Genomic DNA, 72,089 nt, shown 5'->3' with positions numbered 1-72,089 from the left:
CATTTGGTTTGTAACTTGTAAGCAATCTGTTAACAACAAAAACAACACATTAGTGATTTGTTTTGGTTCTTTTAAACTTTTCATTTAGAGTGTATTGTTTTACTGTGTATTGAAATAATAGACTGAATTGAAAATGAAGGCACTACTAAGATGCTAACCATCAGTGTTTCTTCTGTTAGTAATTGCTGTCTGATGGCTGAACAAAATCGAATCCAGTATGGCAGCATTTCACCGCGCCAACTCCAGGGAAAGCCAGGTGCAATATCTGCAATGGACTGGTGAGCTTGGGAGATGAAAAAGGTAAAAAGAAAAACACCACAAATTTGTGGAGTCATCTGCGGTGTCACAACCTCCAGGCTTACAAAGATGCACAGAAAGAAAAAGAAGAAGCAGCTGCCTCTACAGCCAATGTATATTAGCCAACTCTAACAGAAATGTTTGATGCTCAACGTAAATGGCAGAATTCAGATCTCAGGTTAAAAAAACTTGACACTTTAGTTATGGAAATCATTGCCACAGATGATCATCCATTTACATTTGTCTCAGGTATTGGTTTTCGGAGACTGGTGGTTGCGATGGAGCCCAGATACAACCTAAAAGCACTGAGAAGCACTACCACAGTGAGATGGTGTAGTTGCAAAAGTTGAGAGGAGAATAAAAGCACTGATTGCAGAGGATGCTGGTCCTTTTTTCATGCACGACAGACTGTTGGTCTGGGGACACTGAAGCACTGATGAGTCTAACATGTAATTTGGCATCAACAGTCAGCAAGCAGTGCTGGACGTTAATGCCAAGTTAAAGAATATAGCTAAACATTTCAGCCACTCTGTGCTCACAAAGCAGAATCTGAAAAATCTGGTGCTTCAGGCAGAGAGTCCTAACACAAGGGGGATTAAAACACTAAGAGAAACCATGCTGCAATGCTTGCAGAAAGGTTTGCAAGGATGGAGGAGACAAAATGTTTGGTGCTTGCGACACTGCTGGACCCCAAGGGTAATGTCTTTTTTGCAGTGGACACACTGACCAGGGCATAACAATGTATAAAAGAAGAGCATGCCATTGTGTCCGAGCAACTGAAAACAGCCACCACTGAAGACCAAGGATAAGACCCAAAACAATTTATTTTGATTTCTAAAGTTGTATTTTTTTTATTTAAATGTATATTTAAGTTTACATTTATGTTCCAACAAAATTCTGCTTGATAAAAGCTCTAAAACTTAATGTAAATGATTGACAGTTTTATGATGGTTCAAGTCAGTGTTCAAAAAATGATTGTTAAGTTAGAAATGTTGTGCATTGACTTATTATTAGTGTGACATTTTAGCATGCAAATGAAGGGGAAAACTTCAAGATATCGGCCCTAAAAATCGGCAGCACATATCGGTCATCGGCTGACCCTGACCTCTAAGCATTGGCATTGGTTATAGAACAACCCATATCGGTCGATCTCTAAGCTAAACATCTCCTTCAGCAGCATTATGGCAATGAGCTGAAGATAGCTACAGCTTACTTCAAGAAAGCTCTAAAATTACTACAAATAAGAGCAGAGGACAGTAAGGGACGAAGACTCATGCCTTATTCCTGATTGGATGTAGAAATACTATGGCTGATTTTGAATTCATGGATGAGATGAACAATAAAAGTCTTTAGAAAAAAACTTAAAGGGAATTCTGGATTCCACGAGGACTACACCATATTTATGAATAACATCATTGAGAAAGGGTATGCTGAGGAAGTACCTGACGAGGATAAACACTGTGGTGATGGAAGGGTGTGGTTTATCATCAGAAAGAGAAGAAAATCTGTGTGGTCTTCAACTGTAATTTATCTTACCAAGGATTTTCTTTGAATGGTTTGCTAAGACAGGAGCTTCAAATGGAACTTGAGGAGTCTAATTTTTGGACCGATAGCACCACAGTGCTGAGATATATTGAGAACGACTCCACAAGATTCAAAACATTTGTGGCGAACAGAGTCTCATTAATTAGAAAAGCTTCCAAACCTTCTCAATGGAGATATGTGAGCTCTAATTCGTTACATGTCAGAAACAGAAGTTTCAAGAAGAAATAAAAATGCAGCAACAAGGAAGGATGTATGTCAAGAAAGACAGCTGCATATACCAATTGAGGATAGTGTGTTAAGAGTTGGAGGTAGATTGAGTAGATCGGCGATGCCCGAATAATCAAAGCATCCCATCATCTTGCATAAAGACTTCCATATATGTTCCCTAATTCTGTAACACATCCACCGAGACATTGGTCACTTGGGACGAAACCATGTCCTGGCTAAGCTAAGACAGAAAAACTGGCTTCCTCAAGCAAATTCTGCAGTTAGAAGAACCATTCATGCATGCTTTGTCTGCAGACGATTGCATGCTAAGACTGGTGTCCAAAAGATGGCAGATTTGCCAGAAGATAAGGCAGTTTACAGACAGACCACCATTTACCAATACTGAGGTTGATTACTTCAGACCATTTGAGTACACTGACAGTTTACTAATTAATTACTTTGAAGTGTAGTCTCAGTAAACTACTAGTCTAGTAGTTTTATCATACTTTAAGTATACTACTATGTCCCTATTTAGGTTTTAATGTGTATATATGTTGTAACATGAATATCTGGACTTACAAAACATCCAAAGAAAGAACAAAGAAAACTAATTGTAAACTAATTATTCTAGCTTCATGCATTATTTTTTTAAACACTTTAATGTGTTTCATAAAAAAGAAAGAAATAACATTTTGAACAAAAAGCTGAAAAAAGACTATGAATTGGATTCAGAATGATAATCAAAATGTAGATGGAGTTGATCAACACCCCAAAGCTTGAATAAATTATTTTTCATAAGGGTATTCATGTAAACTCCACCCACGGGAAGAGTTTTTCACATGAACCGAATATTACACAACACAGAAATTTGCATGTGTTCGGAGAAATGCGCACAGACCTACATCACCAAACTATTTGCCTGATTGCAGTGGATACAGAAGGCAAAAAAGTTCCTGATACAATTGTTCCGGGTAATTCCGATGGAAAAGTGCCTGAAGTTAAGGAGGGAATCCAGAGAGGAAGTAGTGTCCCATTCAAATAAAAGGCATTAAGGAATAGTTGTAGATAGACGCAAATGAAACAATGACTGAAGAAACAAAGACAAAAGCATTTGATTAAGATGGATACCTTACAGTGTGCTAGACATAGCGTATTTTACAGAAAGCAATAATGTGAGCAACAATCTTTATAAATGTAAAGATTGTAAGCCTTTAATAATGAGCCTCGAAATGCCTCATTACAAAAGAGTTGTTCCAAACATCAAATGTATTAGTTTGAGAAACATTTTAATTATGCAGTGGTAGTCTGCTACCCAGCCAACATGTATATGTGGACCCCACGTGGTTTATGCTGGGTCTAAATGGATACCAAATGGGCATGTTCCCAAAATGGACATCTTATGGGCCCACTTGTGTCAGCTAAGTAGGTCCCACATGGGCAAAAACAGATGGGCTAGTTGGGTCACAAATGGGAAATAAGGGCATGGGCTCTAAATGGGCAACACAAATGGAACCCATATGGGTTTAACAATGGGTAAAACATGGGCAAACACAATCAGACCCATATAAGCTGCCTACATTGGCTCAAGGTAGAACTTACATAGGTAATATTTGTATGGGTTGTAAACAGGGAAATACATATGGGGAATTGATGGTTCATAAATGAATGATATGTTTATTGTGTCTGTCACATGACAAATGAATGAAAGACTATGAAGGGAAAATAATATTTATGTTCCCTTTAAATAATCGTTAGCTGCATTATTATAATTTCCTAATTTGGAATATTATCAAGATTGCGTAGGTGGATGTGTTCGGGAAATTTGGCTGGTAAACATATAATATTTAATGCCACTTAAATGATTTAAATAAACTTGAAAATTTTAATAAAGATTTGTTCATTTTGATGAACGAGATCAAAGGAGGGAGTGAGTAAAATTGTCAGAACTTCCCATCACTAATATGGCCCTCTTGGGTAAGACATTAGCATTGTGGGTAAGACATGGCCAAACATAATCAGTCCTATATAAGCTGACTTGGGCCCTAGGTAGTACGCAAATAGGTACTATAGGTACCGATAGGGGCAGTGTGTTTGGGATCTATATGAGTACAGTATTGACTTTATTCTCCAGAGAAACAAGCATGTCACCGTCTTCAGAATATTGTCTTTGAACTTAGCTCTGTATATTTCTATGGCATCGCTGTCTAAGTAATTTGGCTTGTAAAGTGGTTGTAGGTATTTTAGACAAATGCAGCACTAAAAGAAGGCTAATATCTATAAAAAATAATGGGATTAGAGTGGCTGTGACATGGTTAGAAGAACTCAAACCCCTAGCAACAGCTGACTGATTCACAACACATAATGAAAAAGCCCAGGTGAAGAAAGATAAAATTAAAATTAATGTTTCTGACGGAAAAATCCAATGTAAATCCAGAAATTGTATTTGCAGCATATGATACGGAAGTTCAGAATTAAGTTTCATTCAGTTAGCATAGTGTGTTTTGAGTTCAGTTTTCTTTTTGGACCAACATTACAGACTCTTTTCAGTCTAGTCTGCAAATGACAGACCTTGACATACAGGTGCATCTCGATAAATTAGAATGTCATGGAAAAGGTTATTTATTTCAGTAATTCAACTCAAATTGTGAAACTCTGTGTATTAAATAAATTCAATACTTGGTAGAGGCTCCTTTGCTTTAATTACCGCCTCAATTCAGCGTGGCATGGAGGTGATCAGTTTGTGGCACTGCTGAGGTTGTACTGAATGGAAGCCCATGTGGCCTTCAGCTCATCTGCATTGTTTGGTCTCTTGTTTCTCATCTTCCCTCTTGACAATAGCCCATAGATTCTCTCTGGGGTGCGGGTCTGGTGAGTTTGCTGACCAGTCAAGCACACCTGGCACAACACCATGGTCATTTAACCAACTTTTGGTGCTTTTAGCAGTGCACAGGTGCCAAATCCTGTTGGAAAATGAAATCAGCATCTTTCAAAAAGCTGGTCAGCACAAGGAAGCATGAAGTGCTCCAAAATTTCTTGGTAAACGAGTGCAGTGACCTTGGTTTTCAAAAAACACAATGGACCAACACAAGCAGATGAGATTGCACCCCAAATCATCACAGACTGTGCAAACTTAACACTGGATTTCAAGCAACTACTGAGCTATGAGCTTCTCCACCCTTCCTCCAGACTCTAGGTCCTTGGTTTCCAAATTAAATACAAAACTTGCTCTCATCTGAAAAGAGCACTTTGGACCACTGGGCAACAGTCCAGTTCTTCTGGACTATGTGCTATTTTAGTTTCAGCCCATGTCGAACCCACATACAAATGCTGGCTGGGAAACAATCTGACAACACAGGATGGAAAGCACCAACATTAAATAGCTGGGCTGATAAGATGGCACTAATCAGGTGATGACGCTGATCACCGACACACACACACACATACACACACACACAGGAAGAGGAGTCAGTGAGCCCATGAACTGTGGAATGACCCCTCACATCCAGCACACTTTCAATCTGAACTGTTGTCCTCTGGTTAGGGTTACAAAGCACTGAGGACCAAAACAGACCCAAGATCAGCTTTTCCCCTCAGGCCATACTCCAGGACAATACTTCTCAACACCGATCATCTTTTAATAACACATCTGCACAGTCATGATTTTGTATTTTTGGATTATTTCTTCTATATTTTGATTGCCACATAGTTGCCATGATTATTATTATTAATAATGTATTCTTTATTATTAGTGTTACATTTCACTTTATTTAAAGAGTGAAACTTCAAAGGCATGCATGGATAGGTTGAAAAAGAACAAAGTCGTTTTGTAATCATTCAAGTTATGTTTTTAATAATGTGAGTTTCCAGCACATCATTTTATCTCTTGGTCCTTCACGCTGCTCCTCTTCATCAGGCATCATCATCCTCCGTGAGTGAGTGAATGAACGCACTGAACTCTGGTCTGGTCTCCTCAACAGAGAGAGGCAAATCCATTGAGTGATCGTCCATGTCTGTGTAACCACTGGCTGTAACATTTTTTAAAAGTTGAAAATTACATGGTGTATTATCTTCATTCAGAAACAAATTATACAAAACTATTTTTGACCATTAAATTACAAAAAAAACATACCCCCACAAGCAAACACAGTAGTCAGCATCTTCCAGACAGCTGCTAGACAGAAGAAGACTGATGCAGCTCCTGTAAAGTAACAGCGACATCTGGCGGCTGAAGATTTCAAGTTCAAGTGATTTAAAAAAAAAGAATGAAATCCTCTTTTGTGATAATCCTTTTTAATAAGTGATCACAGAAACTATTTATTTCAAGAAAACGTATATTTCCAGGTTATCGTTTTGTCTCTTCACCCTTCAAGCTGCAAGGCCCGACATTATTCATTATTATTAAATACGCGATAAACATTCGTATTCCTAAACAGTTGTAGAAAATTCGTGTTAAAGGGTTCTGGGTTCTCCGCCCTCGCATTTTCCGTCAATAATAATTCACAACGAAAATTCAGCATGATTTTAAAACCAAACAAAGAAAAAAAGATTGAGACTTTCTCAGACCACATTGCTAAAACTGTCCGATCCTGCAGATTTGCTTTATTCAACATCAAGAAGATCAGGTTATTTCTGAACATACTGCACAACTCCTTGTTCAAGCTCTTGTTCTGTCCAGGCTGGACTATTGCAATGAATACACGTCACACCTCTGTTTATTAATCTGCACTGGCTTCCAATAGCTGCTCGCATAAAATTCAAGGCATTGATGTTTGCCTACAAAACTACCACTGGCTCTGCACCCATTTACCTAAATGCATTACTTCAGACTTATGTGCCTCTAGAAGCTTGCGTTCTGCAAGTGAACATCACTTTATTGATCCATCCCAAAGAAGCACAAAGTCACTTTTACGGACTTTTAAATTAAATGTTCCTCCCCAACTCAATCCGAGCAGCTGAGACCTTAGCCATCTTCAAGAATCGGCTTAAAACACATCTCTTCCATCTTTATTTGAGCCTCTAACTTTAACACTCACTATTCTAATTCTATTCTTTAAAAAAATCTAACTACCCTTCTAATATTTTTGTATTCTATTTTCTTTTCATTTATTATGCAATTGTGTGTGTGTGTGTGCTTTGGATAAAAGCGTCTGCTAAATGCATTAATTTAATATATATTTTTTATAAACAAAATTTGGAAGAGTTACAAGCCAATTAGCTTATCTTTATTGTCCATTCTGCTTGTCACAGAGTGGAAATGTGTTTTTGACACTGCTGACATGAATACATTCATATACCAACACATCACATAATATATATTTTTTACATATTAACATTTTATATAAGTTTTAATAAATAAAATATATTAAATAGTTTAATGACTCACTTGTATTGGAGTTCTGCATGTTCAGTGTTGCTCTGCAAAGTGCGAGGTGAATGCTGACATCCACTAGCCTGCATGCATGGTCTACACAGACCACACAGACACTAGGAGAGTAAGCCTAGGCTACTTTTTTAACCACTAACATCAACTTGTGGTATAAAACCAGTGGAAGTCTAGAAATGCTTTAAAAGTGACAGACAGTTTCCATGATCTACAGGGAGTTTCATATCTCCATCTTGATGTCGCCTCATGGGAAAGAGAATTTGCATGCAGATGGACGTGTCCGTGTTTAATAAAACTAGCCTATATTTCAAAAATGTCATGTGCTGTTGCTTAATTCGTCTTTTTAGTGAAAGGTGTCAATGTGTTGGAGATTGCCCCTTTGAATACTTGGTTTGGTTAATATTGAACCAAATATCGTCTGATACCAGTTAGTGACGGTCGTTCTTAAACGATTCGGTCATTTTAAACGAATCTTTAATGTGACTCGGGAAGAACGAGTCGTCTCGGGGAGTTATTAGTTCAGTCCCGCATGCGCAAAATTCTATAACTTCTGTACAGGAATTAGTCAGGGGGGCAGGGTTTCCCGAACTGACTCAAATGATTCGCGAACCCGCTCCAAACTCTTGAACTGATTCAAATGATCCGCGAAGCCGCTCCGAACTCCCGAGCTGACTCAAATGATTCGTGATCCCGCTCCGAACTCCCAAACTGACTCAAATGATTCGCGATCCCCAAACTGTCTCAAATGATTCGCGAACCCTCTTTGAACTCCCAACTGACTCAAATGATTCGCGAAACCCACTACGAACTCCCGAACAGATTCAAATGATTCGCGATCCCCAAACTGACTAAAATGATTCGAGAACCCGCTACGAGCTCCCGATCTGACTCAAATGATTCGCGAACCCGCTCCGGACTCCCGAACTGACTAAAATGATTCGTGAACCCGCTCCGAACTCTCGAACTGATTCAAATGATCCGCGAAGCCGCTCCGAACTCCCAAACTGACTCAAATGATTCGCGAACCCGCTTTGAACTCCCGAACTGACTCAAATGATTCGCGAACCCACTACGAACTCCCGAACAGACTCAAATGATTTGCGATCCCCAAACTGACTCAAATGATTCGCGAACCCGCTCCGAACTCTCGAACTGACTCAAATGATTCGTGAACCCGCTCCGGACTCTCGAACTGATTCAAATGATCCGCGAAGCCGCTCCGAACTCCCAAACTGACTCAAATGATTTGCGAACCCGCTTTGAACTCCCGAACTGACTCAAATGATTCGCGAAGCCACTACGAACTCCCGAACAGACTCAAATGATTTGCGATCCCCAAACTGACTCAAATGATTCGCGAACCCGCTCCGAACTCTCGAACTGACTCAAATGATTCGTGAACCCGCTCTGGACTCTCGAACTGATTCAAATGATCCGCGAAGCCGCTCCAAACTCCCTAACTGATTCTAATGATTCGCGATCCCCGAACTGACTCAAATGATTCGCGATCCCGCTCCGAACTCCCAAACTGACTCAAATTAATTGCGATCCCCAAACTGACTCAAATGATTCGCGATCCCGCTCCGAACTCCCGAACTGACTCAAATGATTTGCGATCCTGCTCCAAACTCCCAAACTGGTTCAAATGATTCACACTCCATACTCCGAACTCCCAAAATTAATCAAATGATTTGCAAACCCGCTTTGAACTCCCAAACTGACTCAAATGAATCACGCTCTGAAATCCCATTGAAGTCCCCACTCTGAGCCCATGCCCAGTTGACACCCACATAGCCCAGATAAATCCCATGTGGGGCCTACATGGACATGTTGGCTGGGTGGGCGCCGCCATTGGTTAGCGGACTCCCACCTGTTGTCAGCATTCCATTGACTCCCATTCATTTTGGCGTCACTTTGACAGCGAATATTTGAACATTTGTTTATTAATTATTTCTAAAGAAACACGAAAATGTATAAAAGACTCCATTACCTGTTATCTTACGTTATGGTCCGATATTCAGTTATTCAGATTTCTCTTGGCACAGCGATTAGAAGACATACAGGTTGCTCACGTGACATCTACGTCATCAAGCTCAGTTTGAGTCTGCGCAGTACGACAGACCCCCAGGAAGTGCGTGCTTCTAATTGACTTTATATTTCTCAGTTGAATCCAATGGGGTCACTGTGTCCATTTCTTTTACTGTCTATGGAATTAGTCTAGTTCACCCGTTTGCAGTGGAAGCCGGAAAGAGAAATGATTAGTTCATCTCTTGAGTCTTTCGGGTTTTCGAGTCGCTCCTCACATGACAGACCCATAAGCTTTGACCATAGACTGGAGTTACCCTGGCAACAAATCTCCGTGTATATTATTACTTTTATTATTTGTCTTTATGATTTTAAGTGTACTGCCTTAATGTTTTAATGTTTGTATTGTTTAATCATAATAATAATAATAATAATAATAATTAATACTGTATAAAAGGCTTATCCTATCATTCTTTCTTTTGTCATGTGACGTAACAGCATTAGAAAGATGAATTTACCGTATTTTCCGCACTATAAGGCGCACTTAAAAGCCTTTAATTTTCTCCAAAAACGACAGTGCGCCTTATAATCCGGAGGGCCTTATATATGGATCAAGGCGCTCTGTCAAAATGTTGACATTCCCTTTAGCACAGCTCCATCTAGTGGATGCATAACGCAAACCCAGTCAAACGTTTGACTGCAGTATCTTCTATTCTATGCGCTTTATAATCCAGTGCGCCGTATATATGAAAACAGTTCTAAAATAGGCCATTCATTGAAGGTGCGCCTTATAATCCGGTGCGCCTAGTGCGGAAAATACGGTACACGCTTCCTTACAAACAGATGCCTAGTCATTATTATTGTCATCATTATTATCATTATTATTATTATTATTATTATTATTATTATTATTATTTACTCTTACAGTTACTGCATTTCTGAGTAAATTCACTCATCAAAATCCTTTATATATTGTTTTTTTTATAAAGAGTTTCAACAGTATATCCAAACTATTTAATCTTCCAAAAATCTTAAGGCGGTTAAAAAGGTTTAATCTTTTTAATGCTATTTAATCTTTTTAATTTATTTTGTTAAAGCTTTCGTTTAGTATTATTTATTTTTATGTTTACATACGTCTGTAAATGGTGCTTTGCATGTAATGCCACTTCTTTGTATGCAATATTGACATTATCTGTACTTTTATCTTTGGTACCTTGGCATTAATAAAAAAAGAACGACCGTCACTAGCTGGCATCAGACGAAAACACCAAAGTGAAACAGACCCACACATGCTTGTTCCCTTTCATAGGTCACTTCGATGCTGCGGTGACCTCACCACATATGGGAACACCTTCGGTGTGACGAATGTCTGAAGCCCTATACCATCCCGCCAATCCTATTGGCCAAATAGCGCGTGGCACCGCCCAGCATTCGTAAGCATATATATACCTGGTGCCGCGCGCCATTTACCTCAGATTTCATTCCTTCAGTATGAAGCAAATCTTCTGTGCTCTATTGTCTCGCGTTCTCAGCGATCATTTACGAGCAGTATACTCCTCTCCACGGACGCGATGAGCTTCAGAAAGTGCAAAGACCCGTGTACCAGGTACATCGTTCAGGGGGACACTCATGACAGGTGCGTAGTTTGCCTAGGCTTACACCACGCACAGGAGGCGCTTAGCGGCCTTTCTTCATGCCCCCATTGCGATGGCCTGCGGCTCAGGGTGCTTCGCTCTAGGGTAGATGTGTTCTCCGATGTCGCCGTGTCTAACCCCCGCCACACCACTTCTGCGACTGCCGAGGCACCGCACGAGGTGATAGCTTGGGGTGACACGTGTGACATGGAGTTTGAGGACAGTTCAGCGATGGAAAATTATTCTCCACATCGCTCGCTCTCCCCTACCCTAATACACAGAAAACCTTTGAACCTGTCGTCTTTTCCTGTGAGGATTTACAGCCCACACCGGGGGCATGTAGTGCCATCTCCCTCGGTTGTGACCGCCATGATGACAACGTTCTTTCCACTGCGGCCTCGGGGTCCGAGGACTTCGCGGCCGACACGAGCCCTCTCCCTCCTAGTGGACAGGAGAGGCGTGTTTCCCCCTCCTACAGTGAGCTGTTGGAGGTGGTTTCCCGTGCAGTGGGTACATTGGGGCTGGAATGGGAGGTTGAGAAGGCCGAGGCCCAACCTTCTTCGAAGTTGGACGACCGTTTCCTAACTAGTCGGACACCTGCGCAGCCCCGGAGGCCTTTACCCTTTTTCCCGGATCTCCACCAGGAGGTTTCGAGGTCCTGGAAACAGCCGTTTGCGGCGCGCATCACGAACGCTGCGGCTGCGGATTTCGCCACCATTTCGGACATGGCGGGCCATGGCTATACAGCGATACCGCCGGTGGAAGAGACTCTCGCCGAACATCTTGCGCCTAATTCGGCCGCGGCGTGGAAGTCCCGCCCCCTCCTCCCCTCGAAGGCATGTCGAGTCACGTCTAGTTTAGTGGGAAAATCCTATATGGCCGCTGGCCAAGCGGCTGCTTCGCTTCATTCTATGGCGGTCCTTCAGGCCTACCAAGCGGAGCTGTTAAAAGGATTGGACGAAGGGGACGGCATTACACCTGAGACGGTTAAGGAACTACGGCGAGCAATTGATTTGGCGCTTCGTGCTACCAAACATACTGCTCGAGCAGTGGGCCGTTCCATGGCTGGATTAATTACGGTTGAGCGCCACCTCTGGCTTAATCTCACCGATATAAAGGAAAAGGATAAATCTTTCCTCATCGATGCCCCTGTGTCTAAGGACGGTTTGTTTGGAGAGGCTGTCATTTCAGTGGTGGAGAAATTCAGAGCAGCGAAACAGCAATCAGCCTCTTACCGCCAGCTGATTCCCCGCAGACCCAGGGAGGTTGAACGCCGTCAGGCGCCCGCGCGTTCTCGCTCAACCTCCTCTCACCGCCAGCGAGTGCCCTCTCGGGAAGAGCCTTCACCTATGGCGCCCCCTCGCAAGGATTGGGGCCCTAGGGTTGTTCCACCGGCTCAACAACGCCAACAAAAAAGGTTGAACCTGAGTTCGACGGCCAATGCCTCTCGTTCTCGGGCACCGAACAGCAGCTCCTGATTTTTTCGCTGCTTGCCAGGGACTGTGCCCTCCGCTAGAGAGCGCTGTTGGACCGCTTTCGCGCATCCAACACTCTCATTGCAGTCCCCACGCTCAAACCCTGACTGTTTCGCCGCAAACAGCGCCTCGAACAGCATTGGAACGAACTGTCAGGGTTTTACAGCCGTTATTTTGTGGTACCAAAAAAGGACGGCGGATTACGACCCATTCTGGATTTACGCCGTCTGAATCTTGCACTCAGGTCGGGCAAATTCAAGATGTTGTCGGTAAAGTCTATTTTGTCTCAGATTCAACCAAACGACTGGTTTGTCACGATTGATCTGAAGGATGCTTATTTTCATATTCAGATCATCGAGACACCGGAAGTTTCTCAGATTCGCTTTAGAGGGCAAAGCGTATCAGTACCGCGTTCTTCCCTTTGGCTTAGCGCTAGCTCCCCGTACGTTCTCAAAATGCATGGACGCAGCTCTGGCCCCGTTGCGGCTCCGGGGCGTCCGTGTGTTGAACTATTTGGACGATTGGCTGGTGTTAGCGCAATCTCAGCCTCAAGCACACTCTCATCGAGATATTGTGCTGAATCATTTACACAGCCTGGGCTTACGCACGAACTTCCAGAAAAGTGTGTTAGTCCCCTCTCAACGGATTACTTTTCTGGGAATAGAATTGGACTCTCGTGCGATGACAGCAAAGCTTTCTGTCCCGCGCGCTCAGTCAATTACGTCAATCGTTCAGCACTTCAGGGCGGGTCACACAGTGACGGTGAGACTGTGCCTCAGACTGTTAGGTCTAATGGCGGCGGCGCTTCCCGTGATTCATCTGGGTTTGCTTTACATGCGCCCATTTCAGTGGTGGACGAAACGACAGAATATTTCACCCCGTTGTCCTCCGCATCGAACGATCTCGGTGACGCGGAGGTGTGTGATGTCGTTAAGACAATGGACGTCAGCCGAATTTCTCCTCACCGGGGTTCGGCTGGGAATTTGTGCTTCCCGAGAGACTGTCACGACAGATGCGTCTTTGACCGGGTGGGGAGCTGTTTGTCATGGGCGCCCAGCCCACGGAGTGTGGACAGCGGCACAACGCAGCTGGCACATAAACAAATTGGAATTTGTAGACAATCTGTTAGCGGGCTCTCCGTGGGAGATTCCCCTCAGACAGGATTTATTATCGCAAGCACAGGGACGGATCTGGCATCCGAGGCCAGATCTGTGGAACCTGTGGGCGTGGCCTCTGAGCGGAGTGAGTTGATATGTCCCGGTCTTTCTGCTGAAACTACCGAGACCATACTGAACTCTAGAGCAGTTTCTACGAGACGCTTATATGCTTTCAAGTGGAAACTGTTTATGACATGGTGTGAAACTCATGATGTGGATCCAGTTTACTGCCCTGTGGCTTCAGTACTGGAGTTTCTTCAGGACCGTTTTTCGGATGGATTGACACCAGCCACCCTGAAGGTTTATGTGGCAGCTATCTCAGCTCACCATGAGCATATAGGTGGTGTTTCAGTGGGTCGTCATCCACTGGTTTCTCGCTTTATACAGGGTGCGCGACGGTTGAGACCTTTCCGCCCTGTGCGAGTTCCTTCATGGGATTTATCCATTGTGTTACTGGGTTTGTCAGGGCATCCGTTTGAGCCCCTGGAAACTGTATCGGATAAGCTCCTGACTCTGAATGTCAATGTCAATGTCACCTTTATTTATATAGCGCTTTAAACAAAATACATTGCATCAAAGCAACTGAACAACATTCATTAGGAAAACAGTGTCAATAATGCAAAAATGATAGTTAAAGGCAGTTCATCATTGGATTCAGTTATGTCATCTCTGTTCAGTTAAATAGTGTCTGTGCATTTATTTGCAATCAAGTCAACGATATCGCTGTAGATGAAGTGTCCCCAACTAAGCAAGCCAGAGGCGACAGCGGCAAGGAACCGAAACTCCATCGGTGACAGAATGGAGAAAAAAACCTTGGGAGAAACCAGGCTCAGTTGGGGGGCCAGTTCTCCTCTGACCAGACGAAACCAGTAGTTCAATTCCAGACTGCAGCAAAGTCAGATTGTGCAGAAGAATCATCTGTTTCCTGTGGTCTTGTCCTGGTGCTCCTCTGAGACAAGGTCTTTACAGGGGATCTGTATCTGGGGCTCTAGTTGTCCTGGTCTCCGCTGTCTTTCAGGGATGTAGAGGTCCTTTCTAGGTGCTGATCCACCATCTGGTCTGGATACGTACTGGATCCGGGTGACTGCAGTGTCCCTCTGATCTGGACACAGACTGGATCTGGTGGCCACGGTGACCTCGGAACAAGAGAGAAACAGACAAATATTAGCGTAGATGCCATTCTTCTAATGATGTAGCAAGTACATAGGTTGTTATGGGAAGTGTTTCCGGTTCCGGTTTACCTAATTAATGCAGCCTAAAAATCCTTTAACTGATTTGGATAATAAAAGCATATTAGTATGTTATGTGTATGCCAGGTTAAAGAGATGGGTCTTTAATCTAGATTTAAACTGCAAGAGTGTGTCTGCCTCCCAAACAATGTTAGGTAGGTTATTCCAGAGTTTGGGCGCCAAATAGGAAAAGGATCTGCCACCTGCAGTTGATTTTGATATTCTAGGTATTATCAAATTGCCTGAGTTTTGAGAACGTAGCGGACGTAGAGGATTATAATGTAAAAGGAGCTCATTCAAATACTGAGGTGCTAAACCATTCAGGGCTTTATAAGTAATAAGCAATATTTTAAAATCTATGCGATGCTTGATAGGGAGCCAGTGCAGTGTTGACAGGACCGGGCTAATATGGTCATACTTCCTGGTTCTAGTAAGAACTCTTGCTGCTGCATTTTGGACTGGCTGTAGTTTGTTTACTAAGCGTGCAGAACAACCACCCAATAAAGCATTACAATAATCTAACCTTGAGGTCATAAATGCATGGATTAACATTTCTGCATTTGACATTGAGAGCATAGGCCGTAATTTAGATATATTTTTGAGATGGAAAAATGCAGTTTTACAAATGCTAGAAACGTGGCTTTCTAAGGAAAGATTGCGATCAAGTAGCACACCTAGGTTCCTAACTGATGATGAAGAATTGACAGAGCAACCATCAAGTCTTAGACAGTGTTCTAGGTTATTACAAGCAGAGTTTTTAGGTCCTATAATTAACACCTCTGTTTTTTCAGAATTTAGCAGTAGGAAATTACTCGTCATCCAGTTTTTTATATCGACTATGCAATCCATTAGTTTTTCAAATTGGTGTGTTTCACCGGGCTGCGAAGAAATATAGAGCTGAGTATCATCAGCATAACAGTGAAAGCTAACACCATGTTTCCTGATGATATCTCCCAAGGGTAACATATAAAGCGTGAAGAGTAGCGGCCCTAGTACTGAGCCTTGAGGTACTCCATACTGCACTTGTGATCGATAGGATACATCTTCATTCACTGCTACGAACTGATGGCGGTCATATGAGTACGATTTAAACCATGCTAATGCACTTCCATTAATGCCAACAAAGTGTTCAAGTCTATGCAAAAGAATGTTGTGGTCAATTGTGTCAAACGCAGCCCTAAGATCCAATAAAACTAATAGAGAGATACACCCACGATCAGATGATAAGAGCAGATCATTTGTAACTCTAAGAAGAGCAGTCTCAGTACTATGATACGGTCTAAATCCTGACTGGAAATCCTCACATATACCATTTTTCTCTAAGAAGGAATATAATTGTGTGGATACCACCTTTTCTAGTATCTTGGACAGAAAAGGGAGATTCGAGATTGGTCTATAATTAACTAGTTCTTTGGGGTCAAGTTGTGGTTTTTTGATGAGAGGCTTAATAACAGCCAGTTTGAAGGTTTTGGGGACATGTCCTAATGACAATGAGGAATTAATAATAGTCAGAAGAGGATCTATGACTTCTGGAAGCACCTCTTTCAGGAGCTTAGATGGTATAGGGTCTAACATACATGTTGTTGGTTTAGATGATTTAACAAGTTTATACAATTCTTCCTCTCCTATGGTAGAGAATGAGTGGAACTGTTCCTCAGGGGTCTATAGTGCACTGTCTGATGTGATACTGTAGCTGACGGCTGAATGGTTGCAATTTTATCTCTAATAGTATCGATTTTAGAAGTAAAGTAGTTCATAAAGTCATTACTGCTGTGGTGTTGGGAAATGTCAACACTTGTTGAGGCTTTATTTTTCGTTAATTTAGCCACTGTATTGAATAAATACCTGGGGTTATGTTTGTTTTCTTCTAAAAGAGAAGAAAAGTAATCGGATCTAGCAGTTTTTAATGCTTTTCTGTAGGATATGTTTCTTTCCCGCCAAGCAATACGAAATACCTCTAGTTTTGTTTTCCTCCAGCTGCGCTCCATTTTTCGGGCTGCTCTCTTTAGGGTGCGAGTATGCTCATTATACCATGGTGTCAAACTCTGAAAACACTTCTTCTCATGGCTTTATCCTCCCTTAAGAGAGTTGGGGATTTACAGGCTCTCTCTGTCTCACCCTCGTGCATGGAGTTTGCACCAGGCTCTGTGAAAGTGTTGCTGCGACCTAGGCCTAATTATGTTCCTAAGGTCGCATCTAATCCTTTTCATTTTCAGCAGGTGGTCCTGGAGGCTTTTTCTCCTGCTGCGGCAGAGTCTGGAGATCTAAGTATTTGCCCTGTGAGAGCGTTAAAGACTTATGTGGAGCGTACTGCCCCATGGCATGAGTCTGACCAGCTGTTTGTCTGTTTTGGACATAAGAATAAAGGCCATGCAGTTACGAAACAGCGCATGTCCCATTGGCTGGTGGAGGCTATTTCCTTGGCCTATGAGGCGCGCTGGCTCGCTTCGCCCTTAGGAGTAAAAGTTCATTCCACGAGAGCAGTGGCTTCTTCTCAAGCCTTTCTCAGTGGATCTTCTTTGGATGATATCTGTGCTGCGGCAGGCTGGTCCTCACCGAGCACTTTTATCAGGTCTTACAGTCTGGATGTGAGGATGGCTCCTGGCTCCCGGGTTCTCTCCGCTTGAGCAGATGCTTCCTTGGATCCAAGCTATCAGGTACGTCAGGCGTGATGGTACAGCGTTCCCATACGTGGTGACGTCACCGCAGCATCGAAGTGACCTATGAAAGGGAACATCTCGGTTACGTATGTAACCTTGGTTCCCTGAATAGGGAACGAGATGCTGCGGTTCTGGCCGTGCCATACCTTGATAGCTTTCTTCTCTTCTTCGTCATGAAATCTGAGGTAAATGGCGCGCGGCACCAGGTATATATATGCTTACGCATGCTGGGTGGTGCCACGCGCTATTTGGCCAATAGGATTGGCGGGATGGTATAGGGCTTCAGACATTCGTCACACCGAAGGTGTTCCCATACGTGGTGACGTCACCGCAGCATCTCGTTCCCTATTCAGGGAACAAAGGTTACATACGTAACCGAGATGTTATCCGTTTTTTTTAATTTTGATATTAGCACAAATTTGATAATCGTAAAACAAAGCTTTATCCGTTTTTCCATTTTGGTTTTGGAAACAGATTGAAAAAAAATCTGTAATTAATCTACTGGCCGCTTGAGGCTAGCTGCAAAAGGGAGTCAGTCCATTGACTCTCCATGTTAAAATGGCCAACTTTACAGAAGAAAAAAAACATGTTTACAGCCTGGTGCAAAAAATTATTTTGGTCTATATAGCTAATTTTGCCCTTCATGAGATCTGTGAGGGGGGTGATTTTTTTTTTATAACGTTATAAAGTTCTGCATAATTAAGAGCGTGGCCATTAGAGTGACAGGTGGATTGCCGCTGCTGTCATCGCCGTCGCGCTAGGTGGGCGTGGCTTCAGCAACCAGCTCCCACCTTTTTGCCCATTTTCGATTGTCCGGGAGAGTCAAGCGGTGACTAAGGTGTTTTTAAGGTGTTCGAGATCCTCTGCCTTTTTGTCAGTATTCGATGCGAGGAATCGCCTTTGTCCTACATCCTATGTTATTCACTTATTTTATTCATTCTGATTCACAAGTTCACACTTACATACAAATTAAACTTTACCCCCTCAAATTGTATGTGGCGTGCTGTCCAGAGGAAGGGCTCGAGCTCGGTCCAGAGTACCCCCCCCCCAAAAAGGCTAAAGAGCATAGGACAACTGCCGAACTAAAGAGCCCCCAAAAGAAAGGGTCTGGATGTTTGGCCAGGGGTGCTCTACCGGGAAAATTCTCGCTGTGTCTGCTGTGAGACCAAATGCTCGCTGGACAGAAAGAGAAAACAGGAAAAAGGAAAATGAGAGCTTGACCAGGAGATTTTCTCACACTGCGACCTCTGAGACCATATGCTTACTGAAGGAAATGGAAAACGAAAGTGTTCTACTGGGAAAGGTCTCTGTGAGACCAAATACTCTGTTTTTTTTTTTTTTTTTTTTTTTCAATAAGGGTTTGGTTAGCTTTATTAATGTGGAATCGGTTGGTCCTGATATAGCTATGGAAAGCATGATATAGCATCTCTCAAGGGCTTGGATCTACTGTTGGGAGAGGCTTTTTTGGGCTGCTGAAGTTGCTGCCCCGATACGGAATGAGTGACTTAAATTCTTTCCTGGAATGCCTGACTGTTGGAGAACAGATTTGAGGCGTTTCTGGAACCAAAACCATGTCACAGTTTTTTTGGATTCGTCTATGAATAGGGGTTCCAGATGAGATTTAGCCTGAGAGCTTCTCCATTGCGAATATGCCAGAATTGACTGGTATGGTTGGATTGGCGATGAGAGGTTAAAAAATGTAGTTGAAATGACCTTTTTTGGTTTGTTCGGTCTTTGTTTAATCAAATATGAAATAGTTTCACCATCTAGTACTGATAAGTCTGAGATGGTGGAGTGAATTTCTGAGTCAAATTTAGAAGTGATGGCGAGTTCTGAGCATCTGAGTAAACCAAAAAAGGCTAAGATAAACGTGGCATTGAGTGTGCGAGTGGTACTGATGGGCTGGTAGCCTGTGCGTAGGGCGTAAATACATTTTAAAATAGGTGAAACATGATCAAATTTGCGTTTTCTTTTGAGGAACTTTGCAGCAGCATTCTGGACTAATTGGAGACGAGCAATAGAGTGTTTGGGTATGCCATAGTAGAGGTAGTTGCAATAATCCAACCGCGATGTGATGAGTGCATGGACAGCAATCTCTAAGGTTTTCTCAGAAAGAGAGGATCTGATCTTAGAGAAAAGACGTAGCTGGAAAAAACAAGAACTAATCACCGCATTAATTTGTTTTTCAAATTTGAAGTTCTGATCCCAGAAAACACCTAAGTTTTTAATGCAAGATGAAGCTGCGTTTCAGAGGCAAATAAATTTGTGTATTATCTGCATAGCAGTGAAATGATACACCATGCTTTCTGAAAATGGAGCCCAGAGGAAGTAAATACAGGGAAAAAAGAATGGGTGCGAGAATAGACCCCTGCGGCACTCCACAGGAGAGTTGAACAGGCGAGGAAGAAAAATTACCAAGTTTAACAGAGAAACTTCTATTTGTTAGATATGATTTAAACCAACTGAGGACAGTTCCCTGGATGCCCACAAGATATTCTAGTCGGGATAAAAGAGTTTTATGATCAACTGTATCAAAAGCCGAGGTTAAGTCTAGTAGTATTAGGATCACTGAGTCACCAGCGTCAGTCGCTAACAGTATATCATTAGAGACCCTTAATAAAGCAGATTCGGTGTGGTGCAGAGGCTTAAAACCTGGAGACTGGAGTTGATTAAGAACCGTTTTCTCCAATGCTTTTGTAATAAAAGGTAGTGTCGAGATCGGTCGAAAATTATTAAAATCCTTGTCATCAAGTGAAGGTTTGATGAGAAGAGGTGTAACAGTAGCTTGTTTTAGGCTATCAGGGATAGTCCCTGTGCTCAAGCATTTATTCACAAAAGACACCAAACTTGTTCTAGCTGAATCAAAAATTTGTTTCAAAATACGGGGAGAAAGAACATCAAGAGAGCAGAAGGAAGGTTTCAAGTGATCAACAATTTCTCTGAGAGAAAGTAACCTTTGATTGACCCGACTTGAAGGCCCTTGATGCTATTAAGGTAGGAAATAAAAGAGGTGACTGAAAGAAGAGACATGGAATGTTTTAAAACATCTCCAAGCGGTCACGTAGGATTGGAGGGTCCTGGGAGAAACTGCTTGGAGGATAGTGTCGAGTGATGCGTCAAGCAGGGGTTTTAGTAGGTGGGTTACGGGAATATTAGTTCTGAATAGCGAGGTACTGGAGTTGGGAATTGATCCACCTCTGGAGTCAGCGTTCTGAATTTCTGTAACAGAAAACAAGACAGAGTCAGTGATTTGGTTTTCTGACCCAGGGATGTGTTTAGCAATTCTGATGAATTGGTCGCAAGCTGAAATCCAGGTGAGATGCCTTAAAAGTGGCGTCAGAGCAGGTGAATGGGAACGACCTTTGTTAACGCAATGCACTAAAATGCTACTAGCGGCCCATTCTTCCCCCCCACAGAAAAGCTGCTACTACAAGAGAGTAAAGCTTGAATAGAGCTGAGGATTGAGATAGGTCCTGGAGCTGCAGTGGCCATGGAGCCGCGAACCAATGACCTTGAAAAAAATCCCCCGAAACCGATTGAGGACTCGAACAAGGTTGTTATAGAAAAAGGATAGGCCATTCCACTGGTTTAAAAAATGTTAACCATAGCCTGGGTTCGTCGCGACATGCTTGAGTTATGGAAATGAGGTCCTCTAGCGAGTGGACGGAGGACGCGATTGAGAGGAGATGCCATATGAAGGGGCGACCCTGCAGAATGATGCGCATTGCAAAGTTTAAATGTCCGAGCAGGGATAGGAGTTAGCATTTTGAACAATCTTATTATTCAAGGAGAGTAGAAGAGACGAGAATTATTCTGCCAATTTTCTATTTGGGCAGGGATGCTTGGAATTTGTCTGAATCCAAATAAATTCCTAGGAACTCAAATGGATGTTGCAGGCCCATGGTTTTTTCCTCTGTGATACGATTTCCAAGCTCAGAAAAAATTTGAGGACTTGAGGATGTGTGCGGCTGGGATGGCGTTGGGAGGCAAGATTATAAAAAAAAAATCGTCTAATAGGTGGATAAGGTGGGGAAAGGCATAGTTGTTCGGCAAAATCCAACAGATGGCTTCTAATAGCATGAGGCTGATTTTGCATCTGAAAGTTAAACACGCTGTGAAACATTTCCTGAAATAATATTTCATGAATCTGGATGGATGAGCATTACTTTGAAAGCTGTAATATAAATTTTTGCGAGGCAAGCACCTCGACCTGCGATTTTATGTCGTGGTATTTAAGCAAAAATTCATCGAGAGGGATCAAGCGGTTTATGCTTGGGAACGGGGAATTGTGCGGGGCTGACAGGTCAATTATTAGGCTTTTTTTTTTTTTTTACACGAGAATTTTTTTGTAGCCACTCCAATGGGGCTTATATAAAACAGATTAAATGGAGGATTGTCAAACCGACCGATCTTGAAGCCTGACTTTATTGATCAGTTTGTTTACAACTTCAGGTTCTATGAGGGCGGATTGAAGATTACTACACGTAATGTTTTGGGAGAGCGGGCTTTCTATGCCAGGTTTAACACCATCTTTTAGGCCCGACAGCAGATAATGGGTAAATTCAGCATTCGGGTGATGAGCCGACTCAAAATGCATACGCAAAATATTTACAAGAGTTGTCAAATAATAATTTTTTTTATTCACAGATTTGTAAACTGAACACACAACGCGGGCATGAGCACTGCCACAAAAGCTACAGATATGCAAAGACCGGCATCGCGCTCTGTTACATTTACCTGCATTAAAATGATTACAGGGCTGTCTGCTTTCATCGAAAGGGGAGTCCTGGTTTGCGTTGGTGGTTGCTGCACGAGGCACATAGCTGGTGGATTTAGTGGTGTTTGTTCCCTAGTAGGGATGAGAGGAAGGGTTAACATGCGGGCACGACACAGTTTAGTGCGCCACTGACCTGCAAACTGCACAAGTAATGTTTTTGCTACCTAAAAACACCCTGCTGTGGAGATCTGAGTCGAGTGCGCCCCAGTATGTGCACTGGTTCCACTGTGCGAACCTCACGGCACTTTTGGCTGAAGAAAAAAAAAAGGTTTATGGTACGTGTAGAAATGCCCACCCCCATAGGACAACGCGAGCTGACTGCTTGATAATCGTTCAGTTCACGCCGCCTGTGGGGGAAATCTGAACAGATGATTTCAGTGAAACGGAAAAAAGCAATTGATAATTCAGAAACTGAAAGAACACGAGATGAGTGAGTGTTTGTGTTTTTCAGGGTAACTGAGAAATCACCGCAATCTATTTGGCGGTCTGGTTTTGCTGCAGGGAGTAGAGAGAGAAGAGAGGAAAGGTCTACATCCGACCTAATTTAGTGATTATGGTTTGTTATGTGAGTTGAATGACGGTAGTTTTATATTGATAATTATAGTTTTCATCTAGGTTTTTTTCTTTTGGTTTATAACTACTGTTTTCTGTGTTTTTTTATATTGACTTGATCTATTCCTGATTTATCTTTTAATCGTGTTTTTTTTTTTTTTTTTTGCGTGAGAGATTTCAAACTTTTTTTTTGCTAGATACTGAGGGCTTCAGCCAGGAATCCTCCCTTTTTTTTCTCCACATGTTGGTTGTGGTTTGAATAATGGGTGCTGTGTGCAGTGAGACTCACGGATTTTGTGTGTGAGTGATAAGAGTTTACTCCAGTGTGTGGTTGTATTCCTTGTCCTTTAGACCTCAGCCAAAGCTTTTGATTGTTTTATTGTATGTTAATTTTGTACTGACTGACTGCTGAAAGACCGTATTTCTTCTCTGATAACATAACATTCTTTTTATGGCCAGATGGTGTGGTGTGTCTTGCTCTGTTTATTGTAATGTGATTTTAGCATTAGGCTAATAAAGAACTCTTGTGTATGATTCATGTCTCTGTTCCTTACTAGGGCAACCAACTTGTGTGCCTTAATATAAAGCATCTCAATTATTCTCTGTGTGATGTCAGAGTGGCGTAGTTGGTTTTCTTAAAGCTGCATTTATTATTTTCCAAGTAGTTAGAACCTTAGTGCCACTAAATACGGTTCCCTTTTGCCAAATTGGTCCCTCTTACACATCGAAACTGCCAATTACCTTACTGCTGGCAAGTGTGATATCATGGTCTGAACTTCGCCGGCAGATGATGTTGGCATCGTTTGCTTGTTATTGATGCTTTGTATACCATGTGTCGATGGCTGAAACAGTGCGCGATTCAGTTTCTGACTGCAGTTGAGCAGGCAACACATTGGATTCAACTGAATCGGTAATTGATCTTATAATAGTGGGCGAAGAAAGAACATTTAGCAAAATACTAATTGCTTCAGTTGTAGCACGATCCCTGTCCATGATTGCAAATGTGGTGAATAGACCGGTTACTTCCGTTCCATTCACGCTTAAACGACTTCCTTTTACACTGAAATGCCATCCGTTTGCACCGAAAAGTTCACGCACTTCCACATATGAAATCACTTGCATATACTGTATATGTATGCACACAACTAAAACATACGTCTTTCTTATCTGAACTTTTTTTTTAATATAAATAATTGATTAAAACGGTCTGTCAGTGGACTATTCTCTGCATTAACGCAGCCCAGCTGTGAACATTATGACTCTTGGTCTTCAAATCTGTCTCTTCCACAGACACATTCACAAAAAAAACTTTTTATACAGTCTATGCAAAAAACACATACACACAAAACATGCTGGTGTTGAATAAGCTGCAGGAGGCTACTTGCATATTCGTATATTTGCATTTTTTTTTTTTTGAGGGAAGAAGCACTTCAAATCATTTTGTTCTTGTTAGCAATGTTTACCTCCAAAAAACACATGCAGCCATCATTGCTTTGTATCAAAATGGCCTCACATGAAAGGAAACTGCTTCAAAGAATATTGCACCTAAAAGAAACCATTTACTGGATCATCAAGAAATTCAAGAAGAGAGGTTCGATAACAGTAAAGAAGTCTTCAGGACGTACAGCAAGTGCCAGGACTGTCTCCACCTGAAGAGTCAGCTACAGAATCGTGTCACCAGCAGCACAGAGCTTGCTCGGTAATGGCAGCAGATTGGTGTGAGTGCATCTGCAAGCACCATGAGGACAAGACTTTGGGACAATAGCCTGGTGTCAAGAAAGATAGGAAGGAAGCCACTTCTGTCCAAGAAAAACATCAAGGACAGACTGAAATTCTGCAGGAAGTATGAGGATTGGACAGCAGAAGACTGGCGCGAAGTTATTTTCTCTGATGAAGCTCCCTTCTGACTGTTTGGGACATCTGTAAAATTGATTGTTCAGAGAAGAAAAGGTACCATGAGTCCTGTGATGTGCCAACAGTGAAGCATCCTGAGACCATCCATCATGAGGTAGCTTTTCCATCAAGGAAAGGCTCTCTCATTATTCTGCCCTAAAACACTGCCATGAATAAAGAATGGTATCAAAACATCCTGCGTCCTACTTCTTCCAGTGATCCTTTTGGTGATGAATTATGAATTTACATAATTGTACCTTTTAAAAACTTACATATGCCCCCAGTGACAGCTTTTGTACCTTTTTTATAGAATTTTTTTTAGAGTGTAGTATAAGCAGCATTAATCCACAGCAAAGTGTGGATTTTACATGACTGCATTCATCATAAGTTTCAGTCAGCATCATATTAAAACTATAAATAGTTTTAAAAATATATCTATATATATCTAAAAATATTTTTTTTGATTGTATGGTTTCTGCAAAATGTGGATTTTAAAATATGTACATCTTTTTTTCCTGTCCTAAAGCACCCTTACAAAAAAGACGTTTATTCAAGTGTGCTATTAGTATACTTCTTTAAAACTAAAGATAGTACTTCTCAGAAATGGGTCTTTTGTACTCCTCAGAAAGAATTTATGGTTACGAAGACCATTAAAAGCTTACCATTTAGCCATTTTGGACTTGGCCCAATTTTTGCCTTGGACTATAAGGTAGAAATATATATTTAAAAAACACTTAAGTACTTTCAATTAACCTTTATAAAACACATACTTTGTCCGTGCATATGATGTGTGTGTTTGGAAATTGCATCTGGAGTGTTTGCTCATATACTTTAAACTACATATATTTTATCCTCCTTTCACAGGTTTTTGTATCTGTGTATATATATATATATACTCCTAGAATCTGTGTTTTCATTATTATACAGTAGAGGGCGCTAGTACACATCTTCTGAGCAGAATAAAAAAAACACAAGTGAAGAAGAAAACACCAGATACTAACACATGTAAGATTATCATCTGACTTGAAACAGCATCAAAACTGTAACGGTATGGAATTAAATGTTGACCGATGAAGAGGTAATAAATACATTCAAGCTTTTGGGTGTTGATCAACTCCATCTACGTTTTGATTATCATTCTGAATCCAATTCATAGTCTTTTTCAGTTTTTTTGTTCAAAATGCCATTTCTTTTTTTTTAAATGAAACACATTAAAGTGTTATTTTTCTAGTGTTTTATTCTAGCTTCATAATGCATGAAGCTAGAATAAAATGTTTTTGTTTACAAGCAGTTTTCTTTGTTCTTTCTTTGGAGGTTTTGTATGTTCAGATATTCATACAACAAAATATATACACATTAAAACCTAAATAGGGACATAGTTGTATACTTAAAGTATGATGTAAAGTTCACTTAAAGAAAACGTATGAGTATACTTGCAGTATAAATCTTATAGACTACTAGTTTACTGAGACTATACTTCAAAGTGTACAAAGTATTTCATTAGTAAACTATCAGTGTACCTAAAAGTTCACTTTTAGCATAATTACAGTACAAACAAACATAGAGGTAAACTAGTAGTGTACTCAATATTTGCTACTGTTATACTTAAAGTATACTGTACTTTTATATACTAGAAAGTGGGTCAATTTAGTCCCAAGGAGTATTGAAACAGTACACTTACAAGTATACTTCTAGACAGTGTTGGGGGTAACGAGTTACAAAGTAACGGATTACAGTAACTATATTACTTTTTGGGGTAACGAAGTACAGTAACGCATTACACTAATAATATTGGTAACTACACTACTTTACTAGACTATAGGAACGCGCTTTCCTGCGTTACACATGGCGTGTTTGCCTGTGTGTAAAATTCTGGCTGGGGTTTCCCGATAACGATTGATCTTAGCGCTTAACCCTCAAAGACTCATTATGGATGTTCAGAGGCGCCGTAGTGTGCGTGATTACGTCATCGCGTTTTGACAACATTGATTCGACAGAAGAAACCAATGCTTTCGTTCCTCTGATAGACGGTGGGCCGAGGGGAGATTTCGTGTTTTCAAACGATCTGTGGCGAGGGATAACCCAGTTTTTTATATGTAACCGCTACGCTTTTCAACAAAGCAAATAAAAATTGTTGCCACTCAAACACTTTGCACATTACTATAATATCGGTAATTTTCTCCAGGTTATTTTCCCGGCGAATAGAGCAAGCAGCTACTTGCGGGGTCCGACCTGCATGACGTATTTGTTGCCTTCAGCCAATAGCGTGCGTGGAAAGTGTTGGCGATTCATTTGTGAACGCACTGGCGAGCTTCGCGCCAAGGATTTAAGATTGTACTATTTAAGATAAGAACTATTTTACCTAATTTTGCTACATATTCAGTTTGACACAAAATTATAATGTAGAGGTTACGTTATACATTTATATTTGTTTTTATTTTATGTAACCACCTTTGTCATACGATATCCTGTCATTTCTTTGTAATCTTTAATAAATACACCCTTCCGATTTAACACATTTGACATAATGGTATTGCTTGGAAACAGCGTCATGAAAAAATGAGACAGACAATACTTTTTTTCCCGCCCATGTTTACTTGGATGAAATGAAAAAACATGAAGTGCTGTATGCAAAATTTATTAAATCAGTGTTTCTGTGGAAAGACCTTGAGGGCACAGGTATCATTGCAGAAGAGGCAGTACAGGCATAGAAGTTACAAAGCCAGGAACCTACAAACCAGTTAGTCATACCAGCTAACACTGGCTACCACAGGGAGTGCTACAGTCATTTCACAAATATTACGAAGATAATACGAGCACAAAGGAGATATGAGCCAAACAGAAATGATTGTTGACGCTTAGTCCCACCCCCGTGCGCAGATTGGTTCAAACTCTCCCATATTAAACCAATAAGTAGTCTTTTGAACTACTACTTAACATAGCTTATTGCTTTGGAAAATGAACGAAAACAAAGTGAAAGTAAAGTCTGTCGTGAATGCATGAATACAAACACACAATAACACATTTGCATGAGAAACTATAATTATATATTGCAATTTATCTTTAAAATAAAATCTAAATTTGTTTTGTTTTATGCCTTCATTTGTTAACCAGAAAATAATTTCTGAGGGGAAAAACATTTCATAAGTCTATTTTAAGATTTAACATTTAATTTTTGTTAAACTTTTAATAAATTGCTGTGAAAATGTATGTGTTATGAATTAAATGAATTAGACATGCTTTTTGATGAATCCAATTAAATGTAACCATTAAAAAGGAGTTGAGAAAAATAAAAAGTAAAGTGGATTACGATTACTTCAGGAATTAAAACAAATCTATATTATTTATACATTTACGAAACTAAATTAATATATTTATGCCAAAAAACTAATCTTTGAAATGAACATATATTAAAGATTATAATTGTTTCCTAATATAAACTTCTGTAATAAGAAAAAAACGTCTTGTGATTTGAACGCGGGTCAATGGAGAACAGGCGCTCTGAGCCATAGAGCGCCCTCTGCTGGAATAACGACATAATTATTGTCTCGAGCGGAAGCGCTGATTTCAGATCAGCGTCTTTGGTGACGTATTGACGTGAAGATGGCGGAAGTTCGTTCTTGATCTAAACCTGAGTCGCTCTGTACGGATTGTCTAATAAACTATTTGAAGACGGATCGTTTCGGCGTCACATCTCACATCTGACTCGCTGAAATATTCGGGTAAGCGATGACCAGCTGATTGAGACTGTGTGCTGTAGTTTACTGTCTAATACGCGCTTATGTGTTATGTGGATTGCGTTATAGTGACAATGAGTCGTGTCGACAGCTCGCCCAATCACGTTGACTGTTTGTATCTCAAATAAATAGCTCTGTTTTGACAACGAGAGTCAAAGGGAATCAAAAACATGTGCCTGAATATGTGTCGGAGCGTCTGTTGTTTACTGATTGTGTTCGGGTCATGTATGAACACGTGTCGCATGTTAATTCTGTCATATCGTTCAGCTTGAGTTTGATCTTGGCTTTGGTTTCCGCTGATTTAATGATTTCAATATTTCCTAGCTAAACAGGTTTGTGCTGAAGCTGCTCAAGTGATATCCATCAATATTTACCAAAATACCGCGATAAAAATAGCTAATGGAGTTTTGTTACGTGTTATTAACCACAGCTATCATCGAAAACATAATGGTAATACTATGGTGTATTGATATATACCATGTTAATACTATGGTATTGTACTGCTATGGTACATATAATGCACTTTTGTAAGTTAAGAGAGAAAAAAGTAGCACAGTAACTAATTATCATGGTAATATTGTGGTATTATTTAAATTACCTCGGAATTTAATTTGAATATCATGGTGTTTTAATCATGTCCATGACCCAGTCATTACCAAACATATATATACTTCACTATACCATGGTATCACTATAGCCAAGTGTTATTTTGTAAAGGCATGATAGCTGCTTAAAAGAGAGGAATTGCTGATTTATATGAGTTTACACTACTAGCAATGACTATCCTAACTATTACTAGTATAGAAATCTCGTATATCTGTTTTATGTTGATCTGTTCTGAAACTTATTTTTGTCGAAGAAAAAGCTTTGTAGAGTTCAGTGTTTTTCAGTTTTATGGCGGTGACTGTGTTTAATATAGTGATTTCGATATGATGGGTTTTTTTTGTTACCGTATGATTCATCAATCACATCAAAATGCAGGTTAACTGGAGGAGACACCAATAAAAAATTGACAGTCAGTAACAGTTTTATGAGTAATGTTTTACAAGTTAAGTAATCATTACTTTTAATAACGCATTTCTTATAAATTTGTAATGAAATAACTTTTTCAGTTATGTAACGCAAATGACATTGAGTGAAATTGAGAGTGACGTACCGAGGCACTTCCTTCAGCCTCAGGCCTATTTCACTTATTTTACTTATTTTACTTTTGGTGTGAAAGGGCCTTTGCGTTTGCCACAAACAGTGTTGGGGTAACGCATTTTAAGTAATCAAAGTTATGTATTCAGATAACTTTTTTCAAGTAAGTAGTAAGGTAGCGCATTACTTTTTAATTTACAAGAAAATATTTTTCGAAAAAGTAACCCCAGTTACTTTGTGTTTCCATTTATTGACTGACAAGTCTCCTGTCCCCATATTGGGAGAAATTATAAGTACAGAGGCTTTATGTGCGCTGTGTCAACATGATGTAGTTTTAGACTAAATGTGTGTGAATGTGCGTTAATTCACCCCACTCTGAAAAAAAAAAACTAAAAACTGATTTAGTGTTCATAAAAATTAATTAAAACAGTGTAATGCAAACACTGAATATGAAGCAAACCAGAAATAATTAAATATGTTAAATAACACAAATGTATCTAATCCCATTTTATTAACTATAATGTCTTTTCCGCTGACCTTTTGATAATCCAGTTGAACCAATACTATTAAGCAAAAATTTCTTTAAGCTAACAATTGTGCTTCATTTTTTTTTATTGGTGAAGAGTGTTGAACCTTCTTCTCCTGTGTTTTACTCTACAGACATGAATTTACTTTTCCTTCAGCCTGAGGTTTATTCATTTCACTTTTTGGTGTGACTGGCCTATTATATTTGCTATAAATAGAACTTCTTATATTAAAGAGAATCAAGCCCTGCTCATATTTAAAATATAACGCGAAAGTAACGCAAACATAACGCATCACTTTCCATAAAAAGTAACTAACATAATTAATTACTTTTTCAGGGAGTAAAGCAGTATTGTAATGCATTACTTTTAAAAGTAACTTTCCCCAACACTGGCCACAAATATAACTTTTTGTTTTTTTGTTATTACTTTCCGTAAAAGGTGATGCAGTTATTTACTGTTTATGGAGTAATACAATATTGTAATGCATGACTTTTAAAAGTAGCTTTCCCCAACACTGGTTTGTAGTTACTAACAATAAGTATTTAAAAGTATCATGGTATCTCTTTTGAACATGGTAATAACGTTTGATTGTAAAATTTGAGTATTGATTTGATCATACAGTAATGATACAGTATTCTTGAACATCTTGAATAATGAAAGTAATTGACAATGATTATTGATTAATCAGATCACCTCACATTTCTGTGGACAAAACACAGTTTAGATCAAAACTAATCAAGTAAATCAAGTAAATAATCGACAGATTAGGCGATTACCAAAATAAATGTATTTTGCAAATGTATATTTGGTTATATAATGCCCTCACAAACAAATATTCCAGAGAGCCATGTGGTAAATAAAAGTATAGTGATATAACCTTTTCATACCATCACTGTACCACACTGCAGTGAATAATTCAATTAATCGACAACATTATCGATTAAGCAGACCACATCACGTTACAGAAGTGAATAACTTATATCTATGGACAAACGCACATTAAATACAACAGAAGACTGAGACTATATACATATAAATAAAATTAGGAAAGCTCGCCCAATTAATCGAGTAAATAATCGACAGATTAATCGATTACCAAAATAACTGTTTGTAGATTATTTAAAGATTTGGTTATAAAATGTTGTCACAAGTAAATATTCCAGACAGCCATGTGGTAAATGATATTAATGTATCACGCCCGCAGTATTCTTTCGTTAAGAGTATTGTTGAGTTTTGAAGATATTAATAGAAGTTTGTGAGTTATATTTTATGTCTCTAGTGTGTTCTGGGTGGATGCCAGGCGGTTAATCTTTCTGATACACTCAGTCTCCAGATATATCTCAGTTCTTTTGTGTGTGTGTTTTTTTGTGTCCATTTTATCGCCACAAACACTCCCTCCATCTGACAGATAGCCCCGCCCCCAAACTCACGCGATTGGTGGAGTCCGAACTTATGTTGAGTATCTCTATCAAACAGATTGACGTTGTAAAAGGGTGTTTGACTCTTCAATGATTACCTCATAGTGATTGAACATTAAACTGACAGCAGAACGTGTCGATGTTAGAGACCACGCAGAAGCTTTTGACTCGTCTTTGGTTTTCCTGTTTGGATTCTCTCTCTGGCTGAGTGACATTTAGATTATGAAGGAACAAGTCTGTCATAATCTCTAACCTAGAAGCTTATCAGTGCCATTTGCAAAGCTTTAGCTGTTGTTTTTTTGTCTTTGTCTGTGTCGTCTGCGCCGGTCTTTCCTCAGGGCTGTTATTGTGGCTCGACACGCGATCAGTGATGAATAATTAACCCTGAGATCAGCTCGAGTGAAAGTTTATTCAGATCTTTCTCTGATCTCTCTCTCTAAGCGTCTCAGTTTGATTGTGACGTAACTGGAGGAGAAGTCACCGAGCACAGCGTCTGTTCTCTGGGATCTCCTTACAACAGGAAACAGAGGAACACTTTCATAGCTATGAAAGCACAATCTATTTTTGCTCTTCTCAAAAGATTTTGAAGTCGATGTGGATTGTTTTCATCATTTACTGCACTTTGGAGTATATGGTGAGCTTGATTCATGCTTTTCAGGTCCTCTGTCATGCTGGATTAGTCGTGTATTTGTTGGAAAAATTGCATAATTTTTTTACTGTCTCGTCAAAGTCATCCAATCTGACCTAGTTTACCTGGAAACTTTTTAGCTAGGTTTTTACTGTGCATTAAATATTTTGAATCTACTCGGCGAAAATAGAGACGATGTTTTCTCTGAATGAAAATAAATCTAAACATTGTGTTATATAAATATCAAAAACCAGGGCTGATAAATACTTAGCAATTGACATTATAAAATAATGTTTAAATTGGCAAGGATGTGTTAAATTCCTTTAAGAGTGACATTAAAGGTGTTTATAAAGTTACAAAAAGAATCCCATTTTAAATAAACGTTCCACAAAAATAAGAAAGAATGTTTCAACTGTTTAAAACATTGATAATAATCAGAAATGTTTCTTGAGCAGTAAAGCAGCATATTTCTCATGATTTCTGAAGATCATGTGACACTAAAGACTGGAGTAATGATGCTGAAAATACAGATTTGATCACAGAAATAAATTACATTTTACAATATATTCACATATAAAGCAGTTATTTTAAATAGTAAAAATATTTCACAATTTTACAGATTTTACTGCATTTTTAATCATCATAAATGGTGAGCACAAGAGACTTCTTTCGAAAACATTATGTTACAGACATCATTCGTTCGACTGGTGGTATTGTTTATTTTCCTGCCAATTAAGAGATGTTAAGATGCCTTTGAAGTTACTTTTATAGGGCTATGAATTTATGCATAACTTTTGCTTACATGGGATTTTATATATATCTCGTTCGGCTGTATAAAAAGTAGTGTACAAGTTCTTTACAAGTTTCAACTTAGTCTAACTCTAACCACAAGTCTAAGCCTGATGAGCACTTGTGAGGTTTAAATATTTGGTGTGTGTGTGTGTGTGTGAGAGAGAGAGATTCATGCCATCAGATCTTTGCTAGATTAATGTTAAACCTCAACTAGCAGAACTGTACTTTGCTTTGCTTAGCCACGCAGCTAGATAATGTCTTAAGAATGCACAGATGTGTGTGTGAACATGCCTCAGTGTGTTAGGTGTGTTTTTGTGCTTGCAGGTCTCCGTGTAGCGGTGTGTCATGGCCAGCAGTGTTGCTAAAGCAGGTCCTGCTAATGGCCTCCCTATGAAAGCGCAGCTGCAGATCATGGGTACGTTTGCATATTCATCTGATGTGACATTCTTCCTCATCCGCTGGACTTTGATGTTCTGTCTCATTAATTAACACCAATATTGCAATTCTGATGGTGTCACGGAGCAGTAAAAGAGCAGCGGTGCACGGGTTCAGTTTTCGCTAATAAAAGAGAACAAAAGGCCCAAAAAATGTAATCATAAAGAACATCATACACATATAAACACACAACACACATTCAGCAGCAATCTGGAACTAGAGAAACTAACACCAGGAAGTGTGCGTGTTAGTAGTGTATGAGTGTTAATAAGTTAATATAATAATAATACTGTTCTAATTGTATTAATGTAATTAATACTACTAATTATATACTAATATATTTTTTCTGTTTAATAAAGAAAGTTTCTAAACGTCCTAATTGTTCTCTGGTATATTAAAAGTTTCTTTCTCTGTTTGTGCAAATTAAAAAATTCACTTAAATGTGAATACAAATACAAACATTTTATTTTTTACGATTTTATTTATTCTTAATTGTGTCAGTTGGCATTAACAGTTTGCTCTCGTGAACATAATATCTCATGTTTCATAATAGGTAAGAACCAGTGTTATTTCATTTATTTATTATTTAATTTAAATTAAATACTACTCATATTTTTTTATTAACTTTAATTTTTATTTTCCATTTTGGTAAAATGTTTGCTAATTTTGTTATGTGCTTTTGTCATTTTATCCATGATTGTTTTAAATGTATTCAATTGTTAATTTCCATTTTAGTTTTTATTTATTTCCAGTAATTGCTTCCACTTAAACTTATTTCATTTGCCAAGGGAACATGTCGTAATTTTCATCTAATATTAAGATTTTATTTTATTTCAGTTTTTTTCAATTAGCAAACATATTTTAATAGATTTAGTAACTATAATAACCCTGGTACATTTACATTTAAAATATATTACAGGTCATTTTATTTTGTTCCTTTATATATTAGCAGTTTTTGTGGAATTAATTTTATTATAAAAAAAGGGCCAAAAAACTTTGTTTATTTTCTGGATGATTTATTAAACAATTTTGTGACCCTGGAGCACAAAACCAATCTTAGGTCGCTGGGGTATATTTGTAGAAATAGCCAAAAATACGTTGTATGGGTCAAAATTATTGATTTTTCTTTTATGCCAAAAATCATTAGGATATTAAGTAAAGATCATGCTCCATGAAGATATTTAGTCAATTTCCTACCGTAAATATATCAAAACTTAATTTTTGATTAGTAGTATGAATTGCTAAGAATTCATTTGGACAACTTAAAAGGTGATTTACTCAATATTAAGATTTTTTATTTTTTCAAACAGTTATATCTCGGCCAAATATTGTCCGATCCTAACAAACCATAAAGTTTCTAGTTTATTTTATTTATATAGCACCGTTTACCACAGCAGCAGCTGACCAATGTGCTTTACAGCATCAAAATAAAATAAATAGTAAATAGAACATAATAAAGAGAAAATAGCAAATAAATAAAATCACAGCTAAAAAACATAATTATATCCACATTTTAAATATATAACAAAATATAAGAAATAAAACCATAATTGTACAGAGTACAGAGATGGAACATCAAGGGACATTGAAAGCAATGGAGAAGTAATGCGTTTTGAGTAGAGATTTAAAAACCTGTAAAGTAGCAGCAGATCTAACATGAACTGGTAGGCTATTCCAAAGTTTAAGACCTACAACAGAGAATGCATGTTCACCCCTTTTCTTTAATTTAACTCTAGGAACAGTGAGCATTTTAAGATAACTAGATCTAAGAGCTCAACGGGGGTTAGGTAAGGAAAGCAGTTCAGATAAATATGAGGGAGCTAAGGTGTTTAAAGACTTCTAGACAAAAACAAGGATTTTAAACCCCACTCGAAAATGCACAGGCAGCCAATGCAGAGAAACCAAGACAGGAGTGATAGGAGTAAATCCATTAAGAGTCTTGCTGATGCATTTTGGACAAACTGTAGATGGGCCAAGATAGTGGTATTCATTCCACAATGCAAGGAGTTACAGTAATCTAAACGTGATGATATAAAAACATGAATTACTTTCTCAAAGTCTTGAAAAGTGAGGAGAGGCGTGATTTTAGAGAGATGAAGGAGATGAAAGAAACAAGATTTAACCATCGAATTTACTTGACTATCAAGTTTCAGCTCGCTGTCAAGCAAAACACCCAGGATTTTAACAAGGGTTTTGGCTTGGGATGTACCAAAGTGATTACTCAGATATTTTAGGGAAATGCCATTAAGGGGACCATAAGTTATCATTTCAGTTTTCTTTTCATTAAGGTTGAGAGAATTCGATGCCATCCAAATTTTGATATCCTTCGTACAAGCCAACAAAGTGTCAAAGGTGTTACTATCAGAGCATTTAAGTGACACTTAAATCTGGCTGTCATCAGCGTAGAAGTGAAACGAGACTCCATGCTTCCTGAAAATAGAGCCCAAAGGGAGCATGTACAGAGAAAAAAGTGTTGGTGCAAGTATCGATCCCTGTGGGACCCCCCCATGGGAGGTTAGCAGCTGGTGACATGTTGGATTCCTAGTCGAACTGAGAGCCTCCGGTCCTTTAAATAGGAACTAAACCAACTTAAAACTGTTCCCGTCAAGCCCACATAGGACTCGAGTCGAGCAATAAGAGTATTATGGTCTGTCAGCACCAATACAATACTATCACCCTGGGCAGTTACCATATAGATATCATTTAACAACTTTAATAAAGCTGACTCAGTACTACGAAAAGTTCTGAATCCTGACTGAAATGTTTCATAGATGGAGATTTTTTTAACAAAAAAAGAGTTTAATTGTAGTTGACCAACTTTTGCGAGAATCTTATGAAGAAAAGGCAAATTAGAGACAGGCCTATAGTTAGCAGGGTCCTACTTGTGCATGTTTGAGAGCAAACCATACGTGTTTTATCATTTATTCAGCTTCAAGATGATGTATAGATCTCCGTTTTGATAAATTGACCCTTATGACTGGTTTGGTGGTCACAATTGTGTTTAAAAAGTGCATTTTTATGCACATTATAAAAAACAAATCTAGTTTCAATGCACTGTATTTTGAAGAAAACGTTCACAGCCTCTTCACCTGTACTTCCTCCTCACAGTACCTGCTTTTCTTCATTGATGTTTAGTGAAACGTGTTTGCAAAATCCATCAGAACCCATCATGGTGTTGCTGTGAACGTTTGTTCTTTGGGTTCGCAGTGATCTCGGCCAAACTCAAGGACAACAAGAAGAACTGGTTCGGCCCGAGTCCGTACGTGGAGGTGTGTGTGGACGGCCAGACCAAAAAGACGGAGAGATGCAACAACACACACTCGCCCAAATGGAAGCAGTCGTTCACTGTGTGAGTTTCCTTTGATTGGGCACAGGCTCTAGTAGTTCCTCAGATGCACGTTGTCATTCAGCTCAATTCTCTATTAAACTGCTTTCATCTTCTTGATGTGATGTGATGGTTAGTGACGTCAGAACTGACTGTGGACTCTATTATTTGCATTGTTTGCTAAGCCAAGCGGTTGAGTGTGTGTGTGTGTGTGTGTGTCCGTCAGGATCGTGACTCCGTTCAGCAAGCTGATCTTTCGTGTTTGGAGTTACCAGACGCTGAAGTCGGACGTTCTGCTGGGTTTGGCCACCCTCGACATCAGCGAGACGCTCAAATCAAATGACATGAAGAGTGAGTGTATTTTCTCTGCCGCTTTAACCAGAGGAACCAGATTAAAGAGCGCATAATGTTGAAAATTACAGCATCTACAAGAATACAAGTCTCTCTAAGTCATAATTTCTGTTGTCTACATGCTGCTTGGATGTAAAAATGAAAAGGTTTCTTTAAGGACCGGTGGTACCGAGGTCCCGTTCAAACCCGGTTCTTGACGCATACTTTAAAATGTTACAATAAAAAAATTCAAAATGTTTATAATTTATATAATTACATAATATAAATGATTAAATGATATGTAATTTATTTAATATAAATATAAGAATGTATGTGTACGTGTTTATATTTTAAATATGAATTTAAATTGTTATAATAAAAAATAAACAATTTATATAATTGCATAATATAAGTGATTCAATTATATGTAATTTATTTAATATAAATCTAAGAATATATGTGTACATGTTTGTTTTAAATATGAATTTAAATATTTCTAACAAAAATGTACAATATTTATAATTTATATTATTGTATAAGTAATTAAATTATATATCCAATTTATTATATAAATCTAAGAATATAGAAAATTAATAATTGAGTTGATTTTAAATGTAAAAATATAAAATAAAATATATAAAATATAGTAGTTTTATAGAATTTTCTGCATTTACTGTTTTCACGTAACATGTAAAAGTTATCATGTTTACCAGCTAGAAAGTTAGAATGTAAGACAGACAAGGTTTTTTAAATATTATGCTATTTTGATATTATATTACAAATTATAAATTGTATTGTATAATATAATTGTGTAATTTTTATAAGTTCAATATATAGATATGTTAATAAAAATAAAAAGTCTAAAAACAAACTTAAAAAAAAGAATATTATACTATAAAATATACATTTAAATAATTGTTACATATAAATTGTTATATATAATTGATGTTATATATTATTTAAAAAATCTGAAAATAATGTATACAATATAAATGTATTTAATTGTTGAATATGAATACATTATTATATTATATAAAATAAATTTAAAATAATGGATTAAAAAAAAATTCAATAATTTAAATAAAAAAATATAAATAGGATTTTTAAATTAAAATATTTTTTCCTCATTTACTCTGTTTCCAGCAGTCGAGTGCCATGTGTTGTTTGTAGTTTTTGACCCTCTTCTCTTTGCTTCAGTCTGTGAGGTGGTGAAGACCCTGCAGCTGTGCGCAGACAGAGATCAGGCTGAGACCATCGGCGATCTGTCCGTGTGTTTAGACGGTCTGCAGGTCGATCCTGAAATGTTCCAGTCGGCCGAGGCCCTTAACCAGAGTCAGTCGCTCCAGTCATTTCAATAACAACATTACTTTCATATTTTACACTAAAATTAGCACTAATGACTAATGACATTGTTTTCCAGATACTTTAAACGGGGCATCTGAGCTTAATGACGACTCAAACAGAAGGTATCTTCATATTACTTATTAAATAACTATCAAAGGGAAAGTGCAAATGAACGTTTATTTTATAGTTATTGTAGCTATATGTGCATTTTGGAATATCGCATACAAAAAAAAAAACCGGGGGGAAACACCAAGATGCGCATAAATTCTAAAAATGCACAGAAAATAAACGCATGTGCACAGTTGAGTTGGATAAATTTTATCCGATAAGAAAAAATGCACATAGACTACGATGGAAACACATTTACGGAATAAATTCCTCCATGCACATTAAAAAATGTCATGTGACTTTGAATTTTAACTTGATGTTGTTCACAGCATCTGTGTTGAAATGCCTGAGGAAAGTCTGTCATTAAAGTATTTATGTATTCATTTTCTCTGAAAGCAATGACTGGATTAATTGTGTTACGTCTGCTCTCTCTGAGACGCAGGTCATTTATTATAGTTTTCTTAGAGATATTTAATGCCAGTTTGTCAGGATGTGACGGTTTTGTTCTTTTAGACTTGTTAGATGCTTTATTCGCAAATGTTTTATGAAATATTCCAGTTTTGTGCATACGTTACTTTGGATGGAAACACTGCTTGTGCCAAAATTCTTTTTATTTAAACAAAAAATGAAGCGAGGCTGTGATTGGTTGAGGAATGTCACATGACTCTAATCAGTTTGCATACATGGTTTTGAGCCGAACATCTCCCCCTGATGTCCTGTCTCTTTCTCTGGAGAAGCAGAGATCCGTCTCCATCAGTCACAGACGGTCAGGAGCAGCCGTCGGCTCCTAATGGACGTGTGAACGGCATGGACTCTCCTTCAGCATCATCCATAGGGTCACGACCCCAGAGACCCCCGCGACCCTCACGACCTCCGCCGCCGACCCCACGCAGACCCACATCCTCCCCAGGTCAGACACGTTTAGTTAAAGCATTTAGCTGTTAAATACTCTACTTTTTCATATTGAAACATGTTGGATCAACACATAAACTCAGGAAAAAAAAGACAAAATATTATCAGGGCTTATTTATTTTTAAATCAGCATTAGCTGATAATGAATTTTTTTTGGTCTATTAACAGAAGTTTATAATTTAAATGTTTTAAATAAATGATTGCATTAATTTTTAATTATTAATTATTAATTATTAATTAATTATTGCAATAATTTTTGGTAAATATTATATAAAATAAATGTTTAATTTTCTGATTGTATTACTGTACATCATGGATACTCACTACTGCTTCTGAAAGAAGTCTCACCGAGGCTGCATTTATTTGATTGCAAAATACAGTAAAAACTGTAAAACTGAAATATTTTTGTAATTTAAAATTACTGTTTTCTATGTGATATATCGGTTAAAATGTAATTTATTTCCATGATCAAAACTGAATTTTCAGCGTAATGTTTATTCAGTATCATACTTGTCTTCAGTGTCCTTCAGAAATCATTCTAATATGATAATTTGCTGCTCAAGAAACATGTTTGATTACTATCAGTGCTGTAAATTGATGTAAATAGAATAAAAAATTATAATTTTTTTGTATTTAAAGTGTGCATGTTTTTGTCTATTTGCTCTGTATTTTTATTGGTTGTTGAAAAAAAATGAGTGAAATGAGAAAATGGTGATGAATGTTTCCCCCTCTTTGCAGCTTCCTCCACCGGCTCGTTTCCTGATGGCAGCGATTCGTCCCGTTCAGACACTCCGGTTCGGAATCCCACCAGAGGCGGAGCTCCAGACTATAGCCCCGCCCCCACCGTGGAGCAGCCTGGCAGGACGTCCCTCAGCATAGTCCCCGCCCCCAGCAGGATTCCCAGCATGGTCAACCCTTGTCCGCTGCCGCAAGGGTACGTCAGTAAACCGAAGTGCCGGTTCCTCCTTACGTCACTTCCCCAATTTACAAATTGTTTGTCAACAGAAAATACATGGGTTTTTTTTCTATCATTTAAAGCCACAGTACATATGATTTTCTTAATAAAACATCCAAGAACCGCACCATTAAATTTAGAACTTCTCAATGTTGCGCCATTATTTTTTTAACGAGTTTTACAGCGATGTGCATTATAACCAATCACACACGAGTCTGTTGAGCTTATGAATGGCAGTGGCCAATCAGAGGCGTTCAGATGAGTTTTTGTTCACTGCATATGCACTCGCTGACTGAATTCAGCTCTCACGAATTCTAATCATAAACAACGAAGTGCAGATGTACATATGATGCAAGTAAGAGATTCATTCATAAAACCGTGTATAGACCACTGATTATAAGAGTTGTTTTTTGAGAGTGCTAGACCGAACTAACTGTAGCGTGTGTGTGTGTGTGTGTGTGTGTGTGTAGTTGGGAGCAGCGGGTCGATCAGAACGGCCGTGTGTATTATGTTGACCATGTGGAAAAGATAACCGCGTGGGAGAGACCAGAGCCTCTGCCGACGGGGTAAGAAACCCTCCTCTGTCACTGAATTACTGGACACACCCTTAGAGGAATGTACGATGCATACTTGTAATACATTTAAACTGTAACACAGACTCTGTAATAGTTCAGGAAGGTTTTATATTGTAACAATATTGTATATAGAATCACAAGAGTTGCTCTTTCACACATTCTAACTTTTCTGAAATATATAGTAAAGAAAACAACTGCTAAATGATTTAAGAACATGTCCAGGTCATATTTCACCACAAAGGAAGTGATATTTTGCAGCTTATTTGTTTTAGGACCACCTTTTCTGCACTGTGAATAGAGATGTGTACTAGAATACTGACAAAACAGTTTCATGACTGATTAGTTTGTGTGTTACCTGAATATCATTTCTACTGATCATCCTGTACTTAGGCTGGTTTTTCAATGGAAGGTTATTTTTGCTGTGGAATAAAAGATACAGGTAGTTGCAACAGTTTACCTCACAATTGTAACGTTTTATTTTTGATAAATATTGTAACTTTTTTTCTTGCATATGCAAGTTTATATTTCACAATCCGAACATACATTTTTAGAAATGTGAGTTTAGGTCTTTCAATTAAAATTTTTTTCCCCTTCACAATTCTGATTTTGTTTTTCACAATTCTTGACGTTTTTTTTCGTGCTTTTTCTTTTGCAATTGCAATCTCACAGTTTGGACTTCTCAGAAACGTGAGTTTAGACTTCACAATTCTGACTGTTTCGCGCAATTTTAACGTCTTTCTCGCAAATCTTAATTTAAATCTTGTTTATTTATTTATTTATATATTTTTGTTAAATTAGTTTTTCACATTTTTCTCGCAATTGCAAATTTATATTGCACAATTCTGAATTTTTTCTATCAATTCTGAATTTAAAACTTGTATTTTGTTTTATTTTTGCAATTGTGAGTTTCTCACAATCGCACAATTTAGACTTCTCAGAAAAGAGATTAGATTTAACAATTCTGACTATTTTTCACAATTATAAAGTTTTTCTCTTAACTGCACATTTATGTTGCGCAATTCTGATTTTAAATCTTGCATTTTTTTTTCTTTTTTTTTTTTTGCAATTGCAAGTTTCTCACAATCGCACATTTTGCGCTTGTCAGAAATGTGAATTTAGATCTCGCAATTCTGATTTTTTTTTTCTTGCGCAATTTTGTCGTCTTCTCACAATTCCGTTTTTTTTTATTGCAATTATGAGTTTGTCTCTCAATCCTGAGTTTATATCTAGCAGTTGAAAAGATGTTAGAATTTGCAGTCAGTTGCCATTACCTTTTTTTATTGTTGTTGTTGTTGTTTTAACGCCACATTTCTTAGAAGGTATTATAAATACTATTCAGTATTGTTTGAAATGTTGAAATCTGACTTCTCAAACGGACTTCTCTCTCTTGTAGCTGGGAGCGGCGTGTGGACCCGATGGGTCGGGTGTATTTTGTGGACCACATTAGCAGAACCACCACGTGGCAGCGCCCCACGATGGAGACGGTGCGAAACTACGAGCAATGGCAGCACCAGCGCAGTCAGCTGCAGGGAGCCATGCAGCAGTTCAACCAAAGATTCATCATCGGGGTGAGGAAACTAAACACATGCATCTATCTTCATTTTTTTAACATATACACACAGTAAGCCATAATGTTCTCCTGTTGCTGCAGGATCAGATTTCAGCTGCCCAGAATAAGGAGTTTGACCCGCTGGGACCTCTGCCACACGGATGGGGTGAGAGAGAGATAGAGAGAGAGAGAGAGACACTAACTTTCCTTTAATTGCATGCTCTAGAACTGTACCCTCTTTTGTAATATGCTGGACTAGCAGCTACTTTATAATGTTCTGGTAACCTTATTATCTGCACCTGCGAAGCAGCACTAAAATTAGCCGGTGCATCCTTCAATGTCCCAATTTAAGAAATGAGAAGCACTCGCACCGTGTAAACCAGCTAGTGAAAATAGCTCAAATGTTAAAAATAGCTCTGAGTGAGAGATTGCAAAGGCTTAATCACATCTCAGCTCCATTATTTCTTACTTTCCTCCTGGTGTCTCCTTCTGTCTTGCTCTCAGAGAAGAGAACGGACTCTAATGGCAGAGTTTACTTTGTTCATCACACGACCAGAACGACGCAGTGGGAGGATCCGCGCACACAAGGGTCAGATCCTCTGTCTTTTTTTCCTTTAAATGCAAATCTACAGAGAAAAACAATAAAGCACTTTTACATGAATCAGCCGTGTTTAAGAAAGACCAGTTTTGGAGATGTTGTAATTTACATCTTCAGTCTAATGAATGCACGTTTTTTGGTACTGAGGCGCAATACAGTGTTGATTCAAATAAGTAATTATTGCCCAGCTCATCGAGTCGTTTTTCATAAACTGATGCTCATGGCTCAGTCTCTGTGTTGTGCAGTTTGCTGAATGAGAAACCCCTCCCCGAAGGATGGGAGATGAGGTTTACAGTTGATGGCACCCCTTACTTCGTAGATCACACCCGGAGAACCACCACTTACATCGACCCTCGGACTGGAAAATCCTCTCTGTAAGTGCAAACACGCACCCAGCGGGTCTAGATAATGCAGTTCTGCAAGGATTCCCTGCATTTTTTCCAGCACTGCAGCTTTAATGTTGCATTATGATGTCAGCATCCGTTCACTATCACACTGATGTTATCAGCAGTGCAGCATACCACAGTTGCATTATGATGTCAGCAGCAGCAGCGCAGCTTTCTTTTGCTTTTACCGATCTTATGTTTTTGAAATCATTGTGTATGAATCACATTCTGAATGTCATTTATGACCTTGACACTGTTCCGAGGAATTTCTTGTTTTGCTCAGTTTGGTTTAGCTTACAGACGCACAAGTGATCTCTTTCAGGCGAGTTCATCAGTCTTTACATGCATAACAGGAAAAACAGGTTTCAGGAGTGAAACCGCATTCGATTATAACCTTCCGTGATGACTCTGCTCGGAGAATGCAAACACGCCTCTCTCAGAATGTGTGTATTAATCCACACCATCTGTTTTGAAGGCACAAAGCGATCCTCTACGTCAGAGGAATGCGAGACGTGCTGCTGATGTCAGAATAGTCTCAACAAACAAACTTCTGCACTGCGTGTTACCTGTCTCGAGCGTCAGATTAAATCTTTAGGGCATATAGATAAGATGTGTTTTAGGGTGTTTTCACCATCAGCTGTTCTGAGGCCATTTAAGAAGTAACCAGTAATGATTAGCATGCAAAGCCATTTAAGTGATTGATGAATGATATTTTGCTGTGGTTCTTTAGATTTAGTCCTGAACAAAATATGATGCAGTTTTACGTTATAGTGTGTTTGCATTATAAACCGTTTCACACTTTCCTTCCCTCCAGTGAGAACGGCCCTCAGATCACATACGTACGAGACTTCAAAGCCAAAGTGCAATACTTCAGATTCTGGTGTCAGGTGAGGATTCATGCTCCAGTTGTGTTTTTATGGATGGAGAAATTATGAAGCGTTAAAGAACGAACATCAGAAGTTCATCAGAACAATATTAAAGGAGTAGTTCCCCCTAAAAAGATGTATTCACCTTCAATGGATGCTCTGCAGTGAATGGGTGCCGTCAGAATGAGAGTCCAAACAGCTGTGATGTTTGTATCAGCTTTCATTCTGACGGCACCCATTCACTGCAGAGGATCTGTTGGTGAGCAAGTGATGCAATGCTACATTTCTCCAAATCTGATGAAGAAACAAACTCACTCATGTACATCTTGGATGACCTTAAGCAAAAATTTTTCAAAATGGATATTATGAAATCTTCAGTTATGGATTGTTTTGAATTTTTCATTACAGCAATTAGCAGTGCCACAGCACATAAAGATCACCGTCAGCCGCAAAACGCTGTTTGAAGACTCGTTCCAGCAGGTAACACAGTCTAACTTGAATAACCCATGACTGATTTAAAACTGTGGTGTTTTTCTGCTAGTAGCTCCAGCATTTAACTGCCAGATCCGAGACTTAGCGTGGAGCCTGTGAATGTCTTTAAACGCCTCAGACATCCTCACGGTCTGGAGTCTCTGAAGATGTGAAATGACGTTGTTCTGGTGTCTCCCTGCAGATCATGAGCTTCAACGCTCAGGATCTCCGGCGCAGGCTGTGGATCATCTTCCCCGGGGAGGAGGGGCTTGACTATGGAGGCGTGGCCAGGCAAGCTTCCTATTTCTCTCTTTCTGGAGAATAAAGACCAGATCAAAGCATTCTAGAGCAGCTCTGCATGATATATCAAAATATGCATTAGTGCGATTGTCAAATTGAATGCAAATTGATTAAATAAATGTGCTCTGAAACCATCAGCATACACTTTTATTGCTGGCAATCTTTCAAAATAAAAGCACATTTTAAAGTCCAAAGAAATAAAGTATTGTAACATATTAGCATTGTAATTTTATAAAATAACAATAACTCGAAAATAATAAACTAAAATTGAAAAAAAAAAAAAAATATATATATATATATATTGTATTTTTTTATAGCGTCTCAGTGATACTAACACTGAAGTTCTCTTTATGGTTACTGAAAGAGGTTTAATTCGGTACCTATAAAGAGTAAACTCAAGTGTATACACTCAAATTAAAGAAAAAAGTTATTGAGGCCTCTCATGCTCTGATGCAGTGATTTATAGTTGTTTAGGAGTGACTTGTGTCCAGTGTGATGCTGTGAAATAAACCATGTTGTGTGTGTTGTGCAGGGAGTGGTTCTTCCTGTTGTCTCACGAGGTGTTGAACCCCATGTACTGTCTGTTTGAATACGCTGGCAAAGACAACTACTGCCTCCAGATAAACCCCGCCTCCTACATCAACCCCGACCACCTCAAATACTTCCGGTTCATTGGACGCTTCATCGCCATGGTAATGCTGCCTTGCCATATTTGGTCAATGTCAGATTGTATTTTAAGTGGTGCGATATTAAACACCAGCTCCTGTTTCTTAACTGGATTCGGACATTAAGGAACATTATAATGGCAAAAATGTTTAGCATTTTTTCTGTGTGCTTCCTGCAGGCCTTGTTTCATGGGAAATTCATCGATACGGGCTTCTCGCTGCCGTTCTACAAGCGCATCCTGAACAAGCCCTTGGCTCTGAAAGACCTGGAGTCCATCGACCCGGAGTTTTATAACTCACTCATCTGGATCAAGTCAGTTTACAGCTTTACTGAACGCATTAATATTCATTACAAATAAGTGGAATGCATTCAAGTCTTACAGTAGAGTATGTGGTACCATGGTACTGTAATATATACCATAAGGTACTTTAAAGAATACCATGGTACTTTTTGGGTACTTGTTTTAAAAATAAAAAAGATACAAAATACTAAATAATATTCATGACATTACGTAATACATGATATGAAATGTATACGTAATAAAATAAAAAATCGGCAGTCGGAAAAGGGTGGCTTGCCCACTTCAGGTTGGTGGAGAGTTCCTGCCTCAAGTAGAGGAGTTCAGATATCTTGGGGTCTTGTTCACGAGTGAGGGAAGGATGGAACGGGAGATTGACAGACGGATCGGTGCAGCTTCTGCAGTAATGCGGTCGATGTACCGGTCTGTCATGGTGAAGAAAGAGCTGAGCCGCAAGGCGAAGCTCTCGATTTACCGGTCAATCTACGTTCCTACTCTCACCTATGGTCATGAGCTTTGGGTCATGACCGAAAGGACAAGATCCCGGATACAGGCGGCCGAAATGAGCTTTCTCCGCAGGGTGGCTGGGCGATCCCTTAGAGATAGGGTGAGAAGCTCAGTCACCCGGGAGGAGCTCAGAGTAGAGCCACTGCTCCTCCACATCGAGAGGGGTCAGCTGAGGTGGCTCGGGCATCTGTTCCGGATGCCTCCTGGACGCCTTCCCGGGAAGGTGTTCCGGGCACATCCCACTGGGAGGAGACCCCGGGGGAGACCTAGGACACGCTGGAGAGACTATGTCTCCCGGCTGGCCTGGGAACGCCTCGGTGTCCCCCCAGAAGAGCTGGAGGAAGTGTCTAGGGAGAGGGAAGTCTGGGGTTCTCTGCTTAGACTGCTGCCCCCGCGACCCGGCCCCGGATAAGCGGAAGAAGATGGATGGATGGATGGATGGCATGTTAAATTATTAATAATATATTTTATATATATATATTGGTTAATATATGATAAATAAAAATACAATTTAAATGTATAGATTTATGTATATCATATAACAGTTTTTTCATTCTATTGGAATGAATGAATGAATAAATAAATGAATGCATTTTGTTATTTATCTATAAACTACATAAAATGATACATAATAAAAATAAACATAAATTCAAACTTATTAATACTACTAAATATGTAAATAAAGTCCTCTATATATAACGTCCACTTTAAATTTCAGAGTAAAGTTGCATTGATTACTTAAATATGATGTGTTTAGGCCTCTAAATATATATGTATCTAATAAATAGCTAATTATTATTTTGTTAATTATTTATTACAGTGGTTAAAAAAGCTCAATTTAATTAGTCTTTAAAAGAAAAGGTGACTTTGGTCAATTAAAAATGTTTATTTTTATTATTATTATGTCATATTATTAATTTAAATTATCGTAGCCATTAATAAAGTTTTGAATGCATGTAAAAAATATATATATATTCCTTTTTTTTTAATGTTTGCCTTATGTTGTGTATGATCACCTCAAATGATTGTACATGGATCTTTTGTCAGTGTTATAAGCTGAGTTAGTATCATGAATTCTTGAGTGGTTTGGTGTGATTTTCAACCCTCACGTCTGAATGCAGCTCAGTGTGATTGATTTCAGTCGTGAATGCCTCTCTAACGGTGTCTGTGTGTGCTGTGTCAGGGATAATAACATCGAGGAGTGCGGGCTGGAGATGTTTTTCTCGGTGGATAAGGAGATCCTGGGTGAGGTGTCGACTCACGAGCTGAAGCCGGACGGCGGGAACATCCAGGTCACAGAGGAGAACAAAGAAGAGTACATCAGGTGCCCGTCTCAAGTCTCATAATTAAACACTCTGGATGCTAAATAAAGCCAGACCCCTCGCTGACACACACAAAGCCCTCTAGATGCTTTAGTATTGGTCATGCTGTTGTTGTAACAAACGATTATATTCATTTTACTCATCAAAGTCCAGTTAGTGATGATATTATATTTAATTTCCCTTGTTTCAGAGCCGTCACTCTAGTGAGCTGCTTATCTAGCCAACAATTTAAGGCCATGTCAAACAGTAAACAGCAAATAAATGCTGCCTCTAAGACCTAATGTTGAAATTTTATTTTAATGTTTACGTTAAAAGTTACATTAATTTACATATTATGCATTTATTCTAATAATTTATATGATACAATTTTGTATGTACATTTTCATTATATATACATTTATATTATTCATATACATGTTTAATATAACAAAATAAAACATTTCATATTTTAAATTAATATAAATTATATACGTGTGTGTGTGTGTATATATATGCACACACGCGCACACACACACACACAGAAAAATGTTGCATTAACTTGCATGTAATGTATTTATTGCAAGAACATTTTATTGATACATTTTATTTAAAATGTTGCACAACTTGCATTTTATTATATATGTTGTTTCATTGTTACAAAAATGTAAAAAAAAAAAAGATATTATCCTAAATGCGTGTAAAAAGATTAACAAAATGCTTGTTGTTTATGTTAGCTGCCCATAAAGTGCGTTTCAAACCAGGCTCTGTATTGATGATCTCTTAGATGCTAGCTTCCTGTAAAGACAGCAAGGCAGCTCCTCAGGTGATGTTGAGTGTGTGTTGGTTGTAAATGTCCTGCTGTGTGTGTGTGTGTGTGTGTGTGTGTTCAGGCTGGTGGCCGAGTGGCGTCTGTCTCGTGGTGTCGAGGAACAGACTCAAGCTTTCTTTGAAGGATTTAATGAGGTTCTTCCGCAGCAGTACCTGCAGTATTTCGATGCCAAAGAGCTGGAGGTGAGAGACGCTGCTTTAAAATCCATTAAATCCCATGCACAGAGCTGCCTAAAAAAATATATGTGCCCTCGAGTCACACTTCAGCATATCTGAATATCATTGCACAACATAACAAAATGCAGTGGCATACTTATATATTTGGGATACATGTGCAAATACTTGCAGAATCTAATCAAGCATCTCATTTAAATACTCTTGCATCTATTCTGTAAATAACCATGTGTTTGTGTGTCATAGGTGATGTTGTGTGGAATGCAAGAAATAGATCTGAATGACTGGCAGAGAAACACCATTTACAGACATTACACCTCCACCAGTAAACAGATCCTGTGGTTCTGGCAGGTAATGACGCAGTAATCGCTTTAAATAAATAATTATTCAGATTGCACCAAGACACTGTCTCTTTTCTCTGTAGTTTATTAAAGAGATGGACAATGAGAAGCGCATGAGACTGCTGCAGTTTGTCAGTGGTACCTGTCGTCTGCCTGTAGGAGGCTTCGCAGACCTAATGGGTGAGGTTTTTTAGTTTTATTCATTATAATAATATGAAACCACATTCACTATGCATGTATCTTGCACAGTGTGATGTGTTATAGCATTAAGGCAAGACGAAACAAGTGAGTAGGGCAAAAATATTTAACTAATATAGCTCATCATACTTTCTCCAGTTGATTAATTAGAATACATTAGTAAAGTTGCTTTGCATTACAAAGTTTTCTAAAATGTTTTATTTAAATCTGTAAACCAGGCGTTCTCTAATTAAACATTTCTAGGAAATGAATCTGGCCGTCAGTTTTGTCACAGTTTAGTCCGTTTCGTTTCTCATCCAACACGTGAGAAGTCGAGCTGAACATCGCTTCACTGTCTCCGCTTGTGTGGGACAGGTACAGTACGCTCGCGCGGGAAAGGGACTCTTATTTTGTACGCCAGTACACCAACAGCTGATCGCTTCCTGCTATCTGTGCCTCAGACATAGCTCTGCACTTCCAGTGCTGAACGGCTTCCCGTGTCCTGTGCACAGATTTCAAAATACTTCCACACAAATGACATGATAGCAAATGATTACAATGTAGTTGGAGCACGCGGGCGCACTTCGGGAAAAATCGGCCGAAAAAAGACCAAAAACCGATTTATGGATGGTCAACCGGTGCGTCCCTAGTTATTATATCTGTATCTTATTTTGTTGACCTGTTAGAGTAAAAGGTTTTTACAGAAATGATTTTGGATATCTCTTATCTCTCCACGAATCAGAAAATGTTGTCAACAGACAGAAAAAAAATAATTTTTATCATGTTTTAGGAATACATTTAATCATTTAGCAGGAATAGAATGTTATATAAATCAGTGCAAATGATATACGAACAAACCCCACGGTAAAAACCTTCATATTATAGAGAGGAATAAAACTGCTAAGTTTGTAGTTAGTAAGAGCTGTTGACCTGGAGAAAAAACGTTTAAAGATATGGATTGCAATTGAAATCTACAGACGCAAACAGATAAAGTGTTATAACATAAACACTTAAAAGTGTATTTTAGATGTTTTCTTTCAAAGGATGATATAATATGGAAGCAAAGTTGACCAGTGGCCCTAAGTGGCATAATGACCGGGACATAATCGAGAGAGTAACTAGAATGTTATTGGATCACAGTTGTTAGGTGTTTTGATTATTATTGGCTTAATATTAGAGTCTTGGCTCATGTTGGGAGAGTGTGACGTTTCTCATGTGTTGGTTTCAGGGAGTAATGGACCGCAGAAGTTCTGCATCGAGAAGGTTGGGAAGGAGAACTGGCTTCCCCGCAGCCACACATGGTACATCATCTCACTTCATACATGCATACATTATCTTGATCTCAAGATTTAAGCCTTAGATGTGTGTGTGTCAGAGGAGGCATGTTTTAAAATATTAGTCCAATGGTTGCACCTTTTCAACGGTCTAAATACATTTTTTAATGATTTAGCAAATAGATTAATTAAAGGCCAAAAACATTTTTAATGTAGAAAGCATAAATAAAATATAGTACAGTGTATGTGTGTTTGTGTATATATATTACATGCATATGTTTATAGTGTATATATATTAAATAGTGTATATAAGTATACACAAGTATGTGTGTATTATAAGTAACACATTTTTGTGAAGTTATTATTATTGTTAAAATATATTTATATAGTAAATATTAATAATTTAATAATACTATTTCAAACTATTGTTAAAATATTTATATGAATAATATCATGATTGTTTATAGGATTTTATTATTGTTTATAATAACTACCTTTTTTATTAATTTAATTATTTTTGTCTAATTATTTGTTGTTTACTGAGTCAATCCGTTATGTAAATGAGTAAATAATTATTTGATTAGTGGTGCACAAATTTAGTCATATTTTTAATTTGAAGTTTAGTTGTTAAATAATCTTAATTTATTAATAATTGTTAAATATCTAATGTTTTAAATACAATTATTTAAATATTTATTTTGAAATTCATGATAAATAATTCATTGCTGTTATGTGACACTCTTAGAGCTTTATATACTGTAATTATTGTGTATCCATTGTTGTATACTGCATATAATAATCATCTTAATCAATAATATTCACCTGTAATACAGCAGCAGTACATATACATTTACATTCATGCATTTAGCAAACGCTAAAAGTGACTTACAATGCATTCAGGCTAACAGTTTTCTCCTAACATGTGTTCCCTGGGATTCGAACCCACAACCTTGCGCTTGCTAACACAATGCGCTACCATTTGAGCTACAGGAACACTACACGTAATATACAGTATTCGTAGAAGACAGTGTGGATATTAAACCTGTAAAGTCTCTTGTTTTTCAGTTTTAATCGTCTTGATCTGCCACCGTACCGCAGTTACGAGCAGATGAAGGAGAAGCTGATGTTTGCTATTGAGGAGACGGAGGGATTCGGACAGGAGTGACACACACACACACACACACACACACACACACAAAGAAGACATCCAGATCTCATGCACACTAGTTTTCCTAAGAGGACAGACCGATGATCTGACACACAGGTGAATCATGGGAAAACGAGGGTTTCTGCGCTCACCTGTCGATTGGTATTAATTTCTGTGTCCCCGTGAGACGAGGAGGCTTTATGCAAGTGTGTCAGAGACGTGACGCCGACGTTTCTACATGTGATTAATCCAGCGAGAGCCGTTCTGAATGACTCCAGAAGATCGGATTGATTCATCAGAGCTCTGTGAATGTGTTTTTATGTCCACAAACCCTTCGACGGGTCTCCTTGTGCCTTTTTTCCTCACTGTCATCCAAACAAACTGAATTATTAGTGTAGCACTCGACAACAGCCTGATGGCTCGTTGCACAACTGATCAAACTATTCATCCAAACTGTCAAGAAATGGCCAGCTTCATCCCAAAAACATTTAGAAATTGTATTTTGTAAAAATAAAAGGACACTTAAGGTATTTTTCATTGTGACTTTAAAACATGTTCATGATAATTAAGCACATTTTTACAAATTCTCATTAGTATGATGTGGAAAAATGTATTTTCCACATGTTCCTGAACTGGAAAGTGAAAAAAACAGTGTATATATGTAATAATAAACATTTATACATATACATATTATATACTACTAATAAACATATTACCAAACTAATACATTTAATAGTTAAATAACAACATTTTTCCACATTATGCTAATATAAGTAAAAAAAAAAAAAAGTAAAATGCTTGTTTTTCATGAAAATATCGTTGCAGTGCAAAAACTGTTACGTAATTGTCTTTATGATCATTATACTCTCTCTCTATATATATATATATATATATGTATGTTAAGACCATAAAAAAATATATGTTCACTTAATTTTATTTATATATATATATATATATATTTATATATAAAATATGAATTTTGAGGTGAAACGTGGCTTGGACATTTCTAAAATGATGCAAATGAGTCTAAAAATTTGCGTGATTTCAGGACATTTTTAATCTTAATCTCCTGTGTTTCATATTTCACGCTCTGATTCACATTAGTAAATTATTTCTCTGAAATGAACTGAAACGGTGTGGTTTTCAGTCGCGGCGCTGGCCTTGAATCCCTGAAGCGATGATGTTGGTTTATTTGGGCCTAAGTTTGGGAGCGTGCAGTATTTATCACAGGTACCGCTCTAGTTCTATAGGGCGGCTGCTTTAAACACAGGTTTTTAAGTATTCTGGAAGCTCTTGGGCGTTTCAGATCATAGTTTATTTCATTTTTTCATGAATTTATTTGAAGTGAATCTGATCTAAACCACTGGAGGAGCCCAAAGCCCTGCTATAAAGCGTACAGCTGTGATTCAGCGCATTGCATTATGGGTAATAATATCAAGACTCGTGTGGACGACTGTTTTAGGGTGTCAGGGAGGATCTTTTAGATTAAAAAAAAAAAAAGCAACATCAAATATTTATTTAAATAGCTATTTTTATCCAATTTCCCCGTTATGAATGAGAATTTAACCAGTGAAATCCTCACGATGATGGTTTAAATGTGATATGGCTCTCTCGCTTTTTTTTTTCTTCTGACTAATCCATGTAAACCAAACCACTTTGACTCTGTTTATGAAATGAATCCTGTAAATGGTGTGAATACCCTCCTCTGTCTTCAGATTAATCAGATGATTTTAGTATTAAAGTAGAAGCGGCCGCTTTCACGGTCGCTTCAGAGTTTATTTACTAGCGTTGATTTGTATGTATAGTCAAATGTGAAAAGATGTTCAGCAGTTGAATAAAAAAGTCTATGGGAAATTGAGTTTGTTTTTGTTTTTTTGAGACCTTCATGATATTTGTAATGTAAAACAATGAGCGTTGGCATTAAGTTCACATGGGATGAAGCACAGTTGAACTATACTGAATGCAGGAGTGCCCAGACATTTTATTGCAAAAGTTTAACTTTTGTTTATAACTTGATACGTCATCTTAAAAACACAATGCTTATTGCATAGTACCTCACAAAACATGAACAAAAAAATAAAGAAAAACTAAAATGTGAAAATTACTGGGGTACTAACTGAAATACAGTTTGTGTCAAGTAGTCAAAATACACGTTAAGTTTTTATTTATTTATTCTTTAAACATGATTTTAATAGTTTATTTTATTATTTTATAAATATTTATTTTTAACCTTATTTTTAATAGAAATGTTGCTTTGTCAACTGAAAAACTTAAACTTTTATATATATATATATATATATATATATATATTACAACCTATACCAAAATAACTATTTTATTAACACCGAGCATGAGCTTGTTAAATATTGCTAAATAAAAACATTTATTAGATGTAACGCTGTTCAAGGCTTTTCCAGTGATGTGTCTCTCTCCCTCCGGACCGCCATGAACCGCTGCACGAGGCTGTTATTCCAATCGCTCTTCCTCCCTCGTCTACACCAATCTCTTCTCAGGTACATTCAAGTAAATAAATCAAATTGTCAGCAATCCTGCGCTATTATTATAATTATTTATTATTTTACATTTTATTTTACTGTTCTGACACCATTGGCATTTGCACGAACCGACACAACTGTGTAAAGTGTTTTTCTTTGTCCTTTTCGCCTCGAACGCGCATGCATTCTCACTGTAAACATAAAATAATATAGTCCAGCTTCTACATATGCTGGAGAATTTTAAATAAAGTGCATTAATACCTTCCGGAACCTAAAATATTGCCATCTTGTGGCTTCAGTGTGCATAACGCCAGCGGTGGGCGGAGTTTAATACAATCATTTACATAGAACAGAAAGTTTACGTTATTGTTTATTTATTTAGCCAGTGATTTTCATGACATCGGCATCTCATATATGGTTTTAGATATGTTTTCAAATCCGTGTGCTAATTTGTATATATATATATATATATATATATATATATATATATATATATATATATATATATATATATATATATATATATATATATATATATAATATACACATATAGGACTATTTTATATTTGCATTGTTTTGAAACAAAACTTACCGTGTGACTATATCACTTTTTTATATACATAAAGCAATTTTGCATTTGCTGTAAATTTTAATCTTTATTGAGCGTTTAATTTAATGAAATAAAATACATAATAGATTAATATTACCTTAATAAGTCTACAGCAACTTTGTAAATTGCGTCATAATTAAAGGATTTAATATTTGTGTTAGAGAAATTACATTAATTTGTGCATAATATCATGACAGCGATTATTTTTTTGTAGGCTATTTTATATGGAAAAGAAATTCACAACAAAAAAATAATAAGAATTTAGGCTTTATTAGAAACAACAACTTTACTAGACGATTAGACAAAAGCGTTCAGAGCACGAGCAGATGGTTCTTTATTCATACAAATAATGACATTTCCAGCTGATCGAAACTCTTCATCCGTTACCGTTACTTATTAAAAAACTGTTTAATAAATCAAAAGACGTGAGACGAAATGTAGTTTTCCATTCAAACAACTCTTATCTATATTTAAAAAGAATGATAATAATACATTTTAAAAAAAAAAGAAGAAAACAGGACATTTTGAGTGACGGCCACGACAGCCTACCAGCGGCATGGGAACTCTGACGCGTAGGGCGAAGGGCGCAACTTATCAGCCAATCAGTGAGCGGCACACTGGCACGTGCCAGTTTCGCGGCAAAAAAGATTTGGCGCGTAAACCTATGAGCAGGTTCCGATCAGCTGGAACAAAAAAACACAACAATAACAGAAGCGATTCCGGCCGCGTCGCGCGCGGGGACTCTCTGGCCGCACCTTTCTTCTGTTTCAATGGGTTTTTGCGTCAAATGAGCAAGAATCTGGATGTTATTCGGAGTTAATGACCATACTTCCTGGATGGAGTCATTAAGAAGGACAAAAGCGGAGGATATTTTGGATTAAAGTGGCAGATGCGAACAGAAACCGGACTTGGGCTTTGTTCCGCATCCGGATCGGGTTATATCTTTATATTTACTTTCTACCCAGCCTGTTTACCAATATAACAACACGCTTCAAACACGTTTACCACTGCTCAAGTAAAAACTAACTCCATTCGTAACAAAATATCTCAACATCGACAATAATTTTAGGATCGTATGGAATAATTTCTTGTTTTATGTACTTTAAAGGTTGAAATTGCATTACTATTTGTATATGATGATGTATATTTATGATGAACTGTATGTGTTATGCTTTTCAGCCATTTTCAAAAGCACTTCCTTAAAGCAACCACAATTCTAAACTCATAATGAATGTGAAACTTATCTTAAACATGTTTAGAAGTAAAATGCATTGTCTTATAAATAACTTTTATTGATCTAAAGTTGATTTTTGTTGTGCAAACTGAAGTTGACCTACATTCAGCCCTTGTTGTGGTTTGGGAGTCTCACCCATATGTTCAGTCAAGGCCTGTTTTTAACGTGGCTTATCCAGCTGTACTCTCTCTCATGCATGCATTTTGAAAAACAACCGGTTTGCATGCATTGAAAGCCATAAGGATTGAAAATACACCCAGAGACTGAGTGACCCCTGCTGATTTAGCCCGATATGTCTGAGAGTTTTATATCGGGTCAGACCTCGGAGGACCTGCTGGCGGATTTTGAGTCCCTCTTGAACAATGGCAGCATCGATCTCAGTGAAGATCATCAAATCGTCATCATCTCCACTCCCGGCACAGCCTCGGCCAGCACTGCAACCGGCGACATCTTGCTGTTTGCCACCCCTCATCACACCACCACTGCCACCACAATCCTGCCGGACCACCGGAGACCCACTTTGGGACGCCCACCGGTACGCCTTCAACCTGTCCTGGCACACATGCATGCTTTAAATTCCATGCATGTGACCTTTAACCGTTGGGATTCCAATTTTTTGTTTTCCTTTTTGGAATGTTCACAATTCCATTCCACAATGTAGCTTAATTATTATTATTACTGGATCTGGGCTTGGTAACCAAATCCTGTAGGTTTAAAATCCATATGGAGTGGTTTGTGATCACTGTTGTACTTGAGTAACTTATGCTGAAGGACCTGACTCAGATTCCTCAATTACCACTGGATTGTCAGCATGCAATTAGATGTTTGTTAAAGTAGCATTAGTGTTTTATATTGCATGCATGCATTCTTTTAATTTTGCTGCAATTTTAAAGTTTTGTGGTTTTATTGAAGTAGTGTTTTAGTTTTATGATGCATACATTAATCAGGCCTTAAAGGTCATAACATCTGGTTTCCTTCTGCTTTTTGTTCTCAGGTGAAGAGAAAGTTGGATTTGGACAGTGATCATCAGTACATCTGCACGTCCCGACCTGCTTCACATGGACCAGCACCTCCAGCCACACCCGCGCCTCCCAGAGGTATGAATGTTTCTTGACATAGTCAAGAAAAGCTGGAAATATAAATCAGTGAGGAATAATAATGGTGTTCAAAAGTTTGGTGTTGTAAAGATTTATTTATTTTAAAAAAGGTATCTTCTACTCACCTAAGTTGCTTTTTTAAAATCAATTTCTTTTTGTAAAATTGTAAAATATTTTTGGAATTAAAAAAAAAAGTTTTCTGTGTGAATATAATGTAAGATGTAATTTATTCCTGTGATCGAAACTGAATTTTCAGCATCATTACTAAAATTCAAAAGAACCGCATTTGTTTGAAATTGAAAGCTTGTGTAACACGAATGCCTTTTTTAGTGTCACTTAGATCAATTTTAAAAGGTTAGTTCACCCAAAAATAAACATTAGCTCATATTTTATAAAGCATCCTAGGTGTACATGACTTTCTTCTTTTTAGACAAATCAAATCCGAGTTATATTTAAAAATTTCTCACTCTTCCAACTTTTAGATTGGATTCGTCTGAAAAAAGAAAGTCATGTACATCTAGGATGCTTTATGAAATAAGAGCTAATGTTCATTTTTGGGTGAACTAACTCTTTAATGCATCCTTGCTGAATTAAAGCGTTCATTCGATGCACTCCTGCATTGCAGTATATAACACTTTTCCACATGGAATCCGCTCTCGTTTCAGTGCCTAAAGTGTCAACGGAGAAGTCCCGCTACGACACGTCTCTGAATCTGACCACCAAACGCTTCCTGGATCTCCTGGCTCAGTCTCCGGACGGCGTGGTCGACCTCAACTGGGCCTCTCAGGTGCTGGACGTCCAGAAACGGCGCATCTATGACATCACCAACGTCCTGGAGGGCATCCACCTGATCTCCAAGAAGTCCAAGAACAACATTCAGTGGCTGTGCGTTCATCATGAGCTTCACTGATTGGTTCAGGAGCAACTCGGGAACTCTGTGCAGTTGTTTATCTGCGGTGTGTCATGTTTCTTGTGTTCAGGGGGAACCGTATCGATGGGGCGTCCATGGCCAGGTTTCAGACGCTGCAGAGGGAGGTTTCCGAACTGACGGACGCCGAGGAGAAACTCGACGAGCTCATTAACAAATGCAGCTTACAGCTACGGCTCCTCACAGAGGACACACACAACAAGAAATATCCTTCATCTCAGTGTGTGATCTTCTCCATGTCTTTAGCTCTTTTAGTCTAAAATGTAGCAGTTTAAAAACACACAGGCATTTGTTTAATCTGTGTTTACATGTAGGTAGAGAAAGACAAGATCTTCTCAAAATGTAAAAATGTCCTTCTGCTCTTTTTTTTATTTGAAAGATTTTTTTTTTCAAACAAAACATTGTCTCTGACTTCACATGCACTCACAAAGAAAATAAATGAAAATATTACTGCTGTCATGAAACGATTAATCGCGATTAATCACATCCAAAATAAGTTTTTTTCCTAATGTATGTATTTTTTTATATTATATGTGTATATATAAATGCAGACACATGCATGTATACATTTCAGAAATATTTTAAGTTTATATATTAAATATATTTTATTATATAAAGTTTATGAATATAAATATAAACGTAAAAATTTTCTACATATATACTGTATGTGTGTGTATTTATATATACTGTAATAAATATACACAAACACATATTATGCAAACAAAAGCTTTGATTTTGGATGTGATTATTTGTTTGACAGTACTAAATATATGTAAATAAAAACAAATAAAAATTAAAATAAAGATAAGAAATGAAAATAATTAAAATGAATGTATGTGCAATAAATTAGACCTGCATTGTAATGCTTACTATAAAAAAATACAGGTTCGGTATTGTCCTTAAGCTCTTATGTATTAGACTAAAATAAAATGTTATACTTAAGATTTAACTAATAATACAAAATATTTAATATATTTCCCTAAATGCTTTATACTTTTATGTATGTGTATATTTTGAGATCTTCTCAAAATGTCTTTTAGCTATTTATTTTAGACTAAAATTATAGTTAAGATTGAAATGTATCCATATATGAAATTTTGAATATTTTCCCCCAATTACTTGATACATATTTATTTTTCTCATTGTGTACATGTAAATAGAAGATGTTCTTAAGCTCTTTATTGTAGTCTTTCTTCACATTTGGGTGTAGATTTGAGCGGTTTGAAGCTGAACTTGATCCTGGCAGCTTAAGTCGACTAACATGTGAATCTGTGGATGTTGTGGTCTTTAACGGAAAGTGACGCTGGGATACGTTAGATGTCAGGACCTGCGTAACACGGTGAAGCCGCCGGATCAGATCATCATGGTGATTCGAGCTCCGCCGGAGACGCAGATGCAAGTCTCTGAACCCAGCGAGGTGAGAGAACACACACACACACACACACACACACACACTTGTAAAGTGTTCTTGTCCCTTTAAATGTTGTCTGTATTACAGGGTTACCAGATTTCACTCAAGAGCTCCAATGGCCCGATCGACGTGTTTTTGTGTCCCGAGGACAGTTCTGGGGTCTGTAGTCCAGTCACTGATTGTAGTCCAGCGAAATCGTCCAATCAGAGCCCCCAGCAGTCTGACCGCATCTCGCAGGAAGTGACATCATCAACTCTCCCCAGTTCCTCCCCTTTGCCTCTAGGTGCAGACTCAGGTTAGCATGTGATTATGACGACTATTAGCTTCTGTAAAAAGGTCTGGATACATGACTTCAGGTAATGCTAATCATTGTCTTGACACTTTATCACAACAAATACCATAATTTGAGAATTTTCTTAGTGTACATTTTAAATACAAATCTTAAATGGAAAAAATATATATATAGGTATTTTAAAATTAATTAGTTGTTACATGTTAATTCCAAAATAAATATAAGATTTTTTTTAAATATTAGAAATAAATGATTAAATAGTAAATGTAAATCTTAGACATAAATGTGATTTTATGATTTACATGTTTAGATTTAAGATTTCGATTCAGCTGAAATAATTTAAGTGTGCCGTTTTAAAGTGGTCATGAACTGCCTTTGTTTAATTTTGTACTGTTCTCTGAGGTCCACTTATAATGTCATCTAGATTTTTACATCAAGAAACATCATGATTTAGAAGTAATGCACTATTTTCTGTCCAGTTTTGAACCCCTCATCAGAACGCTCTCTTTGAGTCGGTGTGTGGAGGATTGTAGACTCAGAAGTTAACGCTCACTGCTGTGATTGACTACTAGTTGTGTATGTTTGACAGTGTACATTTCTCACGGATGGAGATTGCTGGGATTTAGGTTAAAAATACATAAATAACTCAATACATATCAAACGATCTGTAAGAAGAGATAAAGCAGTAGTTATCATGTAATGAAAACAGCTGCTCACACTTGTTGTGACATTACTGTCAGATCAATATAATAAGCACAGTATCGTCTTTTCGGTTCGATCTTAATGAAAATTTCTGTGTCGAATTGTGCCTTGTTTGAATACATGGTAAAATTAAGTGAACAAACGGTAGTGTTTAGATCTGGATCTTTATTAAAAACGAAGTTAATTCATTCTTTCCTAAGACTCGGATCAGAAGGAAGGCAATGCAGAAACAGTTTTTGTCACTGCACAGTGTTTTATTGTCTTCAGAGCATCTTTGTTTAGTTTCTGTGTAGACCTGCACGTTCACCTTTCTCTTAACACTAGATGTGTGAGTCAGTGGGCGGGGCTAAACACGCAGTTATGTAGAATCTGTGGGCGGGGCTAAAAATGCAGTTATGTAGAATCAGTGGGCGGGGCTAAACAGGCAGCAACATATAATCAGTGGGCGGGGCTAAACACGCAGCAACATATATTCAGTGGGCGGGGCTAAACAGGCAGCAACATATAATCAGTGGGCGAGGCTAAACAGGCAGCAGCGTATGATCAGTGGGCGGGGCTAAACAGGCAGCAATTTATAATCAGTGGGCGGGGCAAAACAGGCAAACCGATCGCAGTCTGACTTGAAGCAGTGCATTCCGGTTAACATTCCGGGTTTTGCCCAACATCAGACTGTTCTGATGACTGTCACGTGACATCAAAGTACTGCGAGAGTACACTGATAAATGCATATATACCCCCACTTTATTAGTATTAAAATAGTATATATGATTGTTGAACTTTATTCTTGAAAAGATGGCACTGTATTAGTTTTTTACAATCACTTTGCTACTATTTTCAGAACCTTGATGTCATTTTTCACAACTCTAGACACAAAACTCAAAACGGTTATCACTTGTAACACAGGCTGTCTAATGTTCAAAACATTGCCTTGCGCATTCACATCTTTAAAGAAATCTTGCACTTGCACAATCATTGGTTCAAAACACAAATTTACTGTGAAATACCATTGAAACATAACTATAGATCACCCACACACAAGCAAACGATAGTTTCACTGTGTCATTGTTCGTACAATCATTAAATATTGTAAAACAAAATAGGTGATACAGGTTTCATTATGGTACTACATGTACAGTAAATACATCTCAGTAAAAGTACTGCAGTAGTAGAAAGAACACTACAGACACAGTGGAATCATTGAACAAAGTTTGTAATATATTGATGCAAAACACTACAGTACAATTACAACATAGGTTTATTTGAATCAAAGCTAAAATAATTAGCTATGAAATTGAAACCCACCACACCATCTTCTGATATAGCCGCACACATGGTAATGTTAGCCGCACGTTGTCCAGGTACTTGGATGGTTTCCCACTGGCCATTGAAATTCCGACCTCTCCTCCTTATCTTGGCCAGATTAAAACCTGCCTCATCCAAATATATGAATTTGTGATGGTCATCATCAGCATCCAGCTCCATCACCCTCTAAAAATACATTTTAGAAAGAGATTTAGAGATTAGTGTACAATGTAGAATTTTTGGGAATGTTTTTACAACAGCCATCTTGAAACTGAACTTACCTGAACATACTCCGTCCTCATTTGCTTCACTCTGTCTGCATTTCTTTCGAAAAGCACACGGTATAGTTGTTTTATAGACACCTGGTGCCTTTTCAGTATGCGTGCAATAGTTGGCAAACTTATGGATCCCACATTGTTGAACATGTCTTCATTGTCCAAGATATGCTGGCGAATTTCTGTAAGGCGAATATCATTTCTGGCCCCAACCAAATCGACCACAGCCTGCTCTTGTTGGTCAGTTAGAATTCTGCCTCTGCCTCCAATATTTGGCCTGGTCACAAAACTACTGTCAATCCTGTAAATAGTCTGAAAAGGTGGTACAGTATTTGGGGCCATAGACACAGTGTCTGATGAAGCATTATGATATAATATTAGGCTACATCCATGGATATTTTAGTCTAATTGGTTCATGCTCCGCGCTAATTGGTGACAATGAATCTCGTTATCTTGAAACGTTCATGATTTACAGTAAACTTGGAAGATTGTTTGTGAGTTTCCATACTAAGAGTAATGCAACAGTTACTTATCATTTTGAGCAGTTGTATCAATTGATAGTTAGATCATTGTAAGGAAATGAATAGACACTCATTTGAAATGTAATGTGTGAATTGCCTTTTGAAATAGTTGCACTTTGATGTTAAGTTGTGTCATATTGAACAGGTGATTTTTGTTGAATGAACAAATGTTCTAAGTTTTATGTGTATTGTATCCAAGCAATTGAGAAAAGGGTTAGAGTTTTGAAAAAATGTGCATTTTGATCATTGGTTGTGAGTTTTGTGTCTAGAGTTGTGAAAAATGACATCAAGGTTCTGAAAATAGTAACAAAGTGATTGTAAAAAACTGTAAGCAGTATACCTGAATAAAAACAGTTTCTGTTGCTCAAGAAAATTTTCTGAAACGTCTGTGTATTTGACAAATATTGCATTTAATGCACTTCATCTGTGATAAAGTATGCAAACACCGTGTGAGTGTCACTAACGGGAGCAGAAGGCGTCCGGCTTGGCGTGTTTGTTTTCAACTTCTCCCCCGATTGCAAGCAGCTGCAGTGGGTGGGGCCAAACAGCAGCGCTGTAGAGAATCAGTGTGCGGGGCTAAACAGGCAGTGATGTAGAATCGGTGGGCGGGGCTAAACAGGCAGCAACATATAATCAGTGGGCGGGGCTAAACAGGCAGCAACATATAATCAGTGGGCGGGGCAAAACAGGCAAACCGATCGCAGTCTGACTTGAAGCAGTGCATTCCGGTTAACAATTTTGCCCAACATCAGACTGTTCTGATGACTGTCACGTGACATCAAAGTACTGCGAGAGTACACTGATAAATGCATATATACCCCCACTTTATTAGTATTAAAATAGTATATATGATTGTTGAACTTTATTCTTGAAAAGATGGCACTGTATTAAGCAGTATACCTGAATAAAAACTGTTTCTGTTGCTCAAGAAAATTTTTCTGAAACGTCTGTGTATTTGACAAATATTGCATTTAATGCACTTCATCTGTGATAAAGTATGCAAACACCGTGTGAGTGTCACTAACGGGAGCAGAAGGCGTCCGGCTTGGTGTGTTTGTTTTCAACTCCGCCCCCGATTGCAAGCAGCTGCAGTGGGTGGGGCCAAACAGCAGCGCTGTAGAATCAGTGTGCGGGGCTAAACAGGCAGTGATGTAGAATCGGTGGGCGGGGCTAAACAGGCAGTGATGTAGAATCGGTGGGCGGGGCTAAACAGGCAGTGATGTAGAATTGGTGGGCGGGGCTAAACAGGCAGTGATTTAGAATTGGTGGGCGGGGCTAAACAGGCAGTGATGTAGAATCGGTGGGCGGGGCTAAACAGGCAGTGATGTAGAAGCAGGCGAAGGCGGTACTTTATCCACACTATTACATCACAGAGTAGAACATTCCACAAGCTGTTGTTTTTGCAGACGTTAAAGTTTTGAGTTCTGAAACTTACAGGATGTTGTTGTTTTACAGTCACTTATGTCAAAAGATCAAGGGAATTTTGTTTTCTCAGTTCATGACCCCTTATAATTATACAAATGTGCTATTAATAATTGGTAATTCTTGCTCTGATTGTTTATGTGTTACTTTTTGTATCAAATGATCTAAAGTCTTTCGTAAATAATTAACTTCTGTAGTAGAACTAATGAATCAAATAATTTTTGTTCTGTTTCAGAGTCATTTCTGGACTCTGACCCGTTTTCAGGCATTTGCGAGATGCCAGATTTCAATTTGTCTCCTCTGGATTCCTCTGACTTCGTTCTGGAGCGGGGCGGTGAGACGGACGCCATCGGCCTCCCGCTGGACGGTTTTATCTCCCTGTCTCCACCACACAGCCAGGACTATCACTTCGGCCTGGAGGATCACGAAGGCGTCAGCGAGCTGTTCGACTGCGACTTCAGCGACCTCGGCCATCTGGAGTTCTGACAGACGGATTCGAGCATTCGTTTCCCAGTGTGAACAGGAAACTGATTCCACTTCGCTTTTGAATTCGCTCTGAACAGCGCAATTTAATTTATTAATATTATTAAGTCACCTTTAAAGGAATAGTTTACACAAAAATTACAATTTACTGAAAATGTTCTCACCCTCAGGTCATCCAAGATGTAGATGAGTTTGTTTCTTCATCAGATTTGGAGAAATGTAGCATTGCATCACTTGCTCACCAATGGATGTGAATGGGTGCCATCAGAATAAGAGTCCAAACAGCTGATAAAAACATCACAATAATCCACAATCAGTTCACATCTGGAGAAGACGAAAGTGCATGTAAAACAAATCTATCATTAAGACATTAACTGTTTTTGACTGTTTTGGTTTGTAAATGGTGCTTGATATCTACTCTTGATTTCTCACTTTTTCACTGGAAAAATCAATATTAAAGTGAAAACATCTTAATGATGCATTTTTTTCTACAAATTTAGCTTTCCTCTTCTCAAGACATGAACTGATGGACTGGAGTTTAGTGTGGATTATTGTGATGTTTTTAGCAGCTGTTTGGACTCTCATTCTGACGGCACCCATTCACATCCATTGGCGAGCAAATGATGTAATGCTACATTTCACCAAATCTGATAAAGAAACAAACTCATCTACATCTCGGATAGCCTGAGGATGAGCTAATTTTCCGCAAATATTATTTTTTGGTGAACTTTCTTAAATCTCTCTATTTTTTTTTTGTTGCATTTATTGTAAATCAAATATCGTCGTGACGGTTTTAGGATGTTGAAATCGTACTGGATAGCGGTTTGAATATAAACTGACAGGTTTTATGGACTATGTTTCTCAGGAGAGTCGTAGAGTATTTCAGGTGAGTGATAACGTATTAGTTACCGTACGTATTTAGGGTCTGGTTATGTTGCATAGGTTGGTTATGCATGCTGCACGATAATCAATCCATCATAAAGAGGATTTACAGAAAGTGAACTTCAAATAAGTCATAATATCATTTAATTTCTAATCACAATTATACTCACACGTTCCGTGCAAATGTTCATCATGTCACCGATTCTCTGGCATTGGCTTTTAAAGCATAGTGTACATAGGTTTGCGTTTTTATCGCTGTTACACGAGACGTTCTGTATTTATTATAATTAATATCTGATCCTAGTACAGTTAATGCCCAATTCCTAGATTTAGTCCCCTAAAAATTCACTTGACTTTTTTTTTTTTCTGTGCATGTGTGTAAATATTCATATAATTTCCAGCCTCATCTTAAATATTACTCTTGATATTTAAAAAAAGCACTATATGTATTTTTGTTTCGTTTATTCCTTCAGCCCTTTCTGTGATTTCTAGCCCTTTTAATGAGTCCAGGGATAGAAATAATGTATTGTATTTCTATATATCCCTACTGGAGTTTGAATTGGGATTGATTTATAGCTTTCGAGTGTTTTATAGTCATAATTCCCCTGCGTTTAGCTACAGGACGAGGTATATATAGTCACATGAAAGGATTATAATGATATAATGTCAGTGTCGTGGGATATTTAAATGCATTTGATAAAATACGTTTGATTTTAAAGGGCTCTGAAGTTTAATGACACTGTTTAATAAGCTCTTCATCTTTTAAAATGTGTAATTTAATGCAAATTGGCCTTCTTTGTGTAGATTTGCCCTGGTTTTGCCTTCTTCTGTTCTCTAAAGGCAGCTTTTGTTGTTAAGTTGAGTGTGTTTTTTGGACAGAGACCAGATCGTAAATGTGCGTGTGTGTGTGTGTGTGTGTAGTTTTTGTTTTATTGTGTTTGAGGTGGAGTTGTCTGGGACAATTCTCATGACTGGATCAAGCGCTTTGACAAGTGTGATTTGTTTATCTGGTTGTATAATAGAAATATTTTTTCTAATAGGGCTTTTTTTTGCATATTTAGTTTTCCTGTTTGACTTTACTTTATAAGCCACTTTAAAAAGTGGAAGCACGGTAAACGCGTGTAATATTAAAATTAAGTGCAAATAAAATCAGATTTGGATCTAAAGTCGATTTAAATTGCCTTGAATTATGGCTTTAAATTCCATTCGCAGCAGTTACAGTGTTTTTAGTTTACGTTTTGAAGTTCAAGATTTAAAGGTTATTGTTTTCAAGCACTTATTCGTTGTTTCAGCAGAAGGGATGATATTTGTGATGTGATATGTCTATATTTTAGATTATTACCTGTCGATCACAGATTAATGGATTGTCTTTGTTCTGACAACATAAAGCTTTTGACTTCCTAAAATCACTTGTGATTGTCTTGACATCTGATGCGATGCTGTAAGTGCTCATAATTGTTTATATAATATCTTTAAGGTTTATTCTAATGGTTTACATCATTTTAAAATAATTTTTTGTGTTTGCATGTAGATAAACCTACCTGACATAAAAAAAATAAAAATAATAAGTTTAATTTAATTTCAGAATTTTAGTTCAATAATATTCGACAACATTTTTTGTACTAAGATTAATCTAAAAAAATGAAATTTTGTATATATAAAATAAACCTCAAAACTTAATGTTTAGTTCTGTAAACATATTGGTGACCAGCAGATGGCGCGCTTATTAAAACTTTTACTAGTGACAGTATCTGATGGCAATCCCACCTTCAAATAGTAAGGTACTATAGTTTAGTAATTTGTGTGTGTACATGCAACAAATGCCACATTTTTGTGTTGAGTGATCAAAAACGAGCATCTTTTATACAGGAGGAGAATATGATGAAAGCATGTCCTCAAAACCCAACATAACCAGAGTCAGGGTTGATTTAATCAGCGAATGATTAACCTGCAGACAACAATAATTACCCTCATTATAACTGATCTGAAAGATTAATAAACCTCAATGCTAATTTCTCTGTGCCGGCTAAAAGCTAATTTGCATTTTTATGGTTATGTGGACTCAGGGAATCCCCTTTTCACCTTTACAGATCTGCTGATGTATGAGTTTAAAGTTAATAGTTCACCCAAAAATGAAAATGGTCATTTAATGTAAATAATGTGTGCAGCAACATGCAAAAACATTGTTTTCTTTCAGATCAAAGAGTAAATGAATAAAATATGTATACTGCATGGCGCTGCTGACACATTTAAACGAATTCACATAATTTAATACAGTGAAAATTAAATGCAAGTGTCAATTGCTGCATTAAATATAGATATGCTCCTGTTGCAGTTTCTTTGTTCTTTTTATGCATTTTACAGCGTTGAGAATTTTAACCAAACACCTGCAATTCTGTTGAGTTTATGAATGCAGTAGCCAATCAGACGCCAATCAGATGAGTCATCATCGTTGTTTTGAGTGCACAAAAAGTGCAGATGCGTGTATGATGTAAGAGATTAATTTTACAGTACAGACAGCTTCATTGATTATAACAGGAGCGTCTGGAAAGTGCTTAAACTCGTGCTAGTGATAATGTTCTTTCATAATTGCTTGCATTCTGTAACATTAATTTATTCGCCGTTTGAATAGCCTTGAAATTAAAGTGTTATATTTAATAACTTACCATTTTGTCGTCTTATACAATTTTATGGCATCATATCCATATTTAGAACTTCATTTATGATGCACGTATTTAATAATTACACTAATGTTAGGCTACTTTTAGCCTTACCCTGAAGTTGGGTCACCCTCTGCCTATGACACAAACCATTTGTAAATGCACGGTCTGTGCTCACATTTGCTGATAAATCATGTTGGAGAAAAACATTCATTCTGTGATGCATACATCTGACCTCTGACCTGGAGTCACTAGACACTGAAGTCCTGCAGAGGTGAGACTGAAGCTCGCTCTCTCTCTCTCTCTCTCTCTCTCACACTCTCTCTCTCTGAATGTAGCTGCAGCAGGGTGTAAAGAAGAGGAGAGGAAGGTTACCTTTATGCACCCAGTTTTTGGCACAAACATGCTGTGTAAGCTGCTTCATCATAATCACCTTCAACCTAATTACCACCATGACCTCGTCACCAACTCATAATCACAGCCACTGACATTACCATTATCACATTATTAACAACAACACTGTGTTGGTTTAATGTTAAATTAGTTGATCTTCTACATTTAGATTAATTGTAGTTCTGTTCTCGACTCTTGATCAGCAATGAAGATAAAATCAGTGATGCTCTCTCACTCTAGTCTCCGCCCACTCATCATCCTCCACCAATCAGAACACAATTAACCCTTCACTGACCACAGCTGCTCTTGCAGATGTTCAGTTCTGGGTTTCTCTGAGGTGATCAGATCACATCAGAGTCTGGTTAACCTTGTAGACCATCGCTTAAATCTTTTCTTCTTCTCTGCGGTATGGTAATATGTAGATTCCTCCTTTGATCTCCCACCTCTTTTTTTTTATTTGTGCTCCTTGGGTTTAATAAATGTGCTGTTTTTAGTGTTTTTTCTTAGTTTCTCTACAATTTATTTCCCCTATCCACAGTATATATAGTATCCACAGGTGAACGTTGTGACGTGAATCTACATGAAGTCATCTCACCTTTGGACGTCTTCATTGACTCAATTACAGCACGTGACCGCTTGGAGGCGCTATTGAAACACGTGCTGCTTTGGCATCGTATGAAGCATCTCAATGTCATTCAGTCTCAGATAAAAGTTGAACACACACCCACCTCCTTTACTCTACATTAAACACCACAATTTCCATTTCATGACTCATTTACAATCAAATGCTTTCTAAACGACCCTCGTATCATTCGGCAAAAATGCATATATCATCCGCCGCTTATATCTGCTCAAGGTAGAACCTTAAATAATGAGATCTATAACATATATTTCATACTTTAGGTTACCTGACAGACTGCACAAATCATTTCTACTCTCCTGCACTCACGCTAAATCAGAGGATGCTGTTAAATGATCCAGCAGAAGTATATATATCAATACAAAATTAATTATCTCACCTGCACATCCAAAATGCAGTGCTATTGGATTGTGGTCTCTTTCACATAAATGCATTTTCAATTTAAATCAATGTTTCTTAAAAAAAAATACTATGGTATTTTTTTACATGCATGCATGAAATGCCATTTAAATGCATCCAAATACTTACTAAGAACACAATGTTGTTAATGTTTTTTTATCATGCATGGCTATTGTTCAGGTAATACAGTGGTTAAATAGTTTTTCTGAATTATGCAGTTCAACAACATGAAAGAACAAGTCATCAGGACAGTTAGATGCAAATGCAGCCTGATCCTGATCAGATGCGTCATTATATTTTGATATTGACAGTGTTTCAGACGTTCAGTGATGGTGAAAGCACAGATTTGTGGAGAGGTGGTGCTCGTCGAGATAATCAGACTTGCACGCTCGCTGATTTTCAGACAAATTAAATGTCAGGGGAATCACGACTCGCTCGAGTGCTTTGAAAAGCTCAGACTATCATAAATTATAAAGGCCTCCTTTACTTTTCCAGAGCCTCTGAGATCCGTCATAGTGAAGCTGAAGGCTCCAAACTTTGTTCTGGAGTGAGGCATTAACAGACTTGAGTAGCCTATCTGATGGGAATTCAGACACGCCGCAGAATCCAAACCTCAGCAAACCAGGCACGTAGTTTATAGGTGACACATTTTTCCTTTCTTGATGTCTAATGCCTCACTATAGGGGAAAATGGCATATTTCACAGTGCGACAGGAATGAAAGTGAGAAACGGGTCCAGAGGAGAAGAAAATAAAATATCAAATAAAACAAAATGAATATAAACAAACATAAAATAAATTGGTACAGTTAAAAAATACATCAAAGGTATAACATGGAACTATAAAGGGAAAGAATTTAATGAAAATAAAAATCGATATAAGTTGCATAAAATATAACAATAGAATAGAATAAAAAACAGCAGAACAACAAAATGAAAAAAAACACCCTTGAAAATAAAGATAACTAAAAAAGAAGAAAAAAGTAACACCATGGAGTAGAAAAAAAAAACAGTAAACCAAAATAAAACATAAAAAGTTACAGAAAAATAAAATTGCATGAAGATAAAACATAAACAAACAAAATAATAGAAGGTAAATAACAAAAAACAAATAACATAGATAACATACAAAGAGTAAAAAAGGGGGAAATATCAGCAATAAATTCCCTGGCACTTTGTAGTTTGACAACTTTGGGCACACGACTTAATGTTAAATTGAGCTGTAAAATTGCAAATACTGTTACCTTTTGCAACGTATAATTAAAAAGCATTCATTTGGATGGAACAACTCAATTTCTTAATACTTGAAAAGATTATTTGACTGATAGAATGTTTTAAAGTAACAAATGTGCTCCAAAAGCACAACAGTATCCACTGTTTAACTGAAATGCTCTACAATATCTTGCATTCATTTCCCCCAGTATATCTGCACGCTTAACTAGATCTTCCTGACAGCAATAATGTGTCTATCGTGACCCCATTCATCGCCATTATTAACAGGTCAATACATACTGGACTCAATATTCCATTATAAACGCCGCCGGCCAGCCTCAACCATTTGTATCTAGTCACATTACAGTCATTTAGTTCTGTCAGAAACAACATTCATCTCGGCTGGATTCTGTTCATCCGTGTTTGCAGAGCTGACGAGAATCTAATGAATTTTTCCCCTAAAATGTTCATCATTTTGAGCCAAAAAGTTAAAATGAACAAATGGAACTATTGCATAATAAAGCAATGAGCCATGAGAGACTGTAATGCAATGTAACGTGAAAAACTGTTCCATGTAAATTCAGTTCCCTCTGCAACAAGCAATGAACGACAGGACGTTTTGAGTCATGCTGGGTAGCAGCTGTTGTGAAATCTCATTTGTCCAAAATCCTGCTACTCATGGCTGCATGTTAAACGTCAAATATCTTCTGATGAGCTGCAAATGTGTCATATTGCATATTAATCATATTGAAAGGTCATGCGCATGTGTCCAATTAACACAGGAGTTGCATCTCAAATCATGTGCTACATTATGCATTTATACATTGTGAAAGTGCATTGTCTCAAAAGGAGCACAGCGGTTTTGGAGTTTTTTGTTTATAATAGCAGATATGCACACACATCTGTGAGTTGCAACGATTGAGTTTAGTGTTACCCCTACAAAGCATACAGGAAAACATTCTCTATTAGATCGATTCCAGTCAACTTTTGGAGCAGACCACAGAGTCTGCTCTTTTGAGGGTTTCTAATGACATCCTGTGAGGCACTGATTCTGGAACCTGTGTTTTACATCTGTTAGATCTTACTGTGGCATTTGGGAATGAAACCTGACATGGTTTTATTTTTTATTTTTAAGATAGAATTAGATGTCTGTTCTGTATTTGTTTAATGTGTCTTTGTTTGTCTTGTGTC

The 72,089-nt window shown here is 37.9% G+C and overlaps 2 protein-coding genes across 5 annotated transcripts; both read left to right on the top strand.

Annotated features, from left to right (window-relative positions):
• The first annotated feature begins 28,418 nt into the window (after positions 1–28,418).
• LOC132118551 (E3 ubiquitin-protein ligase Itchy-like) lies at positions 28,419–52,292 on the top strand. Of its 4 annotated transcripts, none has more exons than XM_059528472.1 (24): positions 28,419–28,556; positions 33,401–33,491; positions 36,719–36,860; positions 37,063–37,187; positions 38,364–38,498; positions 38,587–38,632; positions 39,353–39,528; positions 40,269–40,464; positions 40,956–41,051; positions 42,454–42,628; positions 42,712–42,775; positions 43,114–43,198; positions 43,453–43,581; positions 44,408–44,480; positions 44,868–44,939; positions 45,133–45,221; positions 45,763–45,922; positions 46,075–46,208; positions 47,885–48,025; positions 48,893–49,013; positions 49,251–49,355; positions 49,429–49,525; positions 50,751–50,823; positions 51,862–52,292. In XM_059528472.1, exons 2-24 carry the CDS (start codon positions 33,422–33,424, stop codon positions 51,959–51,961), a joined length of 2,604 nt encoding a protein of 867 aa, XP_059384455.1. In that variant the 5' UTR covers positions 28,419–28,556; positions 33,401–33,421; the 3' UTR covers positions 51,962–52,292. The 4 variants fall into 4 exon arrangements, with proteins under 4 accessions (XP_059384455.1, XP_059384457.1, XP_059384453.1 ...); XM_059528474.1 differs by lacking the exon at positions 28,419–28,556 and adding an exon at positions 31,786–32,290 and having other exon boundaries at positions 39,359–39,528; XM_059528470.1 differs by lacking the exon at positions 28,419–28,556 and adding an exon at positions 31,786–32,290.
• A 3,376-nt stretch (positions 52,293–55,668) lies between these two features.
• Positions 55,669–66,763, top strand: LOC132118550 (transcription factor E2F1-like). The gene is made up of 7 exons (XM_059528469.1): positions 55,669–56,817; positions 57,277–57,379; positions 58,045–58,264; positions 58,360–58,512; positions 59,610–59,724; positions 59,806–60,013; positions 64,468–66,763. Exons 1-7 carry the CDS (start codon positions 56,575–56,577, stop codon positions 64,716–64,718), a joined length of 1,293 nt encoding a protein of 430 aa, XP_059384452.1. The 5' UTR covers positions 55,669–56,574; the 3' UTR covers positions 64,719–66,763.
• Positions 66,764–72,089: the final 5,326 nt, after the last annotated feature.

This window comes from Carassius carassius, chromosome 37, assembly GCF_963082965.1.
Source record: "Carassius carassius chromosome 37, fCarCar2.1, whole genome shotgun sequence".
In the NCBI taxonomy this organism is placed as follows: domain Eukaryota; kingdom Metazoa; phylum Chordata; class Actinopteri; order Cypriniformes; family Cyprinidae; genus Carassius; species Carassius carassius.
This window is presented reverse-complemented; position numbering and strand designations above follow the sequence as displayed.

Bases quoted from the DNA above. Each gene is read 5' to 3' on its own strand.
- LOC132118551 (XM_059528472.1), top strand. From the start codon at position 33,422: ATGGCCAGCAGTGTTGCTAAAGCAGGTCCTGCTAATGGCCTCCCTATG. The intron at 33,492-36,718 runs GTACGTTTGCAT...TTGGGTTCGCAG, and splicing joins AGCGCAGCTGCAGATCATGG to TGATCTCGGCCAAACTCAAG. The intron at 45,923-46,074 runs GTAATGCTGCCT...TGCTTCCTGCAG, and splicing joins TTGGACGCTTCATCGCCATG to GCCTTGTTTCATGGGAAATT.
- LOC132118550 (XM_059528469.1), top strand. From the start codon at position 56,575: ATGTCTGAGAGTTTTATATCGGGTCAGACCTCGGAGGACCTGCTGGCG. The intron at 57,380-58,044 runs GTATGAATGTTT...CTCTCGTTTCAG, and splicing joins CACACCCGCGCCTCCCAGAG to TGCCTAAAGTGTCAACGGAG. The intron at 60,014-64,467 runs GTTAGCATGTGA...GTTCTGTTTCAG, and splicing joins GCCTCTAGGTGCAGACTCAG to AGTCATTTCTGGACTCTGAC.